Genomic DNA, 59,268 nt, shown 5'->3' on the forward strand with positions numbered 1-59,268 from the left:
TGAATGTAGTCAATGGGAAGTCCTCACAAGTATAGCAATAAATTATTGTGTGAGTGTGTGTGTGTGTGTATGTGTGTAGCCTACCCTATACCAGCATTGGGCGACAGGCAAGAATACACCCTGGAGAGGCCGCCAACCCATTGAACGACACACACAGCATCACCCACAGGCAATTTAGGCTGCCACATTAGCCGAGCATGCATGTCTCTGGACTGTGGAGGGAAACAGGGGAGAACATGCAACGTGTTGGCTTATATAATATAATATGATATGATATGATATGATATGATATGATATGATATGATATAATATAATATAATGTCCTATGATTTGCAGAGGCTGACACATTGAATGGTGCTTATTTGCAGTTCAACTCAGTTGGGTTAATGTCGCCGCACCCGAAGACCGCACCTTACAATCGAACGGCAAAGTGGATATTTTCGGAAGGTCCCGTCACAGCTGCGTGTTCCTCGTTAGTGAACAACTGTGCCACAGACGGAGCGGAGGCCTTGAGTGATGTCGCCCGTCGTTCCGCAGACAAAATGGGTTTAAAACGAGCGATCGAACGTTTTTTTTTTTTTTTTTTTTAACTGACACGCTCGCTTTATGGATGCTTGTAATCCAGGTAGGCAGCACCGCTTTTGAAGTGGGACTTTGAGTGGGCTATTTCGAGCTTCCCGTGTCTTTCCCTCTCTGTCGACTGACAGGCAACTCCCACGATGCACCGCGGCCACTGCGGACACGGTGTTCCTTGAGACAAGGGCGTCACCCGTCCCGTGAAGGAGACGCTGACGAACACTTACTTGAAAATGTGATAGACTGTTGAACTAGATTTACTAAAATGGATTATAGAGGTCCCCCCCCCCCCCCCCCAAAAAAAAAAATGAGAAGTTGTGAGAGCGCTCTCTCGTCTCTTCGCTTCACACCTCACGGTTAGATAAAAGCGTGAGGTGGCAGAGCAGCGGGGTTTCATTTCGGCCGAAGAGTGCGCACTGTGGCACTGAGCCAGTGATGGAGAGAGACGCGTGGAGGGGCCTGTGTGTTCTCGCCGCGTTTTTCGGGAAATAAGTCATTCGTGATCAGAGCGAAATGTTCTGGAGGGGAGCACAGCGCATGCTTGTCTGCGCATGGGCACAGATTTACATTAATCTATTGCATTAATTTACAGGTGTGGCATTTGCATTTGGGGTCTGTTGACCAGTTAAGTGTCGATGGCAGTAAAGCAGGCCATCACGAGGCTGTGAAAATCGGAATAAACTGAGACAGGCAGAACACTGGGTGTGTCAAAATCAACTACTGGTACACTGATAAGAAGCAAGAACTCACTGGTGAGCTCAACAACCTGGCCATGGAAGATCACTGTAGTGATTGACTGAGGCATACGTTCAATTGCAAAGAAAAACTTTTCAACTTTCAAAACAACCTTTTTCAATTGTCAAACTGTTCAGGAACACGCTCCAGGATGTATGCATAGATGTGTCAAAGACTACCTTAAAGAGAGAAGGAAAGGAACTTGTCTTTATTGATGAGGTGACTGCTAATGACAGCAGCAGGTTGAATTGTACAACATAAATCTTATCTGCTGGGATCAAACCAAGTGGCTCAAAATTCATTGGATGACGCTTTACCTTGCAGCATGACAATGAACCCAGACATGCTGAATCAAATGAGTTTTTCAAGGTCAAAAAGTGTAATGTTCTTGACGGAGCAAGACAATCACCTGACCTGTATCCAAATTCCCATGTATTTTATTTGCTGAAGACAAGGCTGAATGCAAATAGCCCCCCCTTCACCAAAAAAAACAAAAAAAAAAACAGGAACTGAAGATGATTGGCAGGGCGCATCACCTGGAATGATACTTGGTGGCTGGTGATGTCTATGGCTCTCAGACTTATGCCAGTCATCAAAAGAAAAGATCATGTTACTCTGTCTAATTACTCTTGCTCCCCTTAAATGAAGGGACTATGTGGATCACTCAGTATAGAAGTAAATATGCGGACATTCTGCACTTTAACTTCACTTTCATTGCTTTGTTTCAAATCCAATGAGCAGTACAGAGTAAAAAAAAAAGTGTCACTACCCATATACTTACAGACTGTACTGTATAGTCTGTTTTCATCCATCATCTTAATGTGGAAGAACATTTTTCCCCATCCTTAGTAATGTGTATCTTCTGCCTTGTTCTTGTTTCAAATTTGAGACCCTGTTCATGTTTTTCTTTTAACCTGAGCTCCATTTCAGACGTCATATCATCGAAGTGACATGATCAGACAAAAGTTTTTCACCAGCTCTGAAGGAGATTTCAAACTTCAGAATCCCATTTCCGCTAAAATGTGAAGAGCTCAATGAAAAAAAAAAAGAAATCCTGATGAGCCTTTTGTGTAATGCGAGGATCAAAACCGCCTTTTGATCGCAACAATCTGTCTCATCAACAAGTGGAAGAAGAAGAAGAAGAAAAAAACTTGGATTAATTTGGGGGCGACATAGTTCAGGAGGTAAGAGCGGTTGTCTGCCAGTCGGAGGGTTGCCGGTTCAAACCCCGCCCTGGGCGTGTCGAAGTGTCCTTGAGCAATACGCCTAACCCCCTAACTGCTCTGGCAGAATGAGAGGCATCAATTGTAAAGCACTTTGGATAAAAGCGCTGTATAAACGCAGTCCATTCACCATTTACCATTTAAAAGAGCCAAATGAAGTTTCGGTTATTGGACGCGCGTCGGAAGTTTGCCGATGTTTGCGCGTGTGGTTTTTAGTCGGCCTGCGTCCGAGCGACCCGCTCGGCGGAGGCGATTCGGAGACGATCGATGCGGGCGCGGTGCTCCGGGGGGTGAACTCGCCCAGAAGCGACGATGAGTCCTGTCATCCTGAAAAAACCCGGGAGGAGGAGGAGGCGCGTCGTCCTCAATCCCCGCGACGGCCGATCGATTTCGGCTAGGGCCGCGCGGAAAGGATGGATGGATGGAAGGAGGGAGGGAGGGAGGATGTAAACACCGGCTATCTGACAACCAAAAAAAAAAAACTACAACAGCAATAAAGAAAAGCTTCAGCCAGCATTGTGCAGTGTCAACATCTTCACCCTCGCGGGCTTGAGAACAATCACCCAGCGGCGGGGTGACGTCCGTTTGACGTGTGGTCTCGGCCCTCTGCGTTCCCGCCTGTACTGCTCGTCTGCGAATGACCCATAAAAGTGTCCCTCACGTGACAAATGGAATCTAAAAGCAGAGTCCGGGGAGTCTCTGCAGTGCACTTAATCCCATGGGTAAAAGGGTCATGCATGGTTGTATGAGCTGAACTATCAAGCCTTCATAATGAATGTGTGAATTCATTGCACGTTCGGCGATAAAACCAAGGGAGGGCGTCGCTCATGTTTCAGAGAATGCTCAGCTTTGCCCTTGAATGTTCCGTATCTAGTGTTCCTTCCACTTGGGCCAAAATTATTGGAGTTTAAAGGTTTCCTCCCTGCAGGTAACTTGGACCGTGAATTATGACCCTTCTGGTTATGCCATTCAAAAAAAAAAACATTGTTTCTTGCCAGTGACAGAAACTTAAATCTTAAGTTTACTGCAGATGCTGGAGCAGGATCTATATATACATGGCAGGGATTGACCTCTGGCCAATCAGTGGCTTTAATTAATCGATTAATTAACGTGGCAAGACCACCGGCCTCTGGGGCCAGATTTCAGCGTCCCCGCTCTATGGCATGCCTCTGTTTCCGCGGCGACTGTGTTTACTCATAAATAACACCGTTAAGGCAATAAAGACATTCAGTACGTTTTAAAACGGAGAGCGCGCTCACTGATAAAACCGGCTTCTCGTTCCATCAAAGTAAAAATATGTGGCCGATTATATTGGAAGCACGATGGTACAGTCAGTCACGTCATTCCACGTTATCCGTGCTCGTATACATGTGGCTATTGAGAGTGGCAGTTATTCTGATAAACGTACCGCCATGTCTGTGACTAAGAGATGCTTTGAAATCGTTCCTAAAGCTGAAGACAGTATGAGTTAGTCTTTTATTTTTTCTTCCGTGAGAATATCACTCCCCCCCCCCCCCCCCCCCCCCCCCGTCCTATTCCTAAAAGCCAGGCTTGTTTTGTGGATTATCAACTTGGCCCAAGGTTCCAATCGTTGTTGACATAAGGAACGTTTTGCCGTTTCAGCAAATCCACCGTGACCGGTGAGCTATGTAATACTATTTGAGCGTGTGAAGTGAACCTTGAGCTGACCTCCAAAATGTGTTCATGATCATTGTAACCACTATGTTTTTGTTCAAAAAGGTTCAAGAAAGGGGATTCTGATTGCCACGCTCATTATAGATACGGTCTATCCTCAAGGCATGTCTGCCATGCAGTGTATCTCACAAGCCTCACCTCTTATCCTGGTTCTTTGCTTCTTTCAGACTTTTATAACCACTGATATTTTACGCTTCATGGAAAACAGAAATGCATTTCACATGTTTAGCCAATGAGTCGGGTAGACACAGGCAAACAAACAAACAAACACACACACACACACACAACCAAACAAGAACCACATACAACCTGTCTGAGACAGCACCAGTACCGGACCCAGACCCAGACCCAGACCCAGACCCGAAAGATGTGAACATTGTGCTCCTTCTCACGTAGTGCCCTACAGTTTTGGGTCAGTTCCATTTCAGTCAATCCTGGGAATTAATTGAAGTCATTATTTTAAATAATTTTTGAATGAATGGCTTCAATTAATTTAGTTTGAATTCATACCCTATAATATAATATAATATAATATAATATAATATAATATAATATAATATAATATAATATAATATAATATAATATAATATAATATACAGTATTTCCTTGTGTGCCTTTATAATAGATTTATAATAGGTGAGACACTTAGATGGGCATTCCACTGGGCTCAGTCAGTCAGTGCTCGCTGTGCAGCATTTACCACAGTTCATACAGGTCCAACAGGGCACTCCGAACATTTTAGTATGTATTTCTCTAAAGGTACTCTAAAAGTACTCTCACAATTTCTACAGACAGCATTTTACTATACAGCATACGTATATTTCTGGGAATGTTTCACCAAGGAGCGAAATTATTTCCTTTGAAATTTCTTGCGAATACTACAGTGTATTACTGTGCTGCTTTTACTGAATAGCGCAATTCCAACCCCAGTTCCTATTTTTGACAGCTGTCGGCAGGTAAAACTGCGCCTTTCAAGTTCGGTACATTGCCTTTTTCTATTGCCAGGCCTGCTTCATTGTTGTCTCTGCAGTAGCTACATTCTGTGCTACTTTTACTTTTTATTTTATTTTTCCTCATGAAAGGGGGAGGTTGTGCGACTGGTACACGCACTGACGTCGAAATGCAAGGAGAAGAGCTTTTTTTTTTCTTCCAAATGTGAAGCACTTGTGTAATATTTCCTTTTTCTCTTTCTTTCTTTCTTAAAAAGGGAACGCCGTGTCATGTTCTTGTTTTCTTTTCACACTTGAGGTGTGAACTTTGGTTTGAAAGTGAGGTAAAAGTTGTCAGCTCAAAAAAAATCCCCCCGGAACTTAGTGAAAGCGCGGTGAAGGGGCCTCGTGGGAGAAAATGGAGGGAACGTTTTCTGAAAACGTGATCGTCCTGACGCGGCACGGGGAACCGGGGTGATTGAGGATTCATTCACACTGAAGAGGTCAGCGAAACTACCCGATTCATCTCTCTATTTTTTCTCACTTTCTTTTGGTGGCTAAACTCTCTGTTTCTTCATCTTTCTCTTCCAAATCTGTGTGTGTGTGTGTGTGCGCGCGTGTGTGTATGTGTATTTGTGTGTGTGTGCCTTCTGCTTGAGTGTACGTGTGTGTGTGTGCAGGTGTATGCATGTGTGTGTACGTGCATGTGTGCGTATGTGTGTGTGCGTGCGTGTGCATGTTTTTGTGCATGTGTGTGTGCGTGTGTGTGTGTGTGTGTGTGCGTGTGTGTGCTCTTTTGGTGACCTGAGGAAACAGAACATTGTTGTTCTGTAATTTGACATTTTTAAAAAGATTTTCGTCTTCAGAGTCTCGTAGCTTAAACAGGCACCTGTAGGCAATTGTTTTCCACAGAGATTTGTTTCTGTTAGAGCAATAAAACTTCATTATGAAGAAATCAAGATCCTTTCCCTCAGAATTTCAGCAGCGCATGAATTAAGTTAAAAGTTTCTTTGTCCATCAGGACAAACGGAAAAATGTCTGGTTTCCCTCATGTGAGCGTGCGAAACGTGCCCCATGAGCTCAAACTCAGCGTGACAAAGAGATGACTGCAAAAATAAGTAGCAGCAGAGATTAAAGGCCATGATAGCACATAATCAATTCTGCCTTCTACTAGCGGTCATGTCAAATAGGCAGAAACCGAAACGGTGGCGCAGTGGGCAGCACTGCTGCCTCGCAGCAAGAAGGTCCTGAGGTTCGAATTCTGGCTGAGGGCCTTTCTGTGCGGAGTTCTCCCTGTGTCTGCTTGGGTCTCCAGTCCTCAGGGTACTCTGGGTTCCTCCCACGGTACCAAACATGCAGGGTAGGTTAATTGGAGAGGCTAAACTGCCCCTAGGTATGAATGTGTTCGGTCAATGGTGTGTGTGCCCCTGCGATGGACTGGCGAACTGTTCCCGCCTCTTGCCCAATGCATGCTGGGATAGGCTCCAGCACCTCCCGTGATCCTTACCAGGAATAAGCTGGAAAATTTGTTTAGTGATATAGTTCCTTTTTCCCCCATGAATCATATCAATTTATATCAATCATAATCAATTTGTTCTTGTATCTGTTGTAAATTTGGTATACTGAATGAATTTACACTGACAAGAAAGTTGTATATCGAAATCCATAGCTTACTCTAAACTTTTGGTCAATTGTACAATTAGATTACTTACCCATTTTTAATAACTTTCTTATGAAATGTGGGACCAAGAAAGACCAGGTTAATATTCCAAGTTAAATCCCTGAAGATATTTAGGATAGACAAGCTGGTTTTGGCATTGATTCAAAGCTAGAACACGTACATAATTTAATTCTGTTTAGAGATATATTGATAGAAATCCTTGCTGAAAAGAAACTAAAAGACGATTTGTTTTAATTGAGCTGACATTGGCAGTAAGTCACTCTTCACTCCCTTTGCTTGAATTCTGGGTCAATGAGTGCACAAATGACCGAACACCGACATAAAATAAATAAAATAAAAAACTGATAAATGAGTGTGAACATTTTGTCTGCACAAATGAACAGGTAATGAATGGTGAGATGACCATAAAGTACCACCGAGTAATGAAACAGAATAGGCCAGCTGTGGGCCACTCAATTTTTTTCTTTCAATAGCAGACCTAATTTATCATCACTTCGTCATTTTGTGATTCTTTTTTTAAAAATGTAATCAATAGCAGAGTAACACATTGAAAAGACAAGAATTGGCACCTCCAAAGTGCAAGTGTTAAAATCATCTTCATTGTGTTTTCGTGCTTACTGGATACACGCCTCAAGAATGCTTCCTGAAACAAATTGAAATGTAAAATCTTACAGTCTAGAAAGCCCAAATCTTCAACACACAGAACATATCGTATCTTTGCATGTAAAATGCGAATTTGTGTGCACTTTCGGTGTTAGGAGCCATTGTCCATCTTGGAAAATAAAATAAAAAATCCATTAAAATGTACAAAAAAACCAAATGAACACGGCAGTTCTCTAAAAACCAACTAATTATACTGAACCTTCAATCAGCGAAACACAAGCACTTGCATACATTTAATTAAGACTGTGTTTCCTTCATCGGTAATGTACATTAATTACCATTAATTCACCATGGGCAAAAATATCATAATATTCTCTATGTTATGTAATGGAATAAAAATTGCCTCAGGAAGTGGCCTGGCAGCTTCACGAGGAGTGCCTTTAGCATGCGGCATTCATGCTTTGTGAAATGATTAAGTGGAGAAATTATAATAAAAGACACAAGCACACATGCACATGCAGTCCTCTGTTTTCCTTTCGCTCCTTTTGTGGTGGAAGATGGATTCTCACATACAAAATTAGCTCAAAGCAGGAATACAGAGTTCCCTGGGTTCCTGCTCGCTTGCTCGGGTCGCTCGCTCGCTCTGAATTGGACCTGTGGATTAATAGCTGTTGGTTGATGTGAGCTCTTTGCTCTCTCACTCAAGGAGAGTAATGTTAGTGGACAATCTCAAAAGTGCAGTGGCTCTGCTTGGCTATCGGCACAAAAACCCCAGAGGCGCGATTGTTCAACGGAACAGCGGAGATGGAAGCTATTCTGGGACTGAACTCAACAAAGGAACAAACAAACAAAAAAAAAGAAAACGAGAATCTCCATCAATATATTTTTGTTGGTTTCCAGGCAGTGCAAATTGGCTGGTGAGAAAGCAATCTCAATGAGGGTACTGGCAAGAAGAAATAGTTTAGGTCGTCATTTCATAAATGTCAGCTGTAGAAATGGTTAGAAAAACAACAAAAGCAACAACAAAAACAACAGCAACCCGAGACCTAATATATGTTTCTCTTTTTCTTATATTCACTGGTCACCATTAACTAGTACTTCAAATAATTAGGCTCTCAGGTGTCTATGGGTAATTTCTTATCATCTTTATAAAGGCACAACAGAATTCAATTTTTTAAGTGTTTGTTTCACACTCTGATGAATATTAGTTTTGTGAAAATATTACTCTGTCCTTCTTGTGAGCGCTGTACATAATGCCAAGTGGCTCTAATCATAATCAATTCTGTTGAATTTGGAGCTCATCAATGAGAGTATTGGGTGATGATTGCAGTGTCTCTCATTGGATGGTCTTTATGCTTCTTCAAAGCCACAGTCACTTTCTGTTTGATAGCCTGGGCGGTAGCCCTGTGTAAAAACACAACGCATTTATTTATTATATTTACTTTGCTGAGATGGACTGGCGACCTGTCCAGGGTGCATTCCTGCCTCTGGCCCAATGCATGCTGGGATGGGCTCCAGCACCCCCTGACCAGGAATAAGCAGGTATAGATAATGGATGGATGGATGGCTATTTGCTTCTGGGCTCAGTTGAGCATGCTAATAATCCTGACGCGCACATGGACAAGGTCACAGACAGAGGAACCGAGAGTGACTGTTTTTGGATTTAATGTTCCAAAAGCTTTTATTTCTTCAATGTTCCAGTGCTTCTGCCCACAATGATTAATGGGCAGCTGGCGGGTTTGTGGTTTTGCTTCAGTTTAATTAAAATAATTAAAGCAGAATGTTTCCTGAAACCCTATGGGGGGCATGACTGAATTTTATTTTTTCAATGGTCCTGCTCTGGGATACAGACTACCCTGCTAAAGCTCTTGCTGTTGAGCAGATCACAGTATGTCATACTCTCCGGGGGTAGGTTCAGTCTAACACCAATGTGCCTTTTAAAAGCAGCAAGGCGCTTCACAACCATGGGCTATTACTTTTGTGTTCTTTGGGTGAGTCACATTTGCAGCCTGTATGATGACGCCATTCACCCCAGAGTTTTCAAGAAATTAATTGTGTTGCGCCAACATGAATTGCCGCGTCATGAAGTCTTTGTTGTGAAAAGTATCAAAAACTTTACTTTGAACTTGTTTGTAAGCTGAAAAAAAAAAAAAAAACATTGATATTTTTTAAACTAATAAATTGCCAAATGTATGCAGCTTGACTAAAAATTCTTTGGCCACTGGTTTTTACAATTCATTTAAATAATTTTTTGGATGAATATCGGGCCGTCCAGTTCCTCAGAGGGGAGAGGTGACTGAATGGAAATCAATCAGGAATTCCGTGATGGGAATTCTAATTCAATTCTGAATTCTAAGAAACCTCGGGTCCCATACAGTGTTTTACAGGGTCTTGGCTAATTGCTATATTGATCATATTAGCAGGTAATGCAGAAGGTGAGATGAGATGGGTTATTAGTTGGCAGCAATATTAATTCATGCATTCACCCTTCAAAATCTTCACCAGAAAAGTAGAAAACAAAGAACTTTTGAACACTTCTACGAATCTTACAATGCGTAGTAGAAAACGTGGTTGAATTGCACAAACTACAATGGGAGGAGGAATGGTGGGTATTGAGAGATTGTTTAAATTGAAACTATGAGGGTAAGAATTTCTGTGTATGTGAATATTTTTGCAGCGTTTTTCCGGCATATCAGACGTATGATTTTTTTTTTCATATCTTAAGATAAGCTTCCTGGATACATTGTGAGGATGAAGAACTGCACGATGCCCGTATTTCATTTTGAATGCTCAATCCACTTTTATTTGCTCAGTCTGTTTATTGCAGTTTTACAAATGACTTTCTGTTACAGCCACAAACAGAGTGGCTAATAAACATAAACCAGAACAAATGACCCTTGAATCCATTGCAATGCATCATTCACTTGTTGTCTACATTATTGCACTTCCGTCTGTTTTTATCTGTTTTACATAAATATTATGCGTACGCATGAGGAGATACAGATTTGAAAACAACAGATGAATTTGTCAGGAGAAATTGGTTTTCCACCTTAGTGTATTGAAAAAAAAGTAAAAAATAAAAAAGTTAATATAAATATAAATATATAAGTAATGTGAATCAGAATTCCAGACGCCTCCAGCGATCTGTTGAATTTGCAGACGCTAGAATTTGAAGCAGGGTGATGAACCGTCTATTTTGTTTGCTTTTTTTTGTCCCACACAACTTTTTCACTCGGAGAGTTGCACTTGTATCTTCTTCTAGCACTTTTTTTGTTGCACTTGTACTATAATTTTAACGTCGTAGCTCTTTGTCATATCCCTTGTAATCATACCTTGCTTCAAGTTTGACTTGCCGTAACTTTACTGACTTAGCCTATGTTTACTGCGTGGACTAAACCTGATGTTGAAGGCTATGGATAACTGATGCTGATGCATGAGAATTGTATTGTATCAGACCCGTGTTTTGTCATTGTTCCAATGACCTTTTGGTCTGCACTTATTGTACATCACTTTGGATAAAAGCGGCTGCCAAATAAAATATAATGTAATGCAATGGTGACGACCCTTCAGTCAGATTCAAACACAGCTGGACATCTCTGTGTGCGTGAACCCAACACCGATCAAAAGCTGCATGTCTGAACCTTAAAAATCGTATTAATTAATCTCTGACAGATATTGCATTCCACGGCAGATAAAAAGTAGTCCGCCAGTGTGAAATGTACTCGACCAGAGTGGATTTATTATTATTATTTTTTTCCAGCGGGACTTCTGCTGTGTATACATACAGTGTTTAGATGTTGAGTGAGTGCGGTAAGAATGGTGCGTGACGGTTGTAGTAAATTGACGGTGAGGCTGTGCAGTGGCAGTTGGGGGGAATTTTTTCAAAATACCCTTTAAAAAAAGAAGCAGCGCTATAGGGAACATTCTGTCATGGGCTAGGATGTGTGGGTGCCACACAGCCTGGCAAAATTCTTCTATTTCATGGGGAAGAACAACATAAATAACAAAAATTAAATAAAATTTAAAAAATAATTAATTCATAAATACATATCTTGACTGACATTTTTTTTTTTTTTTTACACGAAATGATACTGTCAAAGGGTTTAATTTTAAGAGGGGCAGCAGGCAGCTGGCAGAGCCAGCAGTGCTGGCTGTTTGATTTGAAGCAGTGCCCAACAGTCATTAAGATTTACCGCCTCAAAAAGCAAATACATTCAAACGAAAAAGAAAATCCTCCTGTGACTCCAGACTGCGAGGAGGCAGCAGCCCTCTGTTGACAGGAGGCCATGTTTGCTCTGCTCTGTTTGTTCCACTCGTTGCCCGTGAAGGGAACACTTCACGAATGCGTGCGCTTGGAAGCAGGAGACCAGGGGTAGCCTTAAGGTATTTACACATTTACATTCCTTTCCCAAGTTAATTAGTTAGAATTTGTCATCTTTTCCCCCCCAAATAATTTTTTTTTTTTGCAAACAATGTTAACAGATTTAAAGAAAGAAAGTACAATTTCTACATCTTCTTGTTGAGAAAGTGACTATTTAAAGGAGAAATTGACTTCAATTTTGGTATCTTTTAAATTATATTTACAGTGATATTTGACGTACTCACATATGGCTTGACTCATTTTCATAAGTTGGGAAAAAAAAATCAAAACATGAATCAAGCTTTTAAAATGACCAATTCTCTTCACATTTCCCATCAGGCAGTTCACCAACATCACCTAGATACCGTATCATAGACAACTGAACTATGGAATCTTGAAAGCAAGGTAACAGAATGGCTGTCCACATTATCTTGTCAAGATAAAATTTTGAACGTAGGAATAAATTTCATTTCAGGCACAGAGCACATGCTCTTATCCAGAGCAACGTACTGTGCATATACAATCACACAAGAAAGAAAATTATGCAGTTATAACAGAGTTATAAAACTGTTTTACTCTCTCTCTCTCTCTCTGGTGAGGGCGAGACAGGTTAAGAGAGTAATGGAATGAAATTGGGGAGATATTTTTTTTCAGGATTGCTTTCACTGCAAGCCACGACTGTGCCTCAGGTGTTCTGCCTGCTTCTTGTCTTGAGTTCGAGGCCAGGTCACTCAAGCATACCTCAGGGGACCCGACGTTCTTGTCGAACGCTCCAGGGCCAAAATAATTGTCCGAGGCCCTTTCGCAGTTAAACTGTCGGCAGCTGCATCGCGCTGGCTTGATGGCTTCCCTCTGACAGATAAAGAGCAGTCACTGACCTCTGCTTTTCATCACGCTAAGGTTGGAACGAAAAAAAAAAAAAAGAAAGTCGTTTCACAACGGACGTCAATTTTACAATGCTGCCAACAGCGCAAATCACACTTCAAGTGGCGCGTGCAGACAGTAAAACGTTAAGTGTTAAATCAACTCTAACAGAGTACGTATAGTCCCTACTGAACTCATATATGCTCTGACAAAGTCATCACCGTCCACCAACGCTTGGCAAATCCCATTGCTAAAACATACATCCATATTCATCAAACTCATAAGTTAAAATCTCTCATGTTGGAAGGTATTCCTTCCTTTAACAAAATGAAGTAAAATAACAGATGAGTGTCAGAGGAGATGAAATTATCTATTTAAAAAGTGATGAATGTATTCTTGGGAACAGTGTACTTTTCAGTCATGATTCATGAGTCATGAATCAATTTGTTCACTCTACTACTAAATGAATCCATGAGTCCTCAGTGTTTAGTAATCGCATATACCAACTGACACAATGAGATAAAGTGGGAGACATGCATTTTTCAATCTGAGCAGAAATGACCACGAATCAATTTGCCACTGACCTACTAAACACATCTATGAGACCTTTGGTAGGAGTTAATAATCACCGTACTATCGTAATGTTCTACACAAACTATCTGAATCAAACACGCTGTGCTGTGGACGTATGCACTTGCTTGTTTACTGTATGAAGCACTAATCAGGAACCATCCGGAAAACAAACCCCAGCTGTTCCAGCCAGCCAACCAATGTGGTTTTTGTTTGACCCTTCTGAAAAGAGCGTGGCTGGCTTTTTCCTCTTTTTTTTTTTGTTTTTTATTTGAACATTTTTTTCTTTACACAAAACAATCTAGACCAGCTGGGGCACACAAACAAGTACAGCCCTGCCCCCTGCCCCCCCCCCCCCCCCCCCACCCCCCACCCATCCCCAAATAAAAATAACAACAGAGAAATAGCTGAGTGGAAACATAACAGTGCCATAATAAACCTTTTGACACAGCATAATTCAGCCCATTCTAACCCGGCTGTTTTTGTCCAGTCGACAGTCGGCCACAATGGGAGGGACCCTTCTGTGGAACGGGCGGCCGTGGTGGGGGTGGAGGGGTGGGGGGGGTTGGCATGACGATTATCCTTTGTCGTTTTGCAGAAAGGCTCGGCGGCGGCGCGTTCAGTCTGGAATGTGGCAGCGGAGGGTCACCATCACCACCCCCACCGGTTTTCCGACGCTAAAGGCCCCCCGTAGGAGATCAGAGCAGTGGGGAGAATCCCACCCAGCCTAGCCCAGCCCAGCCCAGCCTAGCCTAGCCTAGCCTAGCCCAGCCGCTCACCATGCTGAAGACCAGCTACCGGCACGAGGTGCGCAAGGAGCGCTACGAGCGCTCGCACGACTTCCAGGAGCCCCGCGGCCCCGACGACGACGACCACTACACGCCCGGCTCGGCGCCGCCGCCACCGGGCTGGGAGAGCCTGCAGGAGCTGAACGAGCGCTTCGCCCGCTACATCAACCGGGCGCGGGTGCTGGAGCAGCGCAACGGCGTGTTCCGGAAGCAGCTGGAGACGCTGCGGCGCATGGAGGAGGCGTCCGGCCTGGAGGAGGCCTTCGCCGAGCAGATCGGGCTCAACCGCCGGCGCGTCCGCGAGCTCCTGGCCGACCGCGCCAAGCTGGAGCGCGAGCTGAGGGACGCCGAGCGCATGCTGGACGAGTACGTCGACAGGTGAGCGCCCCAAAAAACGCGCCAAAAAAACCCGTGTTCCGTTGCCGTGCGCCTCGCGAAAAAAAAAAACCTGTTTCTGTTGACCGATCAAAATGGTGGAGGCACTGGATGCCTCCCAGCTGTGCTGTATAAACTGTCCAAAAACAGTGGCGAGCAACTCTTATTCCATGTAAAATGGGTTTGTGAAAATATGTATTTCAAACTTATGCGTGGAAGATACTGCCCTTGACTGTTCAAAAAAAAAACGTTTCTGTAGACCAATCAAAATGGTGGTGGCACTGGATGCTTTGCAGCTGCGCTGTATAAACTGTCCAAAAACAGAGGTGAGCAACTCTTATTGCATGTAAAATGGGTTTGTGAAAATATGTATTTCAAACTTATGCGTGGAAGATACTGCCCTTGACTGTCCAAAAAAAAAAAAACGTTTCTGTAGACCGATCAAAATGGTGGTGGCACTGAATGCTTTGCAGCTGCGCTGTATAAATTGTCCAAAAACAGTGGCGGCCAACTCTTATTACATGTAAAATGGGTTTGTGAAAATATGTATTCCAAACGCACGTATGGAAGATACTGCTCTTCACTGACCTTGGGAACCGTTCCCCACCTGGAAATCTCAAAGTGCGTGTACTGTGAGACTATAAATCACAAAATAAATAGTTTGTCTCATCATTAGATTTTCATTACATGTTTCTGTCATTAGAAATGTCATGGATGAAAAACAGAACGTGCTGAGTAGGACAAGTCACTGAAAGAGGGAACCAGGTCACTCAGAGAGAGTTGGTGGAAAAGAAGAGTGTGACTATTTATAGTGCCTGGATTGGGCAAAACCTACTGCATCGTCGACAGTACATAACCTGTCAGCACAACAAAAGCAGCCCTAAATTTCGAAGTTAATTTCACGCGACACGATCGGAAAACCAACACAGGTGATTGAATCACCGAACCGCTAGACACGGCCTCTTGTAAATAACTTATTCCAATTCGGAGTCGGCCACATTGGTTACTGCGCTCTATAAATATAAATCTTTTTGGTAAATAACCCCCGAGCCACCCGGGGGTTGTATGCTGTGTTTGAGCAAGGCAACGGTGAAGATTCTACAGCCTCGGGGTTAAATTATTATTTTTTTCCCCCCCACCAAACTCCTCCAGGCAGGCGCTGTAGCTGCCCTTACCCTTCCCGGAGCTCTTTAAAGCTACGGCCCATGGGTTTGATGGGTCTGCCGCGGTTGTAAAGCCTGTTTTTATGGTGCTCCTCTCCTGTCCCCAGGTACAGGAATGAGTGTGACTACCAACAGCAGATGAGAGGCACGCTCGAGCAGCTGAACAAGGTAGGGCTGCAGTCTACACGCGCTCACGGAAATGCAGCGGATGTGAGTTCTCTGTCGGGGGTGTGAACAGCGGATGTGAGTTCTCTGTCGGGGGTGTGAACAGCCGGGATGTGGCGGTCGAGAGCTCGCCGTCAGCGTTTCGAATATTTTCGTGTATTTCAGGAGGCGGACGGCACTCTGCTGAGAAATCTGGAGTTCCAGATCCTGTCCCAGTTTTTGCAAGATGACATCAACTCCACCAAGGACAGGCACAAGAAGGTTGGATTTGACTGAGAGTTTGAAATGCCAGGTTACTCACACATACAGAACAAAGCAGTGTCTATAAAAAAAAGTCATTAAATCTTGCTAAATCTAGGCATGCCATTAAAAGTACTGATATCAATATTAGGCCAAGTTACAAGTAACAATATTGGCTATCTTTGCTCACACAAATTAAACAAGCAGTATTCCAAAAGCAATGCTGCAACCCAACGCTTCCTAAATTATTTCAAGTAACCTGACCCTGTGTTTTTTAATCTTATCATCAGAAGAGAATATGGTCATGGTCATTCAAAGTGTATCTGTCACATCCTAGAAAGTGGATACCTTTCCCACTAGAAAGAATTATTGACTTGTGGATTGAGTTCAGTGACAAAGCAGATGGCAACAGACTAAATCTGCATCGTGCTAAAAAAAAAAAAAGATTATGGGAAAAAGAGTTATGGTAAAAACTAAGCACATGTGGTCGGTAATCTTAATTGATCAAGAGATTGGCCTTAACAAAACAAAGCTGGCCCCCAGGACTGAGGCTGACTGATCTAAGTAAATAAACAGCCCCGGGGACAGATGAACTGAAGTAAAAGTTCAAGCTTGTGTTTTGGACTCGTCGGCAGAAAATCATTTTCAATAAAAAGGAAAGTTCTGGAAACATCTGCATAATGCCGAGCGGACTGGTGCTGCGTTAGAAATGCCAAGAGAATGGAACGGACTCGAGCTGCACAGCTCAGCACTGTAACTTTCTAGCAGTGATGAATAAATCTCACCACATCACAGGGAAGAACACATCGCCCCCGTAGCCTTGCCGCACACAGCGCTCGTTCAAAGTCTATTCGTCGGTTGAAATGGTTCGCCGGGCGCTGGAATTTATGTAGCGCGACTTATATTTATTTTGTAAGTCGGCAGCGAGCAAGCTGATTCGGCTGAACTGATGGCAAGCGCCGCGCGTACGATTTATTTATTAGTGACAGGGAACGGACGCGTAAGTACAGTTATTAAGATGAAAAGCCCCCACAAGCGCCGGTATTTCCCCCAACACCCGACAGCTGCAGATTGCCGACAACCAAGTTAGCGGCATATTTTCTATGCGTCCCGCACGCCCTTTTTGTTGTTATACAGGCCGTCCATAGAAATGATGTGTTTTGGGCATGACAGGGGGTCCATCCTCCGATTCCTCATTGTTGCCTGCGCTGTTTTGTTTTGTGTGTGCGCATTTTGCAGAACTTGGCCGAGATTCAGACCTACGTGAACGTTCTGCACAAGATCAACCAGAGCATTCCTCTCTTGCCAAGCCTGTCCGTGGGGATGTCGGAGGTAAGAACATGATGACCGATGACCTACTTCCTGTAACAACCAGGAAGTAGGTCAGAGCCGGCCCTGTGAGTCTGCCGGGCCCTGGGCGAGATCTTGAATATGGGCCCTAAAATAATAAATAATAAAAATGATACATAAAAACACCATATTATGGTCCCATTAACCACACCCGGGCCCTCGACAGCAGTCTAAGTGGCCTGATGTCAGTGGCTCTTGTGACATCACAATTATAAATGCATTCTTTATGAGTTTGGGGAATCACTGAAGTAACAGAGATGCTGTTGAGCAATATTTTTTTAGATTATTGGCAATCACATTTCATCGCAATAAATGTATAAGTTGAGTGTAGACAAAATTACAGTTACTCTCTCCATAATTGAATGATATTTCACAGCTTATATGATATTGCACCACCCACAGGACAGAAACTATGGATTATTCTTTCTGGGACTGCACAATATATGAATGAATAGGGAGTCCACAGGATGCATATAACAGTTACTCACAAATTCCAAAACTGCTTCTTATTAGGCCTATGTCATGAACATTTGCTATTGGTTTTCTGTTACTTGCTTCACCTCACATTATCGGAAGCTCCATATTGGTTCCTTCTCGGCCCCGGGGAATTTGTAAGTTTCCGTTTGCAGAGCGTTAATGTAACAACGCTCAGTCACCCACTTGACAGAGAGACAGGCTATTTGGGGTCAGCGCTGGTCTTTGGTTTAGATTGTATACCTCCACCCCACCCACCACCCACCCCCCCCGCCCCCCGTTTCTGATCTCCAGGAACAGGAGAAACTTCTGGCCCAGCGGCGAGTTCCCACCCTGCAGAGCCAGCTGGAGGAGAACAAGAGCGCCCTCTGTCAGCTCCAATCGCAGAAGGCCAGGCTGCGAACCGAGGTACGTTACCATGGCAACGCACACCCAGAGGCACGACTCACTCCTCGACGATGAGCTCTAGATGGCAGCACGCACGCAGAAAATAAAAATGAAATAAGTTCACGGAGACGTTAAGCAGCAAACGCAAAATTCAGAGCATCAGAGTTCTGCTTTTTAAAAATTTTGTACGGTGTGTGTATATGCTGCCGCATTTCCGTCCTTGGGCTTTCCTGATTGGCTATGTATTTCTCAGCATCCGAGTGGAAAATAAAAAACATTCAACACTTAAATAGCTTGAGATAGAAACACAATATACCGAAAATGTATTTTTTTAAAATGTAAAAAACTTTTGGAAAAATCACTTATATTTGATAAATGGATTTGACAGCAACGTATTTAAGCGGTATGACGTAATATGATTTCTTTGTGTTTCACATCACAATGTATTTGTGCGCCATTACCCTCCAATATAAAAATAAGTGTAGCAAGAATGCTTCATATAGTTTCTCGGCTCTGGAATGGCTTAAGCGTTCATATCGCGCCCGCTAGTGCCGGGACCACCGCCGGCCCACCGCCGGCCCACCGCCGGCCCACCGCCGGCCCACCGTCGGCCCAGCCAGCGTTTGGCAAATGAGCACGGCGGCAGTCCAGCGGCAGGAAGTTGAAGGCGAGGGAGTTTGAGCCGAGTCGGCTGTCTAGGGAACGCTAAGCAGTCGGTGTGAATTGTCCTGCCGGTAACGGAGCGCTTCAGAGGGGCCGTGGATCTGCCCATGGCCGTCGGCAACAGTGGTCTGCTGAAGAGCGTTGGCCCACTTCATTACCTTTCTGCCCGTTACAGAAACACTCAGGCCACCTTGAAGAAAACGAAGAATGGAATTTTTTTTTTAATCAGAGAAATCAATACACCTGTGTTGAAAAAGATGGTATATGATGAATGCAATTCATTCTAGCCCCCATATATCTCTCTCTATCTCTCTCTCTCTCAGACCTCGGCACTGGAACAGGCCATCAAGGGCACCCAGGACAGCTACGATGACGAGATCCAGCTGTACAACGAGCAGATCGAGGCCCTGAGGAGGGAGATGGAGGAGGCCGAGCGCTCCCTGGAGAGGTACACCAACGAGTGCAGGCAGCTGGCCATGTACCAGAGCTCCCTGGAGAACGAGCTGGAGAGGCACAAGAGGATCATCGAGAACGAGGACAACAGGTACGGTCCGGGCCGGCCCACGCTGTCTCCCCGCCCTGTCTGGAGGGTGCACTCTCTCGCTCTCTCTCTCCTTCTGCCCCTCTCTCTCTCTCGCCCTGTCTCTCGCTGTCTTTCTCTGTCTCTCTCTCCCCTTCTCTCTCTTTCCCTCTCTCTCTCTCTCACTGTCCCTCTCTCCCTGTCTCTCGCCGTCTCTCTCCCCTCTCTCTCTTGCCGTCTCTCTCTCTCTCTCCCTCTTTCTCTCTCTCTCTCTCTCTCTCTCTCTCTCTCTCCCCCCCTCTCTCTCTCATTGGCCCATGCTGATGGAACTGGCCTACTTTACCGTACGCCTGCCTCCCACACGCTGTCTGTCTGCAGGGCCTGTACTCCAGTCAAGCGCACGATTCGGCTCATAATTGTTTTTGATTGGGCCAGCTTAGCCTCCCTCTTCACATTTACGAGAGCGTTTCACGAGAGGTTCTGCGGGTCTGTGCTGCAGCCTCGCGGGGCGAGGCCTGGATCCGCGGGAAGATTTTGGCTGTTTTCACGTGAAAATGAAGAGAAAAAAAGCTGCTGGCCTTCAGCTTCTTGATCTTCTCAGTCAAAATTTGCTCTGTTTTAAAGATGAACTTCAGAAATTGACCCTTTGCTGAGTTATATTGCTGCTCCGGGCACATCTGGTCATCAGAGGACAATATTAAAATACAAAAAATAAACAAATAAATAAAATAAGAAAAGAGGTTTAGGGTTACCACAAGGTGGCAGTGTTTCCTTCCTTACTGAAAAGAAAGGAAAAAAAGCTTACCGATCTCCAGCCTATAAGCGAAAGCGTGGGCTCTCAGAACTGTTTTAACAACGCTAACGATGCTAATGAACATATCAAACTTTTAACATCACAGGGTGGGCTTTTGTCGGTGCTAGCTTTCCTCGTCGGAGAATAACGTGCAGAAACCCAGCTGCCTCTGAGGAACATTGCTTTACCCTCTGTCAGGTCGTATTAGCCACACAGAGCCGTATCGCAGCGAGGAGTAATCCCACAAGAGCTCTATACGGCACGTGTCCAATCAAACGGCACGCCTGAAGAAGCTGAATCAAAACACATTTTCTCTCTCTCTCTCGCTCTCTCTCTCTCTTTCTCTCCCTCTTTCATTGACAGGTTGAATTCTGCCATAATTGGAACCCCCATCACTTTGTTCACGGGCAGTTGCCACTACACCCATACCCCGTCGATGAACAACAGGCCGAAAGGTGAGACCGTGGGCAGGGGGGGGTGACGGGGTCTGCTCTCCGCCTACCTCGGGGGCGGGGGGGTCTCAGGAGACAGGGGCTGGGGGGGGCGGGGGGGGGGGGGGGGGGGGGGTGAGTCAGCAGTCATGGCGTACGCCTCCAGACCACAAGAATCCTCAGTACTTGGTCGCTTCAGAGAGGTCCAGCACCCTGTCCATAATCACCATCGCTCCAATCACAGAGGTCCAGCACCCTGTCCGTAATCGTCGGTGCTCCAATCAGAGAGGCCCTGTACCCAGTTTGTGATCCCTGCGCAGATGCTTGCACAAAGGGGGGTGGCGGGGGTGGGGGTGATGACCTTTTTGGCTCCCGTTCTGTAACAAGCTGAGCCCCTGCAGGCTGCCTTGGTACTGTTTATCAAGCCACTGTCTTTTATCGAAAGGGAATATACTGGAATATATGTATATACGCTCTTTCTCACACACACACACACACACTTTCTCTTTCTTTATCTCTCTTACACCCCCTCATATGCACAAACACACAGAACATAAATAGATAGATAGATAGACAGACAGACAGACAGACGGATAGATACAATTCTATAATCTGGAGCTCAGCATGTGAAAAACCTGACTGTGAAAATGTGTGAATGGTGTAAATGATGTGGTGTGGATGCTGTTGCCGTGCAACTCCCCAGACATCACTCAGGCCATACAGGACATCACCAGCATTAAGCCCCGGCAGAAGATCCTGGCCAAGAAGGGCCTGAAGAAGAAGGAGCTCAGCCCCAAGGACATGGTGGACAGCGGACTGGAGGAGAAGACCGGGCCGGAGCGCCAGCAGCAGCAGGAGGAGGAGGCGGAGGAGGAGGCGCGGGGAGCGGGGCGGGAGCAGGACGTGGAGGGGGAGGTGAGGAGGGAGGAGCACGCCCTGCACTTCCAGGAGGCGGCCCCGGACGACGTGCCGGACGGGAGCCAGATCAGCAAGGCCTTCGACACGCTGTGCAACATGGTGAGGGACCGCATGCGGCGGTACAGGAAGCCGGAGCCCCCGGCCGACTTCTACACCCAGGGCCGCTACGTGCTGGTGAGCGGGGAGGGGAGCTACCTGGACCCCTGCTTCTACACCTCCAGCCCCTCGGCCGGGCGCGTCTTCGTCACCATCTGCAACGGGGCGTCCCCCCCTGACGACGACACCTACGGCGGGGACAAGCCCGGCCCTCCCGTCCCGGCCCCGGCCCCGGGCCCGCCCCCCGTGCCCCTGACGCCGCCCCCGAAAGACGGCGAGGGGGAGGACGACCCGGGAAAGGGGGAGGGGAAACAGGGAAAAGACAAGGGAAAAGGCGGCAAGGGGGGCCAGAAAGGGGGAGGGGGCGGGGACCCGCAGCCGAGGATCCAGGACCCAGACCCCGCCCCAGGCCCCGCCCCGGGCCCCACACCCGCACCTGGCCCCGCCTCTGGCCACACCCCCGGCCCCAGCCAGCCCTCCAGTGGGCGGAGCAAAAGGGACAAGACCCCGGAAAGCGGCAGCAGGCGCCACGGTCCGCCCCCCATGCCCGCCCCCCGCACAAGCCCTCCCGCGGGCAGCATGACCTACGAGAAGGTGGAGATGGTGGAGTCCATCGAGAAGATCTCCGACGACAACAAGGTGCGCGGCTACGAGGAGACGGCCATGATCGTGGAGACCATGATCGAGAAGACCAGCAAGAAGAAGCAAGGGGACCGCTCCTCCTGAAGCACCTCCCATAATCCTCTCTGCCGCTCTTCACGCAAGCCCCGCCCCCCTCGCACCCAGGCTAGCTTTCTCTCCAGCTTCTGTTGGCTTTGTTTAACAGCACTCTCGTACTTTTTACATCAGCACACTTAGCCTTTAATGTCTGAAAACCTGGGAGTGTGAACTAAGACATACCAAAAAAATAATAACTAAAAAAAAATTATTAAGATGATGCAATTGAAGCATAATTTTCCAAAAAAAAACAAATGCTGCCACACATGAATACCCAGTTACCCAGTTTAGCCCCCCACCAACCCCCATTTTTAGGTTATTGCACATATAGTCAGCTATCATTTATTCAATTGGATGCCAGCGATTTACCTGTACACAGATTTGCTGTGTAATAATTGCTTTAATAAAAAATAATCTTTCAAAAAATGCTTTATGTTCGGCGCATTTGTTTTCATTGTGCTAGGATATATTACAGTTTCAGTGCCACCTATCCACGATAGCTCTTCAAATAAAATTCAAAGCATAGGAGGATTTTAATTATACAACCGCAACTGTCAGTAGCAATAACCTTACCTTGGATATGGAGGGAGACTCTTACACCCCTGCTCTGAAACACAGACTGAGTGCAGAGGTTGGTAGGCAGTGAATGTGTGCGCGTGTGTGTGTGTGTGTGTGTCCATGTGTGTGTGTGAGAGAGAGAGAGAGAGAGAGAGAGAGAGAGAGAGAGAGACAGAGAGAGAGTGTGTGTATGCGTGTGTGTCTGTGTGGATTATTTAACCAGTCAATGAATTAATCACTGGTGCTAAAATACACCATAAAACCAGCAGGTGCTGTGGGTCTCCACTCTCCACTACTGGATTCTGACACCTGTGTATATGTCCAACGGTGTCACTACTGAGTGGACAATATAAATAGTCCTCTTACAAGCCAACAACAGTTCTTACTTTTGTGCGAGTGCGTTGTTTTCGCTAAATAAACAGGCTACACAAAGGGCAACAGAGACTGTCAGTTAAAATCATCCCAATACAAAGAAAGTGATGTTTCAAAGATATTTATGGATTCTCGTTATATATCCGATGGAATTACATACATCATAAATGTATTTACATTATTGGTCTTTTTCATATGTATTTCGAGCCTTTCTAATTCGCTTATTCACTTCCCTCGGCAATATGGTCATCCGTGATCCATATTACATGCATTTTGCTTTACCCTCTTTCTGGATTTAATTAAAAATATACGTTTTCTAAAATCAACTCTATTATTTAAAAAAAACCCTGAGGGCGTAGGAACCGTTTTGGCATGTGTGTTTTAACAGGTCGATACTATTTTTCATGAATGGTTTCATGTGTTCATTAGCTGTGTGTTGTGTCCCACTGAAGAGAATAACATAACGGTTTTAGACCACACCCTACAAAATTGATCACACGTTCCTCTCCGTTTTTATGTAAACAAAATTTATCACAAAAAAATATAGCAAAAAAAAAAAAAGAAACAAACAAAAAAAATCACTCCTCTGTTTGCAAGATATTAAACTTTAAGTGGAATGACACAGAAAATAATTTACAGTCACAAACTGTAGGTTCCTTTTTCATTCAGGGGGTCTGGGTCAGCAAAAACATAACATACAGGAAAAGATATGTCCTTTATATTTATATTTATATTTATATATATATATTTATGATATGAGTAAAAATAAAACAGAAAAGAAAAAAGAAAACCGATTTTCCTTTTATCCGAAAAGAAGAGTTTCTTGTTTCTTTCTTTTTTTTTTCTTTTTTTTTAAAGAAATGACACCGTTATAATCTGGCTACAACACACAATCGTCAGAGGGAGCCTAACACATACAAACAGGAGGAACTTGTAATCGAGAGGTGGGTGGGGCGGGAGGCCGGTTGGGGTTGGGGGGTGAGGGACTGGGGGTGGGGGGTGGGGGGGGGGGGGGGGGGTTGTCCAATCATGCGGACGTCTAGCTTTTACTCAGAAGGCTCTTCAGGCTTCTCTCCACGGCCTCGTCCAGTTCCTCCTCCAGCTCCTGCTTTTTGGACATGGCCAGTTTGGACTGGTAGTCGCGCACGATTTGGTCAATGTAGGGGGCGCTCTGGGTCCCGTGGAGCATCAGGGTCCACTCCTTCATGACCCCGCGCTGGGGGGCGTCGCCGCGGAAGCCCACCTCCAGGATCCAGGCGCCCCGCGGGTCCTCGCCCCAGGTGTGGGTGGTCATGAAGGGCCACTTGTCGAAGCCCACCTTGGAGTCCTCGTCGCGGGGCCTCCGGCTCAGCAGGATGGACTTGGTGCCCGCCGGCGAGGTCAGGTTGATGTTGAGGTCGCCGCGGCGACTGGCGTTGACGGTGACGACGGCCTGGACGTGCTCCAGGTAGCGCACGAAGTTGTCCTTCCCCTGACAGGCGTCGGTGTCGATGGTCAGAACCAGCTTTCCGTCTGACGCGACCTTACTGTGGTGAGGAGGGGAGGAGCAAGAGATGAAGAAAACACACTGCTTCAAGTCCTGTGTGCGTGGTATTATTAATAGGATAGTATCAGTCTGGACTGATTATATTTTATCCCTTTGAAAATGAGGATTTTTAAAATGTTTTTTTTTTCTTCAACATTCTAAGTCAGTGTTCTAGAACTCCATTGCTTTCAGTTATCAGTGGTGATTGTGACATCAGCATTAGAATTTTCAGCTAAAAACATTCTCATCACATATTTGTGTTCTCATATCTTAAAGGGTTAAGAATACCACTTTTCAGCCAGCTATAGGTTATAAAATATGACTGAATAAATGTTTTCCAATAACTTATAAGCTCTTAAGTTGCATAAGCTATTTGACAACAGAAGACACACATCACTTTTTTCCTCTCCGACCTTGAATGAATCTAAAATGACAAACTGATATTGTTTTTTTCCCTGCCAAAAGCTTCTATTTATTTTGTTACATATTCCAGGGATTATTTGTTAATTACAATATGCTACAGTATATTACTTTTAAAGGGGTGGATGCTAATTTTATTTAAAAAGTAAAATGTATTTCATTTTTAGCTATAATTCATTGACCGCCAGTCTTAAGGATTCTTTGACAGCAGTGCATGATGGGGCTGCCTGGAATGAAAAGGCCACAATGCTCCACTCTTCAGTAAAACACTTAACAGACAGCTAAGTGCTACAGAGGAAAGGCCCCTGTTTGTTCCCTATCTTTGTCGTCTCCAAGGTTCAGGAACACTCCCACGATTTACTCTACGGAAAGCGCAAGGGTCAGATATAATAAGATATAATAATATGATTACAGCGGGAATGCAGTCACGATAAAACATTTTTTGGAGGACGGCGGTTCACGCAGAATGTCTAAACAAGGGAAAACGAGGACAGCGAGAATAGAACAGGACATTTATTGTGTGACGTACTTCGTTTTTATTTTGGTTCCTTTTTGAAACCCTCGGCTGTCAGAATGAGCCACCTGGATGTCGTATTCAATGTTTCTGAAAGTCTTTTCTTGCTAAGGCACAGTGAGTGATTACCAAAAGATTAGCCCAGTGAAAGACATCCTAATCTGAGTACATAGATAGTACATATCAATGTATGCTACTGTTCAGTTACAATACAACTGTATACTAGCTGAGTAGACCAGGACTTTGACCTACTTAAATTGTTTTTTAACAGCATGTTATAGAACTTAGCAATTTCAAAATACTGTAAAGAAACAGTTTTCTTCAAGGCTTCTTGAAGAGCTTTGCAGACATTTCAGATTTTCTTGGTTTAACAGGACAGCTTAACATGTTTTGTGGTTGCTGTTGCAGCTGCAGAGAAAATTGGTTTTCTCAGCTGGTTGTTAAATTGCAATCTTTCCAAAGATGACCCCCCCCCCCCTCCCCCCAATCCCCCTTCCCCCTTTTTACGAAGTCGGGCACAACTTGGCACAGAAATTCACATTTAATTGCAGTGGAAGTGTTTGTGTATGTCATTTCTCATATTTAGCAAAAGTCTAGGGGGGGAATATGACCTGAGTCCCAGTCCTTTGTCATGGCGATTATTGACCTCATTCCAAAAAAACCCAAGGTGTCCTGAAAAACAGAGGATTCTGGGACACCTGGGTCCTGAGCAATTTCTTCCCTTATTCACGGGCTTACAGGAATAATGGCTGTATGTTTTTGTCATGAGAATTTAAATAAAACAATGTCTGTGTGGCTATGCGCACGCACACACAGACACACATACGCACGCACACATGCAGACACACATACAAAGGCACACACACACACACACACAAACAAACACGCAGACACAGACACACGCACGCACGCACGCACACAGAAGCACACACGCAGACACAGACACACACACGCACACACACGCACACACATAGGGCTACAGTCCAAGCCCATTTGCTTGGGGGTCTTTCAGACGGAGGCTGTGAGGAATAATTAGGGAAAGTAATAAAGGCTTATCTCCCCGCACATGCTCAGAACAGCCCGTCTTATTTAAATTCGCTCGTGCGCCTGCATCCCTGGCTAATTGTCGTTTAGCCCGCTGCCTGCGCACTGCGACTCCAGTGGAACCCCAGTTAGGCACCGAAACCCCCAGGAATCCTCCACGTTCCTTTTCTCCGCACACTGTAACCACCCACCGCATCTTACTTCAGCCGGATCGACGCTGTTGCTATGGTATTACACACGCGTGATTTACTAAGGCCTTTAGCACGTGCAAAAGCTATTAGCACACGCTTCAACCAATACGATGACCAACGATTGGCCGTGGTATTTATTTTGCACCAATCACTGGTTGTGTTATTAGTCTTGTGTGTGATAAAACGTTTTGCCTGTGCCTTCGTATATCAGGTCCCTAGTACATAAGAACCCCATTGCTCTCTCTCTCCCTCTCTCTCTGAAATGACTATAAGCTCTTATGCAGGCTGAGAAACAGCTTACAGTCAACAGTTACATTCTCAGAAAATTAGTTAAGAAGAAATACAGATAAAGGTACAGACACCTGTCACTGGGGTGGCACCCTATAGGCATATGAACCTGTACCCCTAGCCAGCAATACCTAATTAATTTGTACCATTTTTTGCTTGTAAAAGGTACTTACTTAGTCCCCAAATAGAACATTATTGTACTTTTCAGCGTACAATTGAGAAATGTGTTCCCTCAAGAACAGAAATGTACCTCCACCGAGCCTTTATTTCTGAGAGTCTAGAGCAGGTGGTGAACAACGGTGTCTGTGAGCTTCAGTAAGCAGGAGCTGAAGGCGACAGACCCTGAGACGGATTTTAGGCCGCTAAACCGCCCCCACACCCCCCCGGACCACTCACCGGGGCTCCTGGACGGACCCGGCCACGCAGTGGAAACGTTCCGGAACCGCCTTCCACTCCTTGGCCATCTTGGCCATGCCGCCGGCGTCCAGCACGCCGTAGCCGAACAGGTGGTTGAACTCCAGGCCCACGCCGTTGCGCCGCCACTGGTGCACCTCGTCGTGCAGCTGGTTCCGCTTGGAGGTGAGCACCGCCAGGTGCTGCATGTCCCGCCACGTCAGGCCCGGGCTGCGCGCGGGGGGGTGGGGGGGGGTGGGGGGGGGCGGGGGGGACGGGACAGGAGACGGAAGTCAGGACGGAAATTTACCGGAAAAATCCTCATCGCGATCGTGTGGTGAAAATATGAAGGGGCTACTGGTCATAAAAGCAAGATGAGAAAGACCCCCCCCCCCCCCACCCCAGCTAACCTAAAACATTGAAATAAAAAAATAAATACATTCCAACTGCATATTGCGAGCCGATGCTGGAGATATTACATCTTCTGTCTATAATATTGTGTCAATGAATTATTGATACTGAACTTGGAAACCTGCCATAGAAAAATAACAATATTAAGTTCATATCGAGAACTCAAAAACATTTATTGTATAAAATCTGCTGAAAAGGAAATTGCACTAAGGAGTTTGTCTGCCATTGCTTTAATATGATAATCCGCTCAAAGGATCCGCTCTGTCGACTGTATTTCTCTTTATTAAAGACCTAATGGCCCAAGGGTCTGCTTAAGCGTCCAGAATGCTCTAGTAGGCCGGTTGGTGAGTCAGGGGCGAGCTTGCGTCTCCGCAAAGGCAGAGGAGTACTTGGCTATAAAAAATTTAAAAAAAGAGATTTCACGCGACAATTCGTGTTCATCTTCGGCAAAACCCCGCGCTCCTCCTCTGCACGCTCTCAAGCGACGTTATTCTTATTGTTCCAAACCGCAGCGCGCAGGATGCTGATAACTAATGGCGTAATAATGTCCCGGCTCTCGAAGCCGCGGCGGCTACATCAAAGCAGGAAGCGAATGGCGGAAAATGAGAAACGTCCCCCAAACGAGCGGCGCGCTCCGCGAGATTTGTTGCGCAGCGCACGCAGCCGAGAGCATAGCGACACGTTCGTTTCCGCGACATTCGTTTAGCATTTTTTAATATATATATATTTTTTTTATTACTACGCTGAAAAATGAACAGACAGACATCCGTCTTCACCGGCCCACAACAACAAAAACATACATCGCTTCGTGTTTCTTTCGTGTGATTTTGATTTTTATTTGCCGTGGATTCTTTATTTCAGAAGTCCATTTATGCGCACTTACGCTGCACCTTATCTTGCCTTTGGTCGTGTTCCGTGCATGGCTCACTTATTAAATATAGCTTGAAAACAAGCTGCCGAGCTGGTGGCTGTGGGCTAGCAGCTGTGTTGTCACACTGCAGGGTAAGGTTAGCACGCGGACCGCGCGTGTACTTCGTGATTAACTGTGATGCTCGGAATGTACCGCGTGGGTTGTTAAGGGAACAGCCGGACCAACACAAAGCACGATTCGTTCCATGGTAACCGACGAGGCTCAGTAATTGTCGGCCTTTTAGGCTAATTTTGCAAGGCAATTGGGAAACTTCCAAAGTAACTTTCCCCAACGTCAGCTCACATTATGTGCGCCAAGATAATGAGAATGCAAGATACAAAGGCTCATATTAAAAGGGCCGCTCGTATAACTTTTTGCACAATCGTAACAATGTGCATTGGGTGAATGCTTTAAATGAGATGGGAGCCCTTAAGTAAGACCTGGCCATTGGCGAAATGAATTCACGGACGTGAGCGCATTTTTTTTTTTATTGTGGCAAACAATTCCCTGTTTTTTTTTGTACCCGCGAAAGTACTGCCTTTCAGGTGCGATTGCTTCATGCATTTTTAATCCCCCCCCCAGTCTGTTTTTTTCCGTGGAAAATATTGCGAGCGGCGTACGTACTTTGCCTCGAGCGCCAGGGCGAAAACGCCGGCCGCCTCGGGCGCCGCCGCCGACGTTCCGGAGTGACGCAGCGTGCAGTTTCCGTACAGGTCCGTGGTCGCCTGGAATTATGGGAAAATTAAAAAAAAAAATACAATAAACATACAACTTTCACAACATTCGCTAACAATACGGAAACCTTTCCCTTAGTGAGCGCTATGTTCCTTTCCATCAGGATTCAGTCCCACTGTTTCGCTAAAATTGTCCTTATTATTTGAGCAGCGATTATGCACAGTCAGCAAAAATCAGCCTTTTTTTTTTGGATATCCAATATAAATAATGTTGGTTTTTTGGAGGCTGTTGATGATAACTAAAAGTAGCCCCGTGGAGAGCTGGGCTCTTGTTTTGTAGTGCTTCAAGTTTTTTGCTTAATCAAGTCATCTGGCTTAAACAGAAAGGCAAGGGGTACTGAATTTTTTTTTGAGGTATCCATTATGGGATTAGTACCTACGCTTGTAAAAAAAAAAAAAAAAAAGGTCAAAGCAAATCTTTCGTTCTCCTTTCTGGGTTAAAAGTCAGAATGGCACTGGATTAATGAGAGTTTTGCAGAGCGAGCGCAGGAGAGGTTTGACCGGGAAAGCAGGGGGGCAGGATTAAGGACATGTTCTGTGCATCTTCTCCCAATTGTGCTCTTTCGCACGGCACACAACTTCTGCTCTGGAAAATCGGGGACAAAACATCTCTAAGCCGGGGGCTTGGACATAACCCCTCAGTGTAACGGTACACACCACCAAACAGATGGCAACAAAGGAAAAGTGTGCAGTCTTGTCATTCATGGGGAGCAGCAGGTGAACATCTGGTAGAATAATAGAGGGGGAAAAAAAGACGCCTTTTCTGGGGATTCGAGAAAACAGTCGTGGACACGGCGTGTCCAAGGAAAATGTCAGCCAACACGATGAAACGCAAGCAAGCACTTAGAAATGAAAGCTTGGCCACGGCTATTTATTTAATGATTCGAAACTCAAATAAAGGCGCCCAGCGCTTTTGCCTCCCTCTGCAGTCTGTAAACACTGAGCACTGTAAACGTAGACTTCATTTATTGACCTGTTAGGATCGGCTTCCTGTTAAATATTTGACACACTCCTTTATACCAAGATTTAATTCAAACAGATACGCCTGATGACTGTGGCGTTATCTTTCCAAAGACACACTTCCCCTTTTCACCATGGTTGAACGAAACATAAAAGCATTAAGTTGTTATGTTCAAAATCAGTGAGAGCGAGAGAGAGAGAGAGAGAGAGAGATGTAGGTTACAAAACTCACTAAGCACCATAAGATATTCATGAGATTTCCTGACACAATAGTCTCCAGTCTGACAAACTGTCATATGAAATTCCACATACTCTGAGGAGGTTGACACTCATCACCTAACTTTTAAATACTGAGTGACAGTAGTCTTAAAATCATTCCAATAAGTCATATTTTATATTTAAGTTGCTCAAGCTCTTACTTTTCTGAGCCCCAATAGCATTGAGATTAACTTTCATCCAGCTAGGAGGATTCTGTAAAGACTTCAATGCCTCAACTTTAGATTCATAAATGCTCTTATTTCTTATGTCTTGGAACTATCTCAGAAGAATGTTGTTCTATTAATTTTTGATGAATATATTCAACTAATGTTGGCTGCAGTGTGAGATGAACTCTTTTTTCCTTAGCAAAAACATCCTTCTGGACATCCCTAGTGTCTCAAACATGTTCACTCGACAGGACTAATGGGGAAATAACTGGATGCATCAGATCCCACCTCTCAGAATACTGGGTAATAAACCTCCTTTTAATGAGAGAGGGAGGAATTGGAATCACAAGCTAAACAATGCACAGTGTGAGTTATAAAAGGCAATGAGCTTAAAAAGAAATATTATCGCATGTATGCTGGAATGTACTTGGTTTCATTTGTAAGTAGGCCAAAAAATAGATTAGTCCTTTGAGTGAACTGGATGAGTCTTAATGGATATTTTAAAAAATATTTGTGTTACATACTTCTGCTCTCAATGGGGGGTGCAGGTTTTCATATTTTTTATTTCAGATTTCCGTAGTCCTGGCAGAGGCCCAGGTAAAGACTTCCCCAGGAGAAGCTACCTAAATAAGGAGGTAGACTGGATAAGTTCTGGGGGGGTCCCTCTCTCTCTCTTTTTGTTTTGCGCTCACCCATTGGGCTGCTGGTTGTTTGTATGCTCCCTAGGAGCTTTTGGTGTATAAAACCTTTTCCTATTGGTTCAAACCTGGCATCGGCTGTGTTTACAGTGGCTCAGGTGCAGCGTAACATATGCAATGTACGATTCTTGTTTTGGTGGGAGAGCAAGAATCCCGGACGAGAAAGGTTTTCTTCTGGTTCAAACTCGAGTGCTATGGTCATGAAAAGCAATAAACTGCATGACTGAGATGTCTGGAGACCAGACAAAAAAGCAAAAACACACACACACACACACACACACACACACACACACACAAAATGCAGTGCCATTAGACCAGCTTGAGACAACCCAGGGGATTATGGGACACGTATAAGAGGCGGGATAGCGGGATAACTGCACGCACCACGCCCGCCTCGGGGTTCCTCTTCCTGCCGTTGCTGAAGGTGGAGGCCAGCGTGGACGAGCAGCTCTCGTCGTAGAGGGCGGTGCGTCCGTCGTTGATGGCGGAGTTGATGGAGATGGTCCACATGCTGGAGGCGTAGCCGTCGCAGTTGCAGTCGTCGAAGCTGCCGCCGTCGCCCGAGGCCCAGACGTAGATGCTGCCCTTCCCGCCACGGCCCTGGGAGAGACACAGCCGCCATTTTGTGTTCACAAATTTGGAACACACCCGGTTTTATCTATCTGTCGCCGTGACTACCGCTGGGAGAGTGCCAGAGGAGCACACACACTCTCCTCGAAAGCTTCTCGATGCCAACCGCTGCTTATTGTGCTGAAGTTCACAATCTGACCCTCTCGTTCCGGGGCAAGGCCAGAGCCTGTTGTCCTTCACCCTATGGGGCTGACGGCCACAGTTGGTACCGGTGCGGCCATTTTGATACCAGACCGTGGGTCCCATTCATGCACTAGATCAGTGCCTTAACAGATACCAGACCGTGGGTCCCATTCATGCACTAGATCAGTGCCTTAACAGATACCAGACCGTGGGTCCCATTCATGCACTAGATCAGTGCCTTAACTGATACCAGACCGTGGGTCCCATTCATGCACTAGATCAGTGCCTTAACTGATACCAGACCGTGGGTCCCATTCATGCACTAGATCAGGGCCTTAACTGATATCAGACTGTGGGGCCCATCCGCGTCACTAAATTAATGCCTTAACGGGATGAGCCGCCCAGCAACCCCATACAATTGTGTAAAAATGGAAAGGGCAGGCCATCATCCACTAGAGCTGCATCTCCTGTCACACTCCCAAAATAATTATTTTATTTTCCTCTCAGGGTGTACACGTCTGAGTTTCCATAGCACTTATTTTATTTGCTTTCATTGATTTTCACTCCGGCTAAAGCACACAAAGTGGTTTTACGAGACACTGCGCGTGGAGGTGTCTGCACACGGCACATTGGCTGGCTCCTGATTTAGCCTTCGCGCGAAGGTCACATCACAGCGGCAGTTTCTCTTAAGATAAAAGTACTCCGTGCGACAGCTCACTAGAGAAGTACACCGACTCTAAACCGATAGTCATCTTTATTTTCCTGTGTTGTCTGACGAGCAACGTGCCTCCATTATATTTATTTATTTATTTTATTTCAATTTATTTTATTGGTACCGGACAGTAATTTATTTTTGGTGGTAGCATAATTATGAAAAATAATTTAATAGTTTCATAATATTAACATGCAAGTCAGCCATACTGTTTTTTTTTTTTTTAAAGAGAATTACCTGTGCTAGTTTCTCATTTTACAGCCTTTCTGTAATTATTTCGACTTCAATTCCACATGCTAAATTTTGCATGAAAAATAGATTTCAGTGGGGCTACCTGGTGAAAAAAAGGTCAGTGGATAAAAAATCATATAAATAATTGATAAATGGTGCAGCAAGGTCGACATTTGAAGCACATTTTTCAAAGAGAACACCCCAGATTTCCTCTTCAGCTCACAGATTCAGAGTGTTTCCACCAAGGATGATTTCATCTAACGGTCTATTTTCGTCCCCGGGAATTTAAATTGCAAAGTGACGTTTGAACTGTGCAGAAGTGTCGCTTCTGCTCTTAGAAATTGAAATGGGGAAATTGTTCCTCCAGAAGAAAATGCTCAATGTTAAACCCACTCTTGCAGAGTACACGCGGTCCCCTGTTAGACTCATGTGCAATCTGCTAAGAGCTGAATTAACACACTGAACGATTTGCCGTGTAAACTCAGCACTGCCGGTGAACCAAATTTCAGGTGGGGGATTTCACCGGCGACGCCGATTCACCCAATAAGACCGTGTTAGAGACGTAAGCCGAGTGGCTTAATTGGAGTGAAGTGACTTGGTGATCAGTGCTGGGACTGTTCCTGTACTGCCATTGGATAGCAGGGAAAGCTCCAAAAAAAAAAAGCCTGTTTATAATTGGGGGTGTCTTCTCTTTGAAGTGAGATTTTTAGGGTGCAGGCGGCTTACATAAGTGACTACCGTTGCAAGTGGGCCGAACGGCGCCACGCTTGATCAGTATTTATTTTTATTTTTTTCATTTGCGTGTCGCTACGTGTCGACACTTGCTCAGTGATGTGCTGTGGCTGGCTCCCTTAGCTCGTGCCTCCCTGAAGCTAGCTCGATGATTAATCGATGGGGTAATTAAAACCGTCACCGGGAACATGCTCGCGCGCGCACGCGTGCGTGCTAATCGCTAAACCGCGACGACGCTCGTTTGTTTCTCAGGCATTCCGGAAGCTTCTTTCCCCGCCAAATGGGCGATTGCCCCGAATCAAGACATTTAATATTCATAAGCGGGTCAATTTCTGACGCATGTTGAAAAAAAAAAAAAAAAAAAATCATAACAGAGAAGATGTAGTTAAGCCGGGCGGTGTTCAGATAAATTAATCCTGCTGAACGTTTGCCATCAAAGCCTTTCTCAGCCACAGCTGGACGCACCAGATGTTTGCATTTATAGGTTGTACACGGAATAATAACGGAATCATTTTTCAACCGACAAACAGAACCAGACAAAGGGGAATCCTGACCCGACAGCTGTGGCGGACTTAGCGCTCTTGTTTCAAACGTAACAAGCCTTGACAGGAGGCCGGGTGATTTTGGGGGGGCGTGTCGATTCGGGGGGCGCTTGCCGGAGCGGTACCTTGTTGACGCCGTCGGCCATGGCCTGCAGGGTGAGCTCGCGGGGGCCGTCCACGGTCTTGCCGTCGTCGGTGGGTCCCCAGCTGGCGCTGTAGATGTCGACGACCTGCGGCATGTGGCTGATGGACGAGGCCTCGATGACGTCCGTCATGAAGGGCTGGTCCAGCATCCGAATGCCTGCAGGTCGGAGAAGAGACCAAGACATAAAAAATAAAACGAAAGGTTGATGACGTAAAATGGCCGTGCTCATATACAGTCAGTGGGAGGATTCTCGCCTCTTGTTCGTAGCAGTTTTCCTCGAAGGGCGAAGCCACACATTCTCCGACGAGATCAGTTGGCGTCGCTCTCGCCTACCACAGTCGGTCGCTTGACGTGATAAAAATTTTAAATGGGGGGGGGAAATTTAGGATCGTCAGATCTTTAACCTGATTGGTTACTACACCACCATTCTCCGTCCTTCTGGTCACTTCTCCAGCTGGTCTCGAGTCGGCAGCTATCCCAGAATGCCTTGCGAATGCGAAGACTTGGCTCCCATTGAAAATTAACAGAGGCGATTACAAATTCGCTTCTCGTCGGAGGAGGAGAGCTCAAACTCAAATCCCGGGAGGGGGCTACTGTGTCTGCTGGTTTTTGATTGGTCCCTGCCCTTAAGTGCTTATTTTTTAGCCACTGACCGGCTAAAGGGTCTGCACACCTTGTTCCCAAGGCCCTAAATTGGCTGCTGATTGAAAGGAAATCACAAAAAAAGAAACCTTCAGCCTCCTCCAGGACCGGAGTCTGAGACTCGTGCTGTGAGATAACTTTTTGCCCGGCCGGAAGTCACGCCGTGCCTGTTATATCTTATCTGAGGAAAGCTCCAGAGGGTCGGAGTAATTGCTGGAAGGCCTCTGTGGCACTCTCGTATTGTGTAAGGCGGTGATTGAAGATTCTGTGTCTTTATCCTCCTGCCTTCTGAAAATGCCCTCTGCACTCTCGGTCCATAAGGGAGCCTCTTGTTTAATGATGGCTTGTTAAACTAGAACCAAAAAGGAAGGCACTCTTTTCATTGGAGTGCCTCCATTTTAGTTTTTTGGGGCATACTTGGATCTCAGAATTCTAAAATTGTCCAGCTGGAGGGGTAAAAATATGAGATCTGACAGATTCTGCAAACCAGCAATCCCCTTCCTATGGTTCTCAGATCCTATTTATTCTCCCACCGAATTCATATGATATCAGGGTTTTACGGATGCCAGCTTCTTTGTACTTGCTGTTCCTGTTTGCTCTTAGTGGTGCCAAATCATCAGGGAATCGTGGGAAATGAAGTCCAAAGATGAACTGAGTTGTCACTGCTTGTTTTTCCAGGGCATGATTTACAAAGCCAGCATCCAAAGGTCAGGAGGTGTGGGATGGAGATATTGTCCATTACCAAACAGTGCGCGAGGCTGTTAAATTTTGCTGGAACCTGCCTCTGCAATTTATCATCTGTCACCGTGGAAACAGCAGATGCAGCTGTAACTGTGTGAATCGATCCCGAGTCTGTGTGTGTAAGCGTGTGTGTGTGTGTGTGTGTGTGTGTGTGTGTGTGTGAATGTGTGTGTGTGTGTGTGTGAGTGTGTGAGAGTGTGTGTGTGTGTGTGTGTGTGTGTGTGTGTGTGTGTGTGTGCGAGTGTGTGTGAGTGTTTGTGGATGTGTTCTGACATACCTGCCACCTTTGAATTGAAAGCGACGCCCACACCACAGATGTTGTTATTGGCTGCAGCTGAAACCTCACCGGCACACCTGGTTCCATGGCTGAAAAAAACAGGTAAATGAATGGATACATTTATGAGGTAAACTTTATCTATAAGTGTTTATTGGTTACTGATATCTGACAACTGAAACAACTATTGTATTGCATGTTTAATATGGTACAACATAGTTTGTGAGATTTCATGCTCTGTGCATTCAAATTCCATTTCCTTTACAGTGAATTAAACGTTAAAGTCCCTTAAAAAAATCTTTCACGATTCGCGGACCAACACACGCACACCACCAACACAACGGACTCCGGAACACGTCTATCTGTAAAGAGAAACCTGTCTCAATTTGCATAAATCCCACAATCCCCAGCCCTGAATATGTGCTTTGAAGGCCTGGCACTAATGCACTGGCATTTTTAGGGATTAATTAAAAACAGGGGGATTGATGGATTAGGTTTTACTGTTATTATTATTTTTTTAAATACACTGGCAAGGCCGGCGATTCCTTGGTAGGAGACCCCACAGATTCCCGGCAGAGGAAAGCGGCGAACCGTTTTGCGGGATTCGGAATGAGCATCGCGGGTGGGGGGGGAGGGGTGGGGGGGTAGGAGGGGGGGGGGCGAACACAGAGAGGAATGCGCCGAGCTACTGCAGCAGCCTCCTCCCGCATCCTGCCAGCCGCGGCCACAGAAGGGATGCTATTTATAAATAATCAGACTATTAGCTTTGCACACGGCACGCGGCTAGGGGGCCGACCGCAAGATATTATTAATCAGCTCCAGATCACTGCTGTCGCCACGGCGAGGGGGAGAGAGAGATGGAGAGAGAGAGAGAGATGAGGGAGGGAGAGACAGAGGGTGATGAGGGAGAGAGAGAGAGAGAGAGAGGGGGAGTAAGACGAGGGAGAGAGATGAGAGACACACAGAGAGACAGATGGTGATGAGAGCGACGGTGAGAGAGAGACGACGGGGAGAGAGTGAGACAGAGAGAGCGAGAGAGAGACAAGGGAGAGTGAGACACGATGAGAGAGGAGGGGGAAAGAGAGAGAGATATGAGGGAGAGAGAGAGAGAGACGGGGGAGGAGAAATCTGGAAGCAGAGGAAATGAATCTTTAGCTGCCCTTGAAGGAGAATCATGTCATTCTGTAGGTGGAAGATGATGGGAGGGTGGGGGGGTTGGGGGGGATAATATGATCCCAGTAAAGAGGCCTGCCGGGAGTTTTGCACACCGAGCAACGGCCAGTTATGACACCGGATCGACCTCCCTAAATGCTAATAATGGAGTACAGCATCCATTAAGGATCAGCCGGCATGGATTTAACACTCATCTGCCCCGAATTAACAGAGCGGGATGTGCACCTGACCAATCAGCTTTCACCACAGAATCTGCTCAGACCTCAGGCACACTTCCCTGTAATCGATGTGCCCTGAACGCAGCCAAGCCCGGGTAGTGAAGTACACCGTGCCCCTTGCCCGGTAACTGAATTTAAAGAGCTCTAAGCTGGCATCGGGCTTAGCAGACGGAAGGCTCTGTTACGATTCAAACGATCACTTCCTTTGAGCAGGAAGTTCACACCGGATGAACGGTTTGCTGTGTTTTCGCAGCACTCCTACGGAGGTGTTTTGTGGGCGTACCCTCGTGGTGGGAATGTTGGCCCAGCAGGGTCGCTGCTCTAGAAACATGCCCATCACGAACTTGAGTTGCCCCCCCACCCAACCACATGCCGTCTCAGCGAACTCCTCCCCCCGCTGCTAAGCCTACCCATGCAGCGATCGCGCCCGTGCCTTAGTAGCCCGTTAGCAACGTGCTAACAAGGGGGCGAACGTTACCTGTTGAACCAGTCGTCCGTGTAGCGGGGGTAAGGGTAGGGGTCGTTGCTGCTGAAGTCGAAGCTGGCGTCGGCGTTCTGCAAAGAGAGAGACAGTCGCTTTTTGGGAAAACGTGGGACACCGAGGTGAGCAAGAAGTGAAATTACAGACGCAAGCGACACGTTGGACGATCACGCGCTGTCGCTCGACAGAGAACATGCGTCAATGAGAACACGCGCCGCGAGGAGAACCTCCGCTTATCACGCCGAACAGCCGATTCTCCGACACGTTCGGCAGTCTCAGATTCGCGTCTCGTAAATCATCCCGGTAATCGCTTGTGAAAAATGATGATCGTAAAAAAATCAGAGTTTTTCCTCGGGAGGTAATGCACTGACACAGCGTGACTTCGCAGGGGGAACTAATACCTCGATTAGGCCCAGTTAAGGTGTTTAATTTCACGCAGCATAAAAAATATAATAACGGCGCTGCTCTGAGAAAAAAAAAAAAAAGCAAAAGGGAAGCGGACGCTGTGAGCGTTCCTCGGCGTGCCGCGGAGTCGTCGAGGTGCGATCGCGGCGCCGCCTGGGCTGCTGGAGCGATGCCAGCGACAGCTACGAGAAAAAAGACTCGCCGGCGATCTCCTCGGCACGGCTCCGTCGTCGCTCAGCCACGCCAAGCCTGCGCGTTTCCGACGCGTTATCTTATGTCTCCCCGCCCGCTTCGTCTCCGCTGAAAAAAAGACGTGTCTTTGAAGAAAAATAACAACAACAAACGCGCTCCTCAGATAAAGATGAGGGGCTGAGTTTGCGGTTGACGTGCGGACAGTGGTAAGTGAGCTGACCGCAACTACGGACTGGCATTTCTGAAACGTTAGCACAAGAAATACGTAGCCCGTTAGCACTTCCTGTTCCTATCTCCTAACTTGTGTTACTTGCGTGCCATGGATATAGGGCGGCAGGATGGTTAGCACTAGTGCCTCTCAAGAAGGATTTCCTGGGTTCGAGTCCTAGCTGGCCGGTTCCCCTCTGTGTGAAGTTTGCATGTTCTCCCCGTGTTTACTTGGGTTTCCTCCTGGTACCTCCCATGGTACCAGGTTAGGTGCACTCCTGCCGTTGCCCTTGACCAAGGCCCTGGCCTCAGAACTGGAGCTGGTCCCCCCAGGCGCTGCACTGTGGCTGCCCACTGCTCCTAAGTAACTGGGACGGGCTGAAAGCAGGGGACAAATTATGCCAAGGGCGTTCAATAAAGCGTACCTTAATCTACCTTAATGGTGGCACCTGAGCAACGTTTAGCCCCCGCCCCGTTTACGGGCTGAGGGGGCCCGTGACGGTCGAGGCTGTGGCGCTCGTACGATACCCCCCCATGTCTGTTTTTGTTTCCGCGGGCACCAGAGTCCGGCTCAGCAGTGTTGGGGGGGGGGGGGCGCCATTTTGCTCGACGGGCAGCCTTTATCTTTGCCACCGCGTCGCCATTTGCACTGTAGCCCCCCCCCCCCCCCAAGGCTGGCTTCACCGCTGTCTAGGAGTATTGCTTTGTAGCAGCAGATTAATACTTAAAAAGGAATAATGCATGTCATTTTTTTCTCCCCACATCTTCATGTGAAAAAGAAAATTCAGTGGTGCTATTTTCATATGTATGTAAATGTGAGCCAAGTAAATGAATGAATGAATGAATGAATTCATTAATTAATTAATGATTCTAAACATTGGCAAAAATAAATAAATAAAAGGAATACATTTAAAATTGTTATAATAAACAGACCATTTGTGGACAGACAAATGATCTGAACATGTCCAAAAGCATTCCTGAGTGAGCCTGGAGTGCTTGATTCTTCTCATCAGTCATCAGAAAGCAGTATCTGAATGTTCTTAGAATTCGTCCTATAAATAATAATAAATAAGAATAAATAAATAAATAAATAAAGGAAACATCTATTTTCTCTACTTTCTTACTTTTATTCTTTCATGTTATTTATTTATTCATTTGCTTGTTGGCTTGTTTGTTTGAATTCACAAAGGACCCATCTTCATGCAGTCGTGTCTTTTGTACCTCGAACAGAATTCTTCTGTGGTTTGGCGAACTACGGATGCAACGCAAGGTCCCTCCTGGGATGCAAGCACGCACAGTATGGTACTTTAACCCATTACAGTGTAAGATGGCAAATACGTGATTAGAATGTGAACTGAACTGAACATTCTAATGTTGATGTAACAATGGAAAGCAATAGAAATTTAAACAAAGGAGTTCAGGAACACTGACTTAGTTCAAAATATATATATATATTTAAAAATCCAAAGGGTTTTAACTGGCTGAAGTAGGGGTGGGTGTGTCAAATGCTGTTCTGTGTCTGTCACTGTGCAATAGGGCTCGGTTCACAGTGACCTTTGCCCTTAACTTTTAAAGGCCAGCAGATATTCTCACTGCTTTGTCACCTGCTGTCTTCCAGTGTAAAAAAAAAAAACCTAAAAACACAACCTCAGGCAACATCGCATGTTGCGTTTGAAAGAAACATACAGTTCCTCGACACACAGTTTGATCTGAAGAAAAAAAAAAAACAACAACACTACCACTCTGTGGTAGTGTAATCAATGCTAAGAAAACTGCATAGCAACACTCTGGGAAATGCATCCCGTGTTATTGGCAATGCGTCACAGGAGCTGAACACAGCCATTTTGGCTCCCAAACCCATTTCAGCTCCCATTTGGTTCCATTCTCTGCTAGACTGCATGCCGGAAAGCACAATCACCAGCTTTATTCAAGGTATAACTACTATGCTGGCTAATGGATCGCTCTCTCTCTCTCTCTCTCTCTCTCTCTCTCTCTCTCTCTCTCTCTCTCTCTCACACACACACACACACACACACACAAACACTCAGGACGAGTGTAGTTGACCACTTAGATGGAAAAGGATAAGCCTACTGCATTTGGATACTTGGCCTTACACCTGAAGAACAGCTTTTTCAAACCAGGTTGACTTTCAGATGCACAAAGCAATATTTGGTGCTTTAAACGTGATTGAAAGCCTACGTGTACTTTTTTTAATGAATCTAATTTACACTAATTTTACTCATAGTATAAATGATAGTATATATTCAAGCTTGGTTAGAGGTTGAAGAGTTATTTCACAAAGCTCTACCACACAGCAGATCCCATATGAGCCGTGCAATAGCCTATTCCCCGCAATTTACCTTGCGGTAGATCTGAACTGCTACCCACGGGATTCAGTTCAGAATCGTTTTTTTTTTATTTTTTGTTTTTTTTTTTCCGGAGGAGCGCGCAGGACGTGATTCCTGTGGCGAATTGACATCACTTGTTGCCATAGCAACTCTATTATGATAGAAGATGAAACTCATATTTTAGCAACTGCAGAAAGGCCCCAATGACTCAACGACAACCAGCCACGATTCTCGACTGAAAGCGCTCGGCGAAATTCCACCTGGGATCCTCATGGGGTGGGATGCACTGTGCCGAATCCCTTCCCCCACAATAAATAAATAAATAAATAAATCAGCTGATTACATAGATTGTATCTTAACACGAGCCTTATTAGACTATTATAACAATTTAGCTTTCAATTTAGCTTTCAAAAGTAAAAAAAAAAAACTCTGCCTTTAACTACAACGAACTTTTAAAAAGAAATGACTGTGCTACAATTAGGCACAATTCACATCTTTTTTTCCCTATACTACCATGCCTTTAATAATATTGCTTGTCACTATAATGCTATAATAATGTGGACGACAACACATCACGGCTGTTTTGAGCTTCACGTCCATTCGACGCGCCGCGAAAAAAAAAAAAAAGCTCGGTGGAAAATTGAAGAAGAAGAAAAAAAAAAAAATCTGTATGCTAACGTGCTCGAGCGCGGCGCCGTGAATTATTCATCGCCCTTCCAGCAACCCGCCCATTAAGTAGGTTCCGAGCAAGAGCTCGATACGCGCTCATTATCGGGGAGAATTCCCCTCGTTAGGAGCGGAGGGCGCTCCGTCGGCGCGCCGATGCCGTGACTCACCGCGGCCGTGCTCGAAATGCGAAATGTCCGCACGACCGGGCGCGCGGTCTCAAGCACGTGTCATTCGCCGATAGAAGGAAAAAAAATGAAAAAAAAAAAATGTGGAAAATCTAATAGTCGGTGCTCGCTACCATAGGTACCTGACGGGGTCTTATGGGGCTCAGGAGAGGTAGCACGGGTTTAATAAACGGGTTTTTCAGTCTTTTGCTGCTGGGAAAAAAAATTCAACCCTCTCGGCGTGCAGGCATGTGTTCAGCAGAAGCACGGACATGGTAGGGAGGAGGTTATTTTTAGATTCTGACTCTGTCATTTGCGTCCTGGAGCATGACAAGGGCTTAGCCCCCCCCGATAATGATACAGGTAATTAAAGAAAAATAGGCTACACCTGATGGGGGGTGAGGGGGGGGGGGGGGCGTGGGGTTAGGGGGGGAACAATCTCTGCTTCAGTTCCCTGGCTGGGTCTTTAGCCTAGAATGTTCCACCATGAATGTCATTGTTTTTATTTCCAACGTCCTCAAACGGTTCGACGAGAGCAACACGCCCCCCCCCACACCAATATTTGCTGGAGGCTCGTTTCATAAAGGGCCAGTGTGTGATTGACTTAGTGTGTGGAGGATGAGGAACAATCGTTCGCTCATAATTTATGCTGTCCTCCCTTGCCAGCGCAATAAAAAACCAACAAAAAAGAAACTCCTCCGGGACTCCTCATTAATATGCAGCGTTCGCCCCGTCACGTGACCCGGAGCGGTGTTGCGTAACGCCCGGGCGGCGGCTCTATTTCGAGCGACCGAGCCGCTACGCGTTCCTTGCCACCGCGCCGTCTGCGCCCCGCCTGCCTTCCGTTCCGCGCAAACAGACGCGGCGCTCTCGAGATATCGACCCGAAGGTCCCCCGTCTGCGCGACGGTCCTTGGACCACAAAACCGAGAGAGAGAGAAAGAGAGAGAGAGAGAAAGAGAGAGAGAAAAAAAAAAAAAACACACCACTGCAGCGTTCAAAAAGATTCAGCCCGGATCAATCTCTTATTGTCGTGTCAAGGAAAGCTTTCGTTTATTTTGAAACCAGGAGACGCCGGCGATAGGGAGTATATCGAGCAAGCCGAGCAAACTGGAAACTGGCTTGGCTTGGTGCCTCCAGCTGGCTCCACAGAGAAAACACGGAGGCCTGCCAACTGACAGAGGAGCTTGGGATCCAACTGGTGGTCGGCACCTGGCCTGTGTTCCTACGGAGTGCGCTACCTCATTCTGCACAAGCACTGCAACGGCAGCGAGACAATCGGGAAACGCACTGAGAAATGGCACCGAAGAAAGAATACTGTGTACTTACGTAATTTGAGGCAAGATCCGGGTGTAAATAGTCGATTCCTGTTGTTGGGGGGGGAAAAAAAAACAAAAAACACAAGCAATTTTTAGGCACAGAACCAATGAAGAAATGGCAGAGCCAGAAACAGGTTTTAAGCAAACATGGGTAAAAGGTGCCATTTAGTTAAATAAGAAATAATGCCATACAGTATTCTACTGGTGAACATTGGTGACATCACCGGGCTCAGGGCTGGCTTATATCAATGAAGCCTACTCTCAATGTATCTTTTTTTGGATGGACACAAAATTGCAACAAACAAACAAACAGATACGCAAGCCCGCGCCCTTTAATTGCATGTGTATTGCTCCACATAATTACAGCGTCGCACGAGAAGGGGCGTACAGCACGTACCGTCGTCCATGATTGCTATGGTTACCCCTTTCCCGGTGTAGCCCAGCTCCCAAGCCTCGGCGACGTTGAGGTCCAGGCCGGGGGTGCCGTCCGCCTGGCCGGTGTTAATCTGATCGGGCAGACCAATACGGAGAGGCCACATGAGACCAGAGGTGTCCCCACATACGCGCAAATTGCAAATTAACGAACGCACGGGGGGGGGGGAGCCGGTGGGGGAAGATAAATGTCACAGTCTCTCTCTCTCCGCGCGCTCGGCTACAGTCCGTCTGGTCACGTAGCGTAGCGCTTACGCTAACGGGCTAAATAAATAAGCGCTTCGCCTAGGCCACACCTCGGTGAGCACTGCCGAGGAGAGTGGAACCAAACAACCAAAACCTGGAGGAGGTAAGCAAGCCTGCTGATGATGTTTAAAATAAATAAAATAAATACAATATAAATAGCTTGTGTTAAATAAGTGCTTCTTAAAAAATGACCAAACGCAGGAAATAGCCACATATCCTGACACAATAAAGTGAAACGTATGGTCAAGCGGGCAACGATGGCCACTGCGTGTAAATATTACAACGATGGCCGCTGCGTGTAAATATTAATCTGAGTTACCATATCTGTGATGTTGGCGGTCGCTTACCAGGTACCACTGTTTGGAAAACAGCGGGTCGTTCATGTTGGTGTCGATGGCATTGAGGTCTCTGTATCCTCTCTTTGTCCGAGAAAATCCCTCCTGCTGAATCACATTTTTCACCTGTGGAAATATTAAAAAATGCATTATTGTTATTGTTATTATTATTATTATTAGTAGTAGTAGGACAGTATAACCAGATACAGGCATTCAGATGAAGTCTTAACACACTTGAAGGTTTGTATACACATCATTTCAATGTAAATTAAGCTCATGCTACTTATTCTGGTAACTTACTTCTCTGTAAAGGCACTGGGGGTGGGGGGGGAGGGGGGGGTTAGGAATAAATAGCAGGTTCATTGAGCTGGCAGCATGACTCTAATTCACTGTTACTGATTTCTGTTGAAATAAGGAAGAGGGATGGTTTATAATAGAAATGGCCAGACCAAAGGCTCGATTTACCTTGATTTAAGGTCTTAGAATGTGCAAAAGGTGCTCATACCAACAAAACCAAACCTTCAACGGATTGCACAGGATCTCTCTCTCTCTCTCTCTCTCTTTTTCTACTTTATTTATGCTAGTTTCCTATAGATTTTCCCCAGCATTAATCCAATAATACTTGAACATGAATGGTATGTCCTTGTACAGATGATGTCTGTGACACAAATGCTGGCCTTGCATCAAAATACCTGTCTAGTTTTATTATTTACTTATGTATTATGTTTTTGGTCCACATTTGTAAATCAAGAGGTGCTCGGTAAGAACAAGGACAAACAAAGGATTTTCATTTCCCTTCATCTTCTGTGTAGATACGTTGGGCCTCATTCACGAAACATGCGTACGATCACATCAGATCGTAAACGGTGTGTAAGAACGTTTACAGGAATATTTAGGCATTTATCACTTTATTTGCTCATGGCCATTTCCCTATGCGAATCACATACACAGGCTTGCACATAAAATTTACAAATAGGCAGCATTCATCATCTCGTACATGTGAGATATGCACAAAAACAAAGGTCTGCTCATGTGTGATGGATCTCATATCGGTTTTTTGGCAGGATTTAACATTTTTAAGAGCAAGTGTAACACTGATTTAAGAAAAGTTTTGTGAACGAGACCCATTATTTTTCCCCTCCAAATCCTTCCACGGCCATCGTACACTTTGTCCCTACAGGAAAGAGTGCATCGATACTCCTTTGTTTTAGCTCGTTGGGCCAAATCGCATCGCAGAATGTCAACCGCCTTTTTGCGTTTGTTCTTTTATGAAATCCGTGGCTTGGCGACGGTTCTGTGCTGGATGAAGAACGCGGCCAATCAGCTGTAGCCCGTCGGTGAAAACCTGGGGTAGATCAAAGGAAGACACGTACAGCTTTTCGGGATGAAATGCACCGTAAAAAAAGGGTCTTCGAGAGCAGTTAGCGCTAAAATGTTATGGAGTCATACCGAAGCAGGACACTCTGGATTATTTTATTGTCATTATACTGCTATTTATTTGGAGGGGAAGGAGCATAACATTATATGTACTGCGGAATAAATTGGGTTATACTTAATATTGCATTATGACTCAGGCGGAGTGGCCATGACAGTAAAATAATAAGGATATCTTTCCGTTCGTTGATCGCGTCTGCGAAAGCATTCATCTACCTGCAGAGTTTCCTGTGCCACTGCCAGCTGTCGATAAGAAGAGTCTGTCCAGCGTCAACACATGGGCATGCATTTGTGTTAATGTGTGCTCACCTTATATTCAATAAAACATGACTCAGTGGAAAAGGTTTGCTATGTGGTGCTATAATCATAGTCTGTCATTTTATAAACCCTACTATACAGTAATATCATGTAATGACATAATATCAAATTATATATTACTATTTTAGGCAACAGTGAAAGTATCTAAGTATGAACGTGATAAACCACAATTTACTGTGCTGTTGAATGAGAATAAACCATGGGTGGGCTGATGTAATGTTGTCTCTCACGGCATGACCAAGTCACGACATGAACACAGAAAATATGAAAAGAAATCAAAATTGGGCGCATTAGCCCAAGTAGCGGCCTGCTTATTTGACTGGCACTTTGAGCAGGCATTTAGCCTTTTTTTAAAATGGCGGGTTTGACAGCATCTGCATCTTTAGTAAACGCCCACGCGTGCTTTAGCTGAGGAAGGGGGGGACCGCGCGTTCCCGCTGGCGGGAAAACGGAGTGAATTACGGAGCCGATCTGGAAGGGGCCGCCGCGGAGCGAAATAGCTGCTCTTGTCACCTCGCCACGCCGGTCAGATCAGGATACTGTGCGCCCACAATGCACTGCACAGTCAGAAATTCAGCCATTACAGGATGACGCTGTCACAGAATCATCCCGCCCCCCCGCCCCCCCACACACACACACACACACATAGATCAAGCGTATGTGTGTTTTTTTCTTTTCTTTTTTTTTTACTGTACAGTTACGATTGACTAAGCACAAGGACAGGCCATTTAACCTTGACGCGCGCGGGGCGACTTCTCCCCCCCCTCCCCCCGCAGTCGCGATCTCGCCGAACGTCTTTCAGACGCCGAGCGCAGGCTAGCCGCCGCCGCCGCCGCCGCCGCGCATTTGCATGACAGCAGACAGGCTAACGCGCGTTAGCGTCTCGCTGCGCATCGCGGTTTCACACGCAACGCGGCGGGATAATTTTTTACGGAGGAAATTCAGGTCCGGTCCCGTGCTTTAAGGGCACATTTTGTGGAACTCGAACCCAAAATGCTCTGTGTTGCAAAAGCCTGGTGTGCATATATTATTATTATTTTTTTTTGGTTGTACTTTTTTCTCTTGGAGGAGGCTTCTTGAATTCTGCTGATGGATGATTAATAAATGGACGGACAGCTCAGCTTTTCGCAGTTCGTTGTAAATTGAGCTTAACGGTCAGGTTTGCGGATCCCTATGGTACTTGGCTGGACTGCCAGTTTCACAGGAAATAGAGGCTTTGGCAGGTAAAGCCGGTACAAAAAAACATCAGCATAAGCAAGTTTCAGAATTCACAAGCTGCTCTGGAGAAATGCATCAGCTGAATTAACAGGACTGCGAGTGGCAATAATGCACGCATGCACGCACACACACACACACACACACACACAAAGATTCATCCTCTCTCTCAGACACATATACACACACACACACACACACACACACCGGCACATGCACACACACAAAGGTTCATTCTCTCTCTCTCTCAGACACACATGCACACACACACATATAGAGAAGATACATAGTATCTCTCACACATACAAAGGTACATTATGTCTCTCTCTCATGCACACATACACATGCACACACAAAGATACATTCTTTCTCTGAGACACACACACACACACACACACACAATGCAATGTCACAACGAACAGCTGTAGGTACAAAATGACTTGCTATTAAGTGCTGCACTGCAAATTCAATTATTCAAGCACATTCTTGCCTTGATTATTACATTTGCCTGCCCTCCTCCCTCTTGCCTGTACGGTAAAACAATGAACAGCAAACAAAAAATGCAGAAGTGATGCTAACAATATGACCTCCTCCCTCGATTCTGATTTAATTTTGCCCTATGGGACATCTGTCTCCCTAAAATTTTGAAGCTACACAACTGTCCTCATCAGTTCTAATAAGCCGTTATTAAATCTAAGTTATTTCTGGAAGCACAGCGACTATAATGATGTTACATTATGATAAACTGAGCAGAGTAAACTATAATTTGATTTTGCGGACAACTACTGTTTTAGTTTTAGTATGCTTGGAGAACAAAGGGGTGAGAGGCCCATCAGTATATATAGCAATCATATCAAAAACATGCATTTCTTACAGCTACCAACAGCTCCCTGTTGAATGTTAAAGTTGACTTATCATAATAGTAAGGACACACTTTTTTATGCTACTATCGAGGCCCCTACACCATTATGCAGGGGCCTCCAAAAACCTAACATCAATAAGAATTTTATGATGGAATATAAATTTGGCTGGACTGTCCCAGGGACAGTTGAATTTTCCTGAAACTTCAGTTGCACGTCATTTTTTAGTTTTTTTTTGCTTTCCAAGGTGAAAGAAAAAAAGCTTTCACCTAGCAGTAATGACCAAGACCAGATTGAAACTGGATGCGAATACTGCCCCCAATGAGGGCCACTCCAGTGGAGCACATTCTGAATAATAACACTGATTCTACAAATACAACATCCCATAATTTAAGAAGATAATGCGTCCATGCAAGGGGTTGCATCATTTGCAGTCCGTTTATGAAATTACAAATGTAAGAAAATAGCATCGCTCAGCAAGACATAGAATTCACAAGACCATAGTCATTTACTCATGAAGGTTAAAGAGCTCGCTGTTTTCAATCAAATCCAAGATGTAATGGTTAGCACTGCCAGAGAAACGAGAGTTGAGACAAGGACAGGTAAGAGAACCAGCTCCTCAGGTTTAAATTGGTCCCACAATTCCTCGCTGGCGAGTTCTACAGTGCCTACAAGCACGGTGATCGTGAGCCTGTGGAAATCAGTGGACAGTAATGACCGTGGCTCTTACACAGGTGAATTTATGCTGCAGATATAAAAATTCTATATCTTTCTGGCGTACAGCAGGATAACACACATCTTTTTTGACGACCTTTTGTGATGACAGCAGTTATCTTTTAGACCCCAGGCTTTCCTTTTTATTACTGGCAGTACTAGAACCATCTAGATTTAAAAAAAATAATGGTCACCGATTTTAATGACTTAATCTAGAATTATTATTGGTTGAATTATGTAATTTCATATTTTGTTGTAAATTGGATTGCCTGCCTTTTAATTGCAGCTACATGCAGGTATATTGATTGAACGGTACCTGAAGTCATACAGAATGTGCTTTATTAATTATTTGTATTTTTTTTTTCTCAGCCAAAAAAACAAAACACCAAAAAAAAAAAACACGATGTCTGACGATAGCTCCGTGTCAAGGATCTCCACTCTTCTTAACCGTCCGCTGCATTGTTCTCCGTTTTATCTCCGAAATCAGAGCGGGATCCCCCCCTGCCTCACCCGTTGGGGGGCGTAAAGCCTTTGAGACACACAGAGCGGAGGAGGTTGCCAGATAAAGCTTTGAGACACACAGAGCGGGGGGAGGGTTGCCAGATAAAGCTTTAGCCTCGCCTTTGTTCCGCCGCAGATGGAGGCTGGTAATTAAGCAAGCTCCTTTTTGGGGGAAGAGCCGTCGCTCGCATCACAAATAGGCACAGCAGGCCACCCAATGAGCTCGGCCGATTCTGAACCAGAATTAGACGCGGCGGTCGGAGTACAGAGAGCCAGGCCCCTGGTGTTAAGAGGGAAACAAGGTCATGTGCAGACATTTTGTTTTGGTTTTTCTTTCTTTTGTTTCTGAGTCTCGGGTTCATTCTTGTGTAAGAGGCAATTTAAACTGAGAGGTGCCTGTAGCCAAATTAAAGTCTAAATATGTAACGGGCTAAATTGAATAGAACAAAAACAGGCAATCCAGCAGTGGTTTTTGATGAGAGGAACTAGCACTGAGTGGTGTCATAAACTACGAGTGTTAGCTATAGCTATAATTGAATTCTCATGTCTGTAGGTGGTCTCTATCACTCACACTGAATCAAAAATTAAATATTCTACTCGGTCTCTCAAGCTTATAGTTGTTAACAGTATGAGAGAACTGTTACTGGTGCATTCATTTCAATTAATAACAGCTAATACATGGAGGTTTTCAATTAATTTTAGCGACGCCACAGATTTCATTCAGATACAAACCACTGAGGTCACAAAACCTGGGAACAGAGTGTGTACATCACACATGGGGACTGTGGGAAGGCTCACAGATTACATCACATCCTTCCTCCCCTTACCTAACAGACGCTCCGACATCACTGCCCATAAATGGGAACTTATCCGTGAGACCAGTCGCGATAAGGCCATCAATGGCGCTCCTCTCCCCTTGCTCCCCCCCTCCCCCCCCCAGATCCACCCCCGACCCCCCCTCCTCCAGCCGTTCTTGTGTCTTGCTTGAGGTGTCACTACCAACGCTACAGATTCAACAGACACTCGGCTCCTGTGTTCCTTCCTCTGTCCTCTCGCCTTCTAAACTGCAGGAAGTCACGGCTGGCAACAGGAGTTGGTTTCCGAGCTACGTCGTATTTAACCCAGGGCTTCTGCCTATGCCACTCTAGCCACATTTATAGGTTTGGGGGGGGGAGACCAGGAGACATCAGCCCCCGATATTTTCATATGAAATGGTACCTTGACCAGCTGTTATGCTCGTCAGACTTGACATTTGACTATGTGAGACTAGGTGGTCCAGAGTTGAAATTAAACCTATGCCTATGATTCTTGGTATTATGCTTCATTCCCTGTTTTATTCTGGCTTTGGAACGGCTTATCGTGTTCACCTGTTGCCACGGCTTCAACTTTCAGGTAGGGGAGGGGGGGGCAGGCAAGCGCTTGACCCCCTCAGAAAAATATGTGACATCAAGCCGCTTCTTTGTTTCACAGTGTAGACCGCAAGCCAAGGTAGCACAGACGTGAGTCAGAGGAAGATGCTTCATGCGCAGCTTGTGAAAGCGCACTGTGGGCGACCGGTTGACCAGCAGGGGTCACTGGTGAGCGGTGAGACACAGCCACACCTGTCTCTCTCTTAATTGGACTGATGCGTTCAGGGTCGCAGCCATGAATTCCCAGGCCCAGGATAAAATATACCCCCCCACCCCCCCCAATATACTTTGTAATAAATTAAAAACAGTTACTGCTCGTATCCTGGGGCCCCCTTGGACCTGGGCAGAGGACGAAGTGTCCCAGCCCCCCCCCCATCTGCAGCCCTGGGTCTTTATACGAAAAAGAAAAGGGAATGAAAGGCCCGTTGCATCATTGTTAAACGCAAACTTTCGCTTTTATAATGTCCCTTATTATCCTCATTCCTCACACAGTTTTGTAAATGTGTGGCATTTGTAAGTCCTCTTGTCCCCCTGTTCACTTTTTGTTGATTATCTATCATAGCCTCTAGCATCTATCCTAACAATAACATTGTTTTGTAGGGCTCCCTGAAAAACCATATTTCTATCTCAGTGCTACTCATCTAGATAAGGAAGGATAGGTAAAACTGTAAAATGTCACAGCAAAATGTCACGTTTTTATCAAACCTATCGCTTGCTTGACGCCGCCTCTCTCCTATTGTCTTAATTGTATCCTACTTAATTTTCTGTATTTTTATACTTGATAATAAACAAACACTCCCCAGTGACTTAAGAGAATTAATCAAGCTTCTGGGGAAGTAATATAGGTAAGAATTACCCAGAACTGAGAGGAAGCAGGGAGTTCAATCAATACTCTACTCCCTGCTGGCACTGAAAAGACTCATCCCCCCCCCCCCCCCCCCCCCCCGCCTCTCTCTCTCCCTCTTATCTCTCTCTCCTCTCTCCCTCTCTCTCATCTCTCTCTCTCCCTGGGAGAAAGCATCCTCAGCTTTCAATAACAAATTTAAACCCCCCCTGAGGTAAAATATATCTGTTTATTTGTTTATTAAGTGATATTTATTTGGGCGTTTTTATATTTATAATTAAAGCAAGGCTCTTCCAGTCTTGTTTTCAGAAACTTAAAGGCAAAAAATACCTTTAAAAACAGGGTGATTCATTTGTTTTTCCCACTTGAGTGGGCCAGATTTAAAGTGATTGATGTCAGTGAGACTATCCACTGACGGCATATAATGTGTACTACTTCGACCATCGTAGAATTCACTCAAACTGCTCTTTTTCAGGCTTATACTTTAGATGCCATAACTATGATGTCACTACCTGGCCGGGAGATGGAAGCAAAGTGGCCATAGACGTTTTTCATTTGGGCAAACAGGAAGCACAGACGTCCTTACTGAAAAGCACATAACGAAGCATTTTTCTTTTTTTTAAAGGCTTTTTGAAAATCAAGAAAAACCCATTTTCCATGTAACCCCGTACACAGAAAAAAGAGAACCTTTGGAAGACTCATGAGCTACACCAGATTTTAAATAAGCCACTAAGATTTTAATTAGCTCACCGCAGAGAGAGGTCTTCCTGAGTCTAACACTTCCAGTCACTTTTTTTGCGACGAAGAAAAGTGAATAATGGAGAGACAGCCGCGTGAATTTCAGGCTAGTTGTTAAATTGTATACGAAAAGGTGGGGGCCCCATTCGAAGGACTTTTGATTATTCTGGTTTGACTGCGCTGCGCTGCATGTATTAGCGAAACAAACCGAATGACATTTATCCTGATTTACCAGACGAACCTTCGAATGAAAGGGCAGCTCATTTCTTGCTCAAACAACCCCACTACAGACGACCTGGATGATGAGTTAGGTGGCGATGCTCAGGGATGTATTAGAGTGTAATAAATAGCCTTCTGTTGGGTTTTTATTTATTTTTTTATACAGGCTTTTTATGGCACCGATGTGTGCGAAATAAATGAAGCGGCTCCTGTTTGTCCGTCTTTCTTCACGTGTTTACTGTGCCTAATGATAAGAGCGCGCGTGAATATGTCAGCGGAGACAAGCCGGGCGTGACCGTCGCAATCTCGTACGCAGGTATCCACGACGATCGCGGCGGCGGCGGCGACCGCGCGAATGGAACGCGAGTGGAACGCGAGTGGCCTTTCCTATCTTCCCGACTCTCCTGTCGTGTCAGTTTCTTTCTCCATTCTCCTCAGCTCAAGGCCTCGTCGCAAGACTCCATAACCCCCCCCCCCCCCACCCGCCCCCCACCCCTTTTTTTTCTTTGGATGAAAGAAATCTAGCATGCTCTTTTCCTTCTTTCTTTCCATATTTCTCCCCCCCCCCTCCCCTTTCCATTCTTTGTTTAATAAACGCAATACAAAAAAAGAAGAAGAAATAAAAGATGAACTAGCTGTACGAGCTCTCTATATACTGCACTGGCTCCTGAGCATTTTATTAACTCCACCTGGTATTGCTTTATTGAAGGTTCACTTTTTCTAACCTGAGCCTCGTTGGTTGAAAAAGGGCTCGGTAAAGGAACTACACAATTCTTACGTGGCCCTGTGGAATGACCTCATACTGGAATGACATACACGTTGTCGAAATCAGGAAGAACAGCAGCTGCTGCCCTTGAGCAGCAAATAGAGAATGCAGGGTATTTACCTGCAAGATAATAATGGTCCTCAGGCTCCTCAGTGATTAACTTTTTTAAAAATGTACTTATTTCTTAGATGTCGCCTGCTCTTCCAGAACGACCTGTGTGGCAGCATCACTTTGTGCATTCACATTAAATAACGGTCTCTGTAACAAAGAAATTCATTTTCGTCTTTGTTACAGACAGAGAAATGTTAACTCAAAAATCTTTTTTTCTTTCCCATTACTGCTAAATTAATTTCACTTGATGTGCAAAAACGCCAGAGCAGAACACAGGATGAAGTCAAGTTTAAAAAAAAAAGGTTCCAGTGCTAATGGGGGCATCTTTATCAGTCAATTATGCAAAGCAGTAAATCACAGGTTTTTAACCACATTCTACAATATGGCAACTTTCAACCAGTAGTCTTTGATGCTTTATATGTTTATCTCAGGGCATCATTCTCTGAATTAATGCTACGTTGTTATTTTAAATGACCCTTGGAGTGATACCGATGTTCAGTTGAAGTGATAGTTTTTGTTGCATGAGCAAATGTGTTAAAATCAGTTGCTGGAGGTAACAGAAGACATTTTAATTTGGGATATGCATGTAAGGCACTTTAATTATTACTATCATTATTATTATTTATTTTTTTGCAAGGCTTAGTGTTTGGGGAATTTTACATGAAAAATATTAGACCAAATATATAATATAATAGACCGAAAAAAAAAAATGTATTCCCTGTTTTATGGTTACATTTATTTTTTGAGCCTAAATGTTTAATCTTTCTTTAAAGTATTCATGAAAAAAACAACTTAGTTCTCCCGTTATTACTGAAACCGGGCACCATCACATGGCAGCAGTCTTCCGATCCAGCCATTGTCTTTGTGTTCCGGGCCGTTTCTATGGGAACGGGATGCGAGGGGAGGCTCACCCTGTGGTCCTTCTCCAGGCGCTGCCGGAGCTGAAGACTGCGCCTCCTCCTGGTTTGGGTTAAATCCTTGGGGTAGAAGTGGAACAGGTCCTTGGCGAAGGGGAGCTGTGTTGGGGCGAAGGTGAAGACAGAGTCAGTCTCCGTACCGGAGGAAAGGGCGAAAATCACAGAAACGGCCTCTCAGCAGGAAAAAAAAAAAAAAAAAAAAAACTAAATGAATCACCTCAGGAAACAAAGAATCTTTTCTTTTTCTCTACTGTTTTTTCCCCCCTTCGTGCAGTTCACCAAAATGAAAATTCTCCTCGTGCTGTAGTGATAGTTGCCAGGTGTCGGGTGCAAGGTAATGGGGCTTGAACATAATTCGCAGATCGGAACAGATCTGTCTGTTTGATATTGATGAAAAGCTATGGTAGTACTGGTGGGCAGGGAGATGGAAGGGGGCCATCCTTTAAAACAGTCTGGTGGAGTCCTTGCCGCGTTGTACTTCACCTTACTGTCTGGTGAGCGAGGCAGTGCACTGCATACAAAGCACGCGCGCTGGCATTTGACAGAGCAAGTCCGTCAGAATTGAAATTCCCCATTCATTGACAAATTGACAGGTTACAGTTTTTGACATGAGGATGCAGACCGTGAATCTTTGATGCATTATTAAAAGGACGGATGAGTGAACCATGAAATACTCCAATCTGGCCCTTGAATCCAAATCCAGTCCTGGTTTTTTTTTTTTTTTTCTCCCAGAAAATTAACTGAACAATTAGCACTGCTGATTGGCTAGACTGCCTTCCCAGGTAATAGGACGGTGAAAAACCAGCAGTTTTTGGCCCTTGAGGACCGTGATTCCATGATTTCAGTAACAATGACTTACACATTCTGTTGGGACGAATTTAGAATAGTTTTTAATTTTTTAACTCATATTTTAGGTTATATCTCAAAGGTCTGAAGGTACGAAATTAATTGGAAGACTAGCTTTACGAAGACTAGCTCTGCCTCTGCACTGTTCTGTTCTCCAGATTTGATGCAATTCCAAATCATTACTAAAAAACACTGCCAGTGCAACACATTAAAACGAGATGCTGTAAATGCAGCGTGGAGCAGGGCCAAGCAGCATGCTTTTAACACAACAACAACGGAACAGAGACTGTCCTATAGTGGCGGAACAGCCAACAGCCTCTGTGAAGAGATGCATTATGATATTATATATATATATATATATATATATATATATATATATAATAGGGGATTAGATAGGCAATTTGGACAACAACAATATGGAATTATTGGTTGTGTACTTTAAGAAAAAGCTTCAAAGACAGGCCATTTTTAAGTGGTTAGAAAATGAACTAATTTTCAAAAAGTGTAACACTCTCCTGTAAGTCATAAGGAGGAAAAGGAAGAAAAAAAAACATTCATTTTAACTGTGTTTGTTTAAATATTGTTTTATTATCATGACCAGAAACCATTCTGTCGTATGTTACCTGAAAGCGCTTTCGCACTGGCTATTTCTTATTTGAGGAAGGTATTTTTAGTACGTGAAGCCGAAAACAATATCCACGGTAAACAGTTGCCGCGTTCGCTTTCATCTGATCGCGCGCATTAGAGGTCTTTAGGTGGGGGGTACTGTGAGTTTTCAATTATCCGGCTGGACTGGATACATCCCAGGGGAATCTTTAAAAACCTGTTGACTCAGAAGGTTCTAATTCCCTACAGAATTGAAACAGGATTATTGCAGCTTTTTGTGTTTCTATGACTTCTTTGTAGATCTACAAATATCTCCTGGTTCATGTTTGAGTGTATTTAATTCATGTAGTAGGCTTGTGTATTTGCATGTATTTACTTACACCGTTTTTTTTAAAGATGGGAATCAAATATTTTATTTTAGAAAAGCAATCAAATTATCATCATTTGCAATTGTAGCTAAATATGAAACAAAGGCACTATATATATATATATATATATATATAGATATATATATATATTATAATGACAGCTATTCAATACAAAACAGGTCGTGTTCCCAATATAAAATCTGATGAAGGACCATTGTTGCATAAGGAATGACATAGCTCCAACAATTTATCATTTCTAGTGCCAAACGTCATATGCTATTTTCAATGCTTCCAGAAACTATGCATCGCGCAAAAAATAAATATCTGTAGTATTCAACCCATAATTTAAGACATGAATCTGAACACCCATTTATCCCTTCGATTTTATAATAGAAATGCGCGGTATTGCAACTTTCAACATATTTTAATTGTTTAGCGGAATTATTTTTGGACGCGCGTCTCCTTACCTTTCGGGCACTGTCAAACCCGTTTTCCGTTGCAAGTTGGTGGGCTTCATCCTCAGTCTGTTCATGCAACTCAACCAGAAAATGATTTGTAAAAATACCTTCTTCTGTAGATGCAGTAGCAGAAACCGTGACGATCAGCAGTATCAAGGTGACTATTGCCCCCGTTCTGCTAAATTCGAGCATCGTGTCTCGATGGGGTAAGGATTCTACTTCTACAAATGGGATGCTTCAAGAAAAGAATTCCTGCTTCAAGTCCTGAATTAACGGCTCGCGGGATACATCGCGTCCTCTCTGGTGGACGCGGATCAGCTGAAGTTGGATGGTCCGAACGGAGCAATGTTGTTGTCGGAAGAGGCTGTAAGCTTGCGTCGCGTTGCCAAATATGCACAAACCCTTTCATCTATAATTCATCAGCGCGGTCTAGAAGGTCTTCTCCGCGTGACGTTCCACTGAACACTGTCCAATGAGCTGCGGCGGGTGTGTCCGCCATACCCCTCTTGTTTGGATGGAACCGTCACTTGCAGATGCCGAGGAGTGAGGGTAGTTTCAGCACCCTGGAGAATTCCTTTATTTTATGCAAGCTACTGGTCTGCCTATCCGGCGGGAGAGAGAGAGAGAGAAAAAAAAACGGAGATCCCAAATATAGACTGGCACAATGATTGCATCATCTCCTAGGGCTGGAAGACACTGACAGCTATGGTGCAATTGAATTTTTTACTGTAAAAAAAGAAGGCCATCAATTTGAGCTTATAAACCAGATACACATGAGACACATTCAATTAAATCTGCTATTGTAGCATGTATAACCGTATATAGATATACAAATCTATATGATCATATCTGCAATAAAGCCAAAAGAAGGACAGTACCACTGAAGGAGAGTGTAGGTTGGGATGGTAGAAAACCAGTAAATGATGCTGTGTGTGGGTGAGAGACGGTAGGAGGTGCCCTGGTGCAAGGGTCTGTCCAGATCAGAGTCTTCTGAGAAGCTGAGGCTGGTATTTGCATAAAGCGCGAGCAGTGTTGTTCTCTCATTTCCCCTCTCTGTGCAGTAGCAGCACGCTTTCCCTAAACTGTTCACTGGCAAAAGAGAAACCAACCGGGAAGGTCAGTCCAGTCTGTTGTAACATTATTTAATCGGGCCGTCAGGTCCCTGTTTGTGTGTGTGTGTGTGTGTGTGTGTTCTAGGGTCTCTAGCTTGACGTCATCATGGTCGTGACCCATTCTGTCCTCCAGGCAGAGAGAGCGAGAGAGTGAGAGAGGGAGTGAGAGACAGAGAGTGAAAGAAAGAGAGGGAGGGGGAGAGGGAGTGAGAGAGAGAGTGAGAGACAGAGAGAGGGAGAGATAGAGAGAGAGGGAGCGAGAGAGAGAGAAAGAGTGCGAGCGAGGGAGAGAGAGAGTGAGAGAGAGGGAGGGAGAGGGTGAGAGAGAGAGAGAGGGAGGGGGAGAGGGAAAGAGAGACACACTGAACACGGTTCAGATAGCCAGGTGTAAGTGCATTGTAGAAAAGAACACATCTAAACCCCCTCTGGCAACACACTGCTGTACACGAATGGCAACAAGCCATCGTTACAAGCAATAATTCAGCAGCCAAAGCTGCACACATCTATTCAGTTCCTGTGTAGTGTACCAGTGCCAAACCCGCTCTATTTCTGTGCCTCACTGGCCTGTAGAAACCAGGTAAATTATACAGAGTGCCAAAAGTCCTTTTAGTGAATAGAGGCAGACACAGCACCTGGACATTTTGTGCACATAAAACCACTTTTGATGAAAAAAAACAAAAAACTGAACTGTGAACCGTCCCAGACCCCGCCGGTCACATGCGGTTTTGCTAGTTACCGTGTCGAACAGACTGGAGAGGACATACTTGTCCCCTTTGGAGGTCGTGGCGCTTGTGTTACTTTTTCCTTCATCTTTTGTAGGGTGTTTGGTAGCCACAGATGCACGGCGTTTGCCCGCGGAGCCGCTGGCTGGGCTGGGAATGGCAGCTGTTTTCCACGGTTGGATGTTGCCTCTCCCTTCGCCAAATTGCACTCTATTATGTCAATTAAGTGTCTGTTTCCCTGTCAATCATTGTCTACGTGGGCGAAGTGCGCGCCGGGGGCAGATGGAAGCAGATGTTGCGCGAGATCAGCGCTGCTCACTGCTCGCCGAGGCTCAGGGAATCTGCGCTCCTGCATGAATAGAGCTGATGGAGCAAGAAAGAAAAAAAAAAA

General features: G+C 45.2%; 2 protein-coding genes across 2 annotated transcripts; one reads left to right on the top strand and one right to left on the bottom strand.

Moving 5' to 3' along the window:
• Positions 1–13,839: 13,839 nt before the first annotated feature.
• On the top strand, positions 13,840–22,545 carry LOC118221415 (filensin). Its single transcript, XM_035406467.1, has 8 exons — positions 13,840–14,402; positions 15,670–15,730; positions 15,893–15,988; positions 17,207–17,299; positions 18,086–18,199; positions 19,165–19,385; positions 20,518–20,609; positions 21,289–22,545. Exons 1-8 carry the CDS (start codon positions 14,017–14,019, stop codon positions 22,323–22,325), a joined length of 2,100 nt encoding a protein of 699 aa, XP_035262358.1. The 5' UTR covers positions 13,840–14,016; the 3' UTR covers positions 22,326–22,545.
• An 806-nt stretch (positions 22,546–23,351) lies between these two features.
• Positions 23,352–57,649, bottom strand: pcsk2 (proprotein convertase subtilisin/kexin type 2). Its single transcript, XM_035400972.1, has 12 exons — positions 57,053–57,649; positions 54,760–54,864; positions 44,732–44,845; positions 44,104–44,212; positions 43,717–43,754; positions 38,401–38,477; positions 36,535–36,623; positions 34,855–35,030; positions 32,144–32,359; positions 29,567–29,667; positions 27,625–27,852; positions 23,352–24,772 (listed from the first exon to the last, which is right to left on the bottom strand). Exons 1-12 carry the CDS (start codon positions 57,233–57,235, stop codon positions 24,286–24,288), a joined length of 1,923 nt encoding a protein of 640 aa, XP_035256863.1. The 5' UTR covers positions 57,236–57,649; the 3' UTR covers positions 23,352–24,285.
• Between the last annotated feature and the right edge of the window lie 1,619 nt (positions 57,650–59,268).

The sequence above is a fragment of the Anguilla anguilla genome, chromosome 2 (assembly GCF_013347855.1).
Source record: "Anguilla anguilla isolate fAngAng1 chromosome 2, fAngAng1.pri, whole genome shotgun sequence".
Lineage (NCBI taxonomy): Eukaryota > Metazoa > Chordata > Actinopteri > Anguilliformes > Anguillidae > Anguilla > Anguilla anguilla.

Excerpts from the sequence above, each read along its gene's own strand:
- LOC118221415 (XM_035406467.1), top strand. The coding sequence starts at position 14,017 with ATGCTGAAGACCAGCTACCGGCACGAGGTGCGCAAGGAGCGCTACGAG. Across the intron at positions 14,403-15,669 it reads CTGGACGAGTACGTCGACAG|GTACAGGAATGAGTGTGACT; the intron begins GTGAGCGCCCCA and ends TCCTGTCCCCAG. Across the intron at positions 19,386-20,517 it reads ATCGAGAACGAGGACAACAG|GTTGAATTCTGCCATAATTG; the intron begins GTACGGTCCGGG and ends TTTCATTGACAG.
- pcsk2 (XM_035400972.1), bottom strand. The coding sequence starts at position 57,235 with ATGCTCGAATTTAGCAGAACGGGGGCAATAGTCACCTTGATACTGCTG. Across the intron at positions 43,755-44,103 it reads CATAGCAATCATGGACGACG|GAATCGACTATTTACACCCG; the intron begins GTACGTGCTGTA and ends CCCCAACAACAG. Across the intron at positions 38,478-43,716 it reads CGGATCTTGCCTCAAATTAC|AACGCCGACGCCAGCTTCGA; the intron begins GTAAGTACACAG and ends CTCTCTTTGCAG.